Source organism: Malus sylvestris, chromosome 9 (assembly GCF_916048215.2).
Source record: "Malus sylvestris chromosome 9, drMalSylv7.2, whole genome shotgun sequence".
NCBI lineage: Eukaryota > Viridiplantae > Streptophyta > Magnoliopsida > Rosales > Rosaceae > Malus > Malus sylvestris.
The window spans coordinates 25240179-25296040 of NC_062268.1; the positions used below are offsets into that span (position 1 = coordinate 25240179).

At 37.9% G+C, this 55862-nt stretch overlaps 2 protein-coding genes and 1 pseudogene across 4 annotated transcripts; 1 reads left to right on the forward strand and 2 right to left on the reverse strand.

Moving 5' to 3' along the window:
* Positions 1-22899: 22899 nt before the first annotated feature.
* On the forward strand, positions 22900-23957 carry LOC126581982 (uncharacterized). The gene has a single exon (XM_050245930.1). It carries the CDS (start codon positions 23055-23057, stop codon positions 23658-23660), a length of 606 nt encoding a protein of 201 aa, XP_050101887.1. The 5' UTR covers positions 22900-23054; the 3' UTR covers positions 23661-23957.
* Positions 23958-24912: 955 nt separating this feature from the next.
* LOC126581983 (protein NUCLEAR FUSION DEFECTIVE 4-like) lies at positions 24913-37336 on the reverse strand (annotated as a pseudogene).
* LOC126581981 (uncharacterized) lies at positions 29565-31718 on the reverse strand. 3 transcript variants are annotated; one of them, XM_050245927.1, is made up of 2 exons: positions 31552-31718; positions 29565-31115 (listed from the first exon to the last, which is right to left on the reverse strand). In XM_050245927.1, exon 2 carries the CDS (start codon positions 30324-30326, stop codon positions 29652-29654), a length of 675 nt encoding a protein of 224 aa, XP_050101884.1. In that variant the 5' UTR covers positions 30327-31115; positions 31552-31718; the 3' UTR covers positions 29565-29651. The 3 variants fall into 3 exon arrangements, with proteins under 3 accessions (XP_050101884.1, XP_050101885.1, XP_050101883.1); XM_050245928.1 differs by having other exon boundaries at positions 29565-31073; positions 31510-31718; XM_050245926.1 differs by having other exon boundaries at positions 31334-31718.
* Positions 37337-55862: the final 18526 nt, after the last annotated feature.

Genomic DNA, 55862 nt, shown 5'->3' on the forward strand with positions numbered 1-55862 from the left:
TGGCGCTCGTCCTCAGGATAGGTCTCACCTATATGCGAAATAACTGAATAAATATTATTTTAAGCATATATACAAAACTAGGAAATAACTTCTCATACAAAGCTCAAATGGGGTATTTGAATATACCACCATGATCTAATCATCCCTAGGAACATCCCCATATTTTTAGAAAAAAATTTCATGACCCCACAAGCCCTCACGCGCCGGCCAAGGCATGGCCAGACGCGCAACTCACACGCAGACACGTGCCTGGCACACCAAACGGATTCCCTAACGGCGTTAGGGAATATTTCGTCAAAAATCAGAATATGCCGTAAAAGTTACCTGATGGCGTCAAAATATTCCGTCAACTTTGATGGAATATTCTCCTCCTTCTTCCTTGGTTCACCGGAGTCCGGCGCCGGTTACCGCTGCGATCGTCGGAAATTGGGAAATTTTAAAACTTCAATATCTCGCTCATTTTCCCACCAAAACTCATGAAATTTTTACCAAAATGAAGCTAAGGACTAGAAGAACAAAACCTTACCACTTTCAAGCCTTGAAATCCATAAGATTTCACCAGAAGAACCTCGATATTCCGGCTAAACTTAACTTCCCGACGTCCAATTCACTTCATTTTCTTCTCCGAGCTTCGTGAAGATGTCCTAAAGCTAACTAGCAGCTTAAAATTTCCTAAAAACTTCGAAATCACGAGTGCATGAACAGTAACCCAAAACTGGGTTCTCGGGAAAATAAGGTCTTCACGTTCTAAAAATGGTATAGATGTGTTCTTGAGCTCACAAAGAACACAAAGATGACTTCAAAAACCTCGATCCGTGAAGAAATTTCTTGGTTTGAGGTTTGTCCGTACGTATTGTACGAAAAATGGAGAAAAACCGAGAGAGAGGAAAAAGAAAGGGTCAACGGGATTGGGTATGGGTGTGTGTGTGTGGTCCAAATGTTCTTACAACCAACCAAAACAATTAGAACCTTTAGTTTTAATTGGGTCAAAAAATTTAGAAACTTAACATATTGGACCACCTCTAAAAGTATGTCACACACAACACACCTCAACGTCCAAGGGTAAAATAAACATTTCACACTGACCATAAAATAATTCTGGACGGGCTGTGATAGTTTCCCCAAATTTAATTTTCTAAGTGGAGTTTTACTAATGGGTCATAATTTTATGCTTAGGTGCGATTACTATTGGAGACTTCAGCTTTTCTAGCTCGAACGGATGTGACATCAGACGTAGCTGTGAGTGGGTCTTCTCTTTTATATAGTATATATAATTGTTAGTTTCCATTTATACATTTCATAAAGAGTTTTCTAGAATACGCCTAAATTAGCGTGACGTTTATAAGATTTAGCACATTGATAGAAATTATGATGTTATGCTACATCCTACGAGATGCACATGTTGACTAGAATTATGGAATCATTGTGGGATGAATATATTTATGTTATCTGCTCATCGTTTGCTGCACCGGTGTTAGTACTCGCCCTAGTCAGGGCCAGTCTTTCAAGTGTATGTGCACATCGCACCGTACACTCACTTTGGATCCATTGTAGGTGTCAGTCCTGTCCTAGATTGCTATAGGAAATTAGGACTCATATGTGTTGCGCATAGCGTCAGTCTTCACGTGATTGTAGTACTAGAGCGTATATCATTGTTACACCCAGTCCTGTTCATGTCAGAATAGCTCTGCATGAACTCATGTGACAGCATGTGTCGATAAGCACTCGATGTGATATATTTATTTTTGCGAGATATTGTGATTATGAAAAGTTGTATGCCTATTTATGAATTTTGTGACATATTGAATCCTTCAGGTATTGCAGGTTACGGTAAGTATTTTTATACTATACGTAGTATGTATATTTTGGAAACTATAATTGTTTTACGGTGAGGGGTTACAATGTTTTCAAAAAGGTTTTTATAAAACTTTATTTTTGAGGCTCACTCACCCTTGTTTTTCGCCCCTCCATGTTTTAGCAGCTGAACTTTTGTATCGATAAGGATTCTTGGCAATATCAGTATAGGTGGCTACCTTCGATGGTATAATTCTCATCCTACTTTACGTTACTTAACTTATGCTCTGACATCACGTGTAAATGGGTTTATTCCTACTCACTCTTATATTTAAACACTTTTAGGTTTAAATTTATTCACATTTTCCACATCACTATACTTTATGGCTTTGTCACCCTCCAAGTGTCGGCCAGCACAGCTTAATTCGGAGTCCAAGTGGACATTCTGGGTCGGGATGTGTCAGTTTGGTATCAGAGCATGAGTTTGGGCAGTATTGCATACATCACTCGAGTGATGTAAGCATTCTCAATTCCTAAGCCTAATTTTCGAATATTGCCACCTCGTCGAGCACGAAAAATGTGTTAACTTTTTCTAAGTTTTGAGTGACTTAGACGACTTATCGACATTCTAGAACATTGTTTTGGTGGACGCCTTTATACTTAAATGAAGAACCTCCCTGCCAAGAAAAAATTCCAAATTAAGGCAAATTGATGGCCCTGAAGCAGGGCTAACGTGTCGAAAATTGTGTGCCACCAGAGATTTACCGATCAATCTCACTACCATCTGGTCATTTCTACCAACCTTCCAAGTTAGGAACCAAGTATAGCTTTGATTCCTTGGCAGTATCTACTAGTATATCATTTATTAGAATTCCTATGAAGTTTACTTTTGTCGGGATTCCAGAAATGTCTTGAGCGACGATGTGGTGCTACAGTGGAAGCAACTAACAGAAGAACATTTGGGGGACAATCACTTTTGGTCCCTGATAGCACTAATCTTTTCAAATGCCCTAGTGATCATTTCGGATCTTCAAGAGGAAAATCGACTTCCGTTTAAGTCCGTTCTAAAGTAGATTATTAGCAAATTCCTTTTTCTAGCCTTAGGACATTCCAACCAACACTAGTTCCCGGAATTCTTTTTGATGTTGTACTCGTCATTTTGATGAGTATAGGCATGTGAGTATGAGTTGTTAATCCTTGGGGTAGTAGAAATTCCAGAGGCAGTAATCAATTTTCCCTAGAACTAATGAAACCACCTCATAGGACCAATTCCTTACCAATCATTTGAAACCATCCACCTGAAGGAAATTTTGTGAAAAACATGTTCATTTGAGCAACATCAATAGCATGCAATTAACAAATTTAAAGCCGGAATCATGCTTGTATGCACTCAAAAACAAAACATTACCCATGAAATTCAAAGCCTAGTAGATTGGTGAACCTTGACTCAACTTAAAACAATATTTGTTGGTTGAAAAATTATACCTTTGTAGATTCCTCTTTGCATAAGCAAAGGCTAATCACCCAAAGAGAGGGCCTTCATTCCTTGCATCTTAGATCTATGGATTTGGATGGATGAAAATGGTTCTCCAAGTTCCCAAAATTGAGAACCTCTAAGTCTCTTCACTAAGGTTAGATTGGAGAAGAAATGAGTGACCTTGGAGTAGTAGGATTGCTAGCTATGAAGGGAAAACTATGAGATTTCATGTGGGATTTCTAGTGACTAGCATGCATATACAATCAAAATTTATATACGAAAGCAACGGAAGCATTTCTACATATATTATCAAAGCTCTAGTCATGTAAATCCCCTTCAAGATGCATAGGTTTATGTAAGATGCATCAAAAACAAATTTATATAAGAACAAAGTTTAGGAGTAGTTTTATACCTCTTGATCTAGATCTTAGACCAAGGATGGACCACCTCCAAGCCCTTTGCTCCTTGAAGTCCTTGAGCCTAGCCTCCTTCCTTGCCTCCTCCACTTTGTTTAGTATGAGTGCTCCTAGGTTCTCTTCAAGTTTCCAAAATTGAAAACCTCTAAAGATCCTCACCCACTAGTGTAGTGAGAAGAATGAAGGAATAACCAAAGGGGTGAAAAGATGATTAGCTAAACCCCCCTATGGTGGCCGGCCCTTTGAGTGTTAGAGAGATATTTTTCTTTTTCTCTTTTGTTCTTTTAACACTTCAAAAAACCCTAATGAAACATTTGCTATAAAGTTCCTTTAATAGCCAAAAAGAAACAAGTCAACATTTGACCTTTCTCTCCCTCCTTTGGCCGGCCCCCTTTGTGTTGTTTGGGCTTTGGGCTTTTATTTATTTCAAGTCATCCAATGTTTGAATAAAAGCCCAATGGGTTTAGGCCCAATGGGCCCAATTAAACCCGAACGTTTCTTTAAGCCCAAAACGATCTTATATCGCTTTTATGATTTCTTTAGACTTTCTAATTAATCACAACACTTAATTAATCCAATTAATTATTTCCATCATCCATTAGTTACTCACTACAAGAGTGTATTTGGTGAACAATCGTTTTAGATTCTAATTAGCAAGGCAGTGAGGTGATTGGCACCAATCCAATTGATTATATTTAATCCAATCACTTAGTGAATTAAAACTTACTTTTAATTCACCTTCTTCTTTGACGACTACATTTAATCATCTAGAAGAACTCACAAGCCATGAGTGACATCTAACCATATATCATGGCTACCCAAGCTAATGTAGAAGTTGTTCGGAGAACCTATTCAGTTGGAATTACAATGCAATTCGATCCTTCTCTAAAACAATACTCTCAATCACATCACTAGGGTATGGATATATTATGTTAAACCCCTAATGTGATTATTCCTTCTTATATGATTCAATTGAGTCGTATAAGAACGCTTTCCTTTATTACGCTCGATACTTCGGCCGAAGATTCCAGAATCATATCTTAGAGTATTCATCCTCTCTTAACGAGGATTAGAGATTCCTTGTTGCGCATTCACTTGCCTTCATGACTAAGTGGCTTAACCCTGACTATGCCGTGGACACCCGCGGATGGAGTGACTTTGACATAATCAAAGATCAAGTACTTAACCACAAGACAACGACAATGCCTCAGGTCAAGGGACTACTCACATTATTCCAACTATTAGAGTTACTTGCTTGACATGTGAGTAGACCTCCATGCAAGTACTCTCGTTCGATTGTGTTCAGTGAACTCATTCCCTTAATGAGCACCTACATACTTGTCTTAGTGTCACTACACGAATGGGATGAGACTTTCCATCCTTCTAATTGAAGCGGACATAGTATGTACCGGTCTATGCATTGTCAGTATCCCTCCGACAATCCTATGACCGGGAACCTTTCGGACATGATGGTTATGTGAAGAAGGTCTCTGTAGTCTAACTTCATTAGATTACTTCTTCAATCGATCCATTGTCCATGGATTCACCATTTAGGACATATATCGTTTATAGAGATAGTCCTAAATAGTATCTTTGCCATTTGATGTATAAGAGTCATCTATACATCCATTTATTGTCCTGAAAGGTTTCTTCCAAAGATTGACTTTCAGGGCATATTTCCAACAAGCTAAACCCTCCAAGGAGGCCGGCCACTTTATTGAGAAATGAGAGCTTATGTTCTCATCCTTTCCCCAAAAGAAAACCCTAAATGAATTTTGGCTATAAAGTCATATTTATACCTTTATTCATTGGAGTGGCAAACTTGTAAATAAGTCCAAAACTCACTCCATCTCTAAATGGCCGGCCTTAGGGTATTATTGGGCTAATTGGGCCTTTGTGAATCATTATTCATTAAGTTGTCATACAACTTAATTCAATGGTCTTGACCTTCGAATCCCATTGAGCCTTAAGGTCCAAAACTATCCCGAGGTCTTTAACGAACTTATTCGTTTGATTCATTAACATATTAATTAATCATTGCCATAAATAATTAAACCATTTAACTATTCTTACTCATCTCCATTGTTTCTTCAATCTCCACCTTACACGGTGTACGATCCATTAGGTTCCTTTTAGCGAGGCAGTGGGCGATTAAAACCATTTCAAATCGATTGTGAATTGAAACTTACTTTCAATTCTCCCTTTAGTGATTATACACGTTTAGGGCTTCCACAAACCATGAGTGACACCTAGCAGCATATCATGGTTACCCAAGCTAATCAGAAGAGGTGGAGAACCTATTCAGTTTAGGATTACAAATGCAATACGGTCTTTCTCTAATACAATACTCTTGACCACATTGTTTGGTTTGATAGTTTATTCATGTCTACTATCCAATGTGATTCGTGCGCTTATATGATTACCTTGAATGTGATTTAGAACGACTTCCTAAATCTCATTCATACTCTGGCCAGAGATTCTTAATCATATCATAGAGTTTTCTCCCCCAAACGGTTTGAAGGTTAGAGATCCCTTGTTGCGCATTCACTTGCCTCCATGGCTAAGTGGCTTAACCCCGACGATGTCGTGGACACCCGCGGATGGGGTGACTTTGACATAATCAAAGATCAAGTACCTAACCACAAGACAACTATGATGCCTCAGGTCAAAGGACTACTTTGCATTATCCCAACCATGAGTTCTCATGTGACATGAATATGAAAACTCTTTGTTGATCGTGTTCAGTGAACTCATTCTCTATTGAGCACCTACGTACTTGTCTTGATGTCACACACACCAATGACTCGAGACTAGTCACTCCCCCTGAGGGAAGACACAGCACGTACTGATCTTAACGGACTGTCAATGCCCAATTGGCAATCCTATGATCAGGAACGTTTAGGATGTGTCTACGAAAGAATGGTCTCATGAATCTAACTTCTTTAGATCACATTCTCCCAATCACATATTCCTTGGACTTATCGTTTAAGCGTATAACATTTATATGAGACGGCTCAAACAATAATCTTTGCCCTTGATATTAAACTAGATTAGTTTAACATGTGAAATGTCCGTAAAGTATCATCATATGATTGGTTTTAGGGCACATTTCCAACAATCTCCCACTTGTACTAGAGTCAATCAGCTTGGTCATCAGTGATGATACCTCTTCTGTAGTCATTTCATAAATGGCTAAGTAGTAGGCCTACACAATGGATATCTATATGTTATCCATAGAAGCAACCTTGAGAATAACGACGTCACCATTATACATGATTCTCAATCATGTGGTTCAGTCTCTCATATGAGTTCGGATCTTGATGAGACCTTGATTCCCTGGCTTGAGCTATCGCCCCATTAGTGTCATAGTGTCAGTACACTAGATACACTTTCTGGTTGGAACCGTATAGAGAGTTCATAAATGAACTTTCCCATCCAAACAACATTGTTGTAAGCTTCTATATGGCAATATATTTTGCATTCATAATGGAACACACTAAAGTCATTACTTTAATGTTTCCATCCAAATATCTTTTTAGTCATAATAAAGAGATATATGTTTATCTCTTCATTCATAATGAAGAAACATCCAATGATGGATTAGATTCATAATCTAATACATTTACGCTTCCATTACGTTACTCTAATTCTTCCTCGATCTTTGAGGAATTTATCCTTTAGTATTTCTTAAATACTTAAGGACTCACTTGATAGTTGCCATGGTTCTGATCCTGGGCTTGCACTGATATCGTCTTGTACCGTTCTAGGTACAACTCATATCAATGTTTTTCATACAATATGAAATACATAAATCACCTTTCTGCGTATGCATAAAGGATTCTATTTACGCATTATTTCTTTGGGAGTCAAAGAGTACGTTCTCTTTGAGAAGAGCAACTTCTTAGTCTCACTAGAGTTGTCCTTTTTTATTGAAGTTCATCATCATATGAAAAACTTCCTATCATCTTTTGTCTATATTTAGGGCTTGATATAATCCAATTATATCCTAAAATATATCAATATAGATTTCCATCCCATGTATATAGACTATGTCTCCCATATACATTCTATCTTCATATAATGTTTTAAAGTCATAACTTTAATGAAGAAGTATTCTTTTCATTTCCAAAATTAATATATCATATATATATTTAAATTTTAGGAACATGATTAACTCCCACTAATCTTTTGTAAACCTAGTAAACAAAAGATTCATTTACATCTTTATGAGAAATCAAACGATTTGATCTTTCTCTCATAAGACGCTTATAGCTCCCACTAGCGTGCTAAGATCCATGATGGATGGATCTCTACAACTTACATGTCTTGTGATTCATAGTTTTAGACATATATTATCAAGACTATCTTAATAATGTTTTCGGAAACCCATATTATGTCCAAACATTGAATCACCATTTAGTTGTAGCTAGCAATCTTCGAATTAATTGAAACTAAGACTACGTCAAAGATGGTTTCTTCAAAGTCAACCATTCTCTTTGATTGTAGTCACCTTAAGCTACCAATTAGCTATAAAGGTTTCATTATTTCGGGTCAAATGGTACTTTACCATTTCCTTGAGTATATGTCGTATATACACTCAATGTAGTCATAAGGATTTTCATTCTTATTTCTTTCGAATTAAGAGGTGTAACTCTATGACATATTCATAAAGTTCAAACCATTCAACTGAGATAGTTTATAAATCCTTCTCGACTACATTGGAGCTTGTGGTGTAGGAACTAGGTTGTTATATTTGTTGATTATCATCTTGTCTCTCAAAGAACCCATTCTTTGAGTTCTATCTCTTGTTCATTTGCGCTATCTTAGGCAAATCCTAGTGTAGGATTACAATGAACTACCCAACAAACAACATTTGTTAGTTGGTTTATAGAAGTGATATCCAAATGTTAATTTAAGGATATCCACAAGATAATTCTCAAACAAATATTGCTTATTAGCACACAACCCGAAATCTTAACATGATTAAGATTTGTCTTTCTTTCCAACTACATCTTATGGAGTCATGAAATTTTGGAAGATCTTCTAATTGACAATCATATTGTCTTAGAAGCATATATCCTATATATGGGTAATTGATAACATCCAACGAACTAAATCTTATTCAAGTTCGTTCTTCTCCTAATGGAGAAATCCATTATCTTTTGATGCTTCTTTCCTTGATATTTTTCAAGGAAACTGTTCTAAAGTGTTATCTTTCCTTGGATCAAATCTAAGGAGGCAAATACTTTCGACGTCTTACTCATCAACTTACATTTCTTGAATTCTTTGAAACCTTTTGCAAAGTATTCGGACTTGTGTTTATTCAAAATAAACTCTAGTCCAACCGAGAGTGATCTTCGGTGAATGTCATACAACATGAGTCGTATTATGTTGTGGACAAGTGCCACTAACATCTAAGTGAATTAACCTCAACAACTTTGTGATTGTTTCTTCTTTCCAAAAGAATAAAGATTCGAACATTTCACCTCTATACAATTTTAATAAGAAGGTATTGGATCCGGATCTAACGATCCACAGCATCCATCTATGACCAACTCGTATTTTATGTTTTTGAGGTATCACAACTCAGTTGGGATTAGTCACTACCTTGCAACCTTTTGGGTTTTAAGCATCGTTATATTCTAAACAGTTAACACTACCATATCATCTCTACTATAGAGACAATCAATTAGATTACAATAATCTAATCATTCATTAATAAAGAACAATGTTTTGTCAAACAAAACATTCATCCATCCCTTATAGTGATGGAATTAAGTTCCTTAAAATTGGAATGTAAAGACAATCTTTGGTTTTTCCAATTTCTTTGGTAGTTCATATGGGGAAGTAAGTACCATCTGCTTTCGCAGAGATCTACATTTGATTCACGTTCCGAATGTGAAGTACTTTCTCTTCTCTCATTTATCTTCTACTTTTTATTAGCCACATTTTTACAACGATTTGTAAAACATAGTTACTAATACGGAATCAAGCATTCAAGTAGAAGAACCAACTGTTTTGAACTTTTCAAGAACAATTTACAACACCTTCGAAAGGTGTGTTCTTGACACTTTCAAGACATTTCTTGCAAATACCCCTTCCAATGTCCATCCTTTCATAAAGAAAGTTTGTTCCCTTGGAGTTTATTTTGCTTTCTTCATTTGACTTCTCCTTTGACTACAATAGTCATGGTCCCTAAACTCCCACTATCTCTCTTGAAACTTATTTAAATTGTGTTATACACATCAAACGATTTGGAGAGTGTGTGGTTATTGTTCACTATATAGTTTACAATAAACTTAGTGAACCATTTGGATAGGGACATAAAGGTGAAGTCCTTGCCTAGTTTCCGTTTCTAGAAGTGGTTTAACACTTCAACACTCAATGATTCAAAATCATCATAAGTCCATGTTGATAGACTATTTTTGTCAACCAACCATTATGTTCTAAACATAATTACAAACTTTCAAGAGTTGTTCAAGGCAACTCTCATTTCTTCATACAACAATTTGTAAGTGAAGAATTATGGCACATAAAGTGTCCATGCCTTTGTGCTTTCTTCTTAAGTTCCTTGTTCATGTAACAAAGAAACAAGCACTAATGTTTGCGTTAGTTAAGGGTTGTTCAAAGCAACTCTTATTTCTTCATACAACGATTTGTAATTGAAGAATTATGACTTTAAAAGTGTTGTCCTCTTTATGATAGACTTATCTAACATGTTCTTCCAATGGTACATTATCAATAGGAAGATTGTGAGGATGAGACTACTTAGGTACATATACAATCCATTTAAGACAATCTTTGGGATTGTTGTACCACGTTCGGAAACTAAAGCATTCGGCTTTTCTTTGTCAAGTTTTGGATAGCGTTTGCAAATATATTGGTAAACAAATACATAACGAATATAAATTGATTGATTTTAAGCCATTTGATTCGGGTCTTTAAATCAAATAGCACCACCCACTATTTTTGGCAAATTTCATATCCCTCATTGGAATTCGAGAGTTTTAGAGGTAACTCTTAGTAGGGTATGGGAGACTCACTATTACCAAGCCTACCTCACAATGATATGATGTTGGCTAGCATTAATAATAATGAGAGAGTACGCTTACTCATTTGCATCTCTTGCAAGTACCCAACTTATTTGGCCTCTAGAGAATGTAGCCTCACAATGATATGATGTTGTCTCCATTGCACTTAGTTAAGTCATTCCCACCATGCAAGTTTGGGTAGGGGCTCAAGAACAACCTCACAATGATATGATGTTGGCTATTCTCGTTGCCTACCTTTCACAACATCAAGTATGCATATAGACTCCTCCTGAGTGTAAGCACGCACTTTGTACTCCCCCATGATAGGGTGAAGCCGGTGTACGAGTCACAAACGATCGGAGCCTACCACGGTGGAAGGCCACGAAAGAGTGTTCAAAGCACTCTCACGCTTCTCAACTTAATAATGGTTTGGTTGAGGGTTTTTAGGTCTCATCACATATAAATATTCATTTTAATCTTTATTAAAACAATTTTGGTCCTATTACAACTATTGGTCCATTTGACTGAATTTAGTTGTATATAATATTCCCACTATGCTTATAAAACGGTTTTTAAAGCAAGAGTATATGATATTACTAACATAAACTTTGCATTCATTTGATGGACTATATAGTTGCCTTAGGGCATTAGGATGACTATGAACCTTTGTTTAGATTCAACACGAGCCTAGTGTTGAATCTCGGTCTAGGGATGGTGATTGATTTTAGTTACGCGTTTAATCACATTCAGGCGTGTTGTCTTAGGGGCGTTGAACCCTCTACTCCATTTTCATGCATATCAAATAATACAAGAAAGCAGTACTTCAAAGTAAAGATGAGCTTATGCTCTTTACAACATTTGAATAAAACAAATTACTTTAAAGTAAAGAAGAGCTTATGCTCTTTTACAACATTTGATCAAATCAAATTACAACCAAAATCTAATCTACACATTCCCATGGTTCAAACAAATTTGAAATGGCCTTTCACATAGCTCAATTATCGTAGGCTTAGGTTCATAATCACCCTTTAATTAATCAACACTTTAACTAATTAAATTGAATGCAACATTTTCATTTGGTTTTTGTATCCATAAAATTGATTTAAATGGAGCTAAATGAAATGAAAATCCAATTCTCATTTAAAGAGACAAAACAATTTTGTTCTCAACTTAATTTGGGCCAAAATGCAATAACCTCACCTTTTGGGCTATATTGCAAAAACATAAACTTTTGGGGTCACTTTGTAAAAACACAAAAGTCAACTACTTCATGTAATTACAACTAGAACCCAAAAATTTCAACAAATGCAAAAACTTCATTAAAGGAGCAAAACAATTTATCCTTTAGCGTTTTTAGACCTAAACGTGAAAACGTAAACTTTTGGGCCAAAGTGCAAATACACAAAATTATCAAAACTTTATGTAATTGCCTAAAAGCCCTAAAAGTACTCCCATTGAGGGAGTGGCCAGTTTTGGAGAGGTGAAAGGAGTGATGTGTGTGTTGATTGGTAAGTTTGACATAAAGCATGCAAGTGGTGCAAGTGGTATGTGTGAAAGGGAATTAATCCTTACACACCCACCAATAATTCCATCACCTTTCTAAACAAATATCTAATACATTTAAACATATGAAAAACATAAAACATAAACTTTATGAAATAAATCAAAACTTTGAATCAAAACACCAAACTTTTTGTTCCTGGCAAAAATGTCAAGAACAATGAAGAACACTCATGAAAAACTCAAAAAAATTCCATGAACATTTTTCACCCAAAAACATCCCAAAACCATTCAAACTTAAGGGAAATAACATATAACCAAACTAGGGTTCATAGGGGTTCCAAAAGTCACTTGAAAACATTTTTAACAAGACAAACATGAACCCAAAAATCCACCCTTTAGATTTGGCCGAATTTTCCCAAAAACATGGCACCAAATTTTAGCTCCAATATTCATGCTGATATGAACTACATCTACAACATTTGAGATGGCAAATTTTCTAACAAAATTTACATTCAAAGAAACAAGAATAAAGCTTGTAACATATTACAACTTTTAAATCAAAGACTATGAACTACAAAACCCAAAAGGATTCACCAAATACTAGACCTAGGCTCTGATACCACTTGAAGGAAATTTTGTGAAAAACATGTTCATTTGAGCAACATCAATAGCATGCAATTAACAAATTTAAAGGCGGAATCATGCTTGTATGCACTCAAAAAACAAAACATTACCCATGAAATTCAAAGCCTAGTAGATTGGTGAACCTTGACTCAACTTAAAACAACATTTGTTAGTTGAGAAATTATACCTTTGTAGATTCCTCTTTGCATAAGCAAAGGCTAATCACCCAAAGAGAGGGCCTTCATTCCTTGCATCTTAGATCTATGGATTTGGATGGATGAAAATGGTTCTCCAAGTTCCCAAAATTGAGAACCTCTAAGTCTCTTCACCAAGGTTAGATTGAAGAAGAAATGAGTGACCTTGGAGTAGTAGGATTGCTAGCTAAACCCTCCAAGGAGGCCGGCCACTTTAGAGAGAAAGGAGAGCTTATGTTCTCATCCTTTCCCCAAAAGAAAACCCTAAATGAATTTTGGCTATAAAGTCATATTTATACCTTAATTCATTGGAGTGGCAAACTTGTAAATAAGTTCAAAACTCACTCCATCTCTAAATGGCCGGCCTTAGGGTATTATTGGGCTAATTGGGCCTTTGTGAATCATTATTCATTAAGTTGTCATACAACTTAATTCAATGGGCTTGACGTTCGAAGCCCATTGGGCCTTAAGGTCCAAAACTATCCTGAGGTCTTTAACGAACTTATTCGTTTGATTAATTAACATATTAATTAATCCTTGCCATAAATAATTAAACCATTTAACTATTCTTACTCATCTCCATTGTTTCTTCAATCTCCACCTTACACGGTGTACGATCCATTAGGTTCCTTTTAGCGAGGCAGTGGGCGATTAAAACCATTTCAAATCGATTGTGAATTGAAACTTACTTTCAATTCTCCCTTTAGTGATTATACACGTTTAGGGCTTCCACAAACCATGAGTGACACCTAGCAACATATCATGGTTACCCAAGCTAATCAGAAGAGGTGGAGAACCTATTCAGTTTAGGATTACAAATGCAATACGGTCTTTCTCTAATACAATACTCTTGACCACATTGTTTGGTTTGATAGTTTATTCATGTCTACTATCCAATGTGATTCGTGCACTTATATGATTACCTTAAATGTGATTTGGAACGACTTCCTAAATCTCATTCATACTCTAGCCAGAGATTCTTAATCATATCATAGAGTATTCTCCCCCAAACGGTTTGAAGGTTAGAGATCCCTTGTTGCGCATTCACTTGCCTCCATGGCTAAGTGGCTTAACCCCGACGATGCCGTGGACAACCGCGGATGGGGTGACTTTGACATAATCAAAGATCAAGTACCTAACCACAAGACAACTATGATGCCTCAGGTCAAATGACTACTTTGCATTATCCCAACCATGAGTTCTCATGTGACATGAATATGAGAACTCTTTGTTGATCGTGTTCAGTGAACTCATTCTCTATTGAGCACCTACATACTTGTCTTGATGTCACACACACCAATGACTCAAGACTAGTCACTCTCCCTGAGAGAAGACACAGCACGTACTGATCTTAACGGACTGTCAATGCCCAATTGGCAATCCTATAATCAGGAACGTTTAGGATGTGTCTACGAAAGAATGGTCTCATGAATCTAACTTCTTTAGATCGCATTCTCCCAATCACATATTCCTTGGACTTATCGTTTAAGCATATAACATTTATATGAGACGGCTCAAACAATAATCTTTGCCCTTGATATTAAACTAGATTAGTTTAACATGTGAAATGTCCGTAAAGTATCATCATATGATTGGTTTTAGGGCACATTTCCAACACCACCCGAGTGGGCTCTAACTTGTAATCAACCTATGGTGGTGCTACTAATTGGCGATACTATCCGATATCCAAGAGCTGTCAACTAGTATTCAAACGGTATGATTTATGATACCAGACACAAGTACTAGTATCTGGGATTGATATCTTTATGCCATAACGCCGGTTCACTTTTTCAAGGTAGCAAACAATATCAAAATATCGTATGCGTTAATTAGTGGCATGACTGACAGACTGATTAACAATGACTACCTGAGCCGAATAAATTAAAATCATGGAAACTTAGGAGCATGCCTTGTATTAGGACGGTAAATTCATAGTTGTGTTAACCATATTACCCAGTTTGGTTACCCCTACATTCTCGACCAGTCATTGTTGTGGTCACTTTCACCGACAAACATTAAAATTGAAGTACAAGTTGAATTCCCGTTGTAAGAGTGAATTGAGTATCGAGAAAGCTGTAAAGACCTATTAACACATGGCGTAGTGAAAGAAAGTAGTATGGTACGTTTCGAGGACGTATACTTTTGGCGTCATTTCTCAAAAAAATTACCTGGGATATCACCAAATGGTGAAGTGAAGTACACCATCGATCCACTTTCTTGTACTACACCAATTTTCCTTATATCTTTCGAACAACTCCTACTTTATTGAGAGAACTTAGTTACAAAAGCTTACCGATTAGGAATTTATCCAACAAAACACCTCATCTAGGGAACCTTAAACCTATCTGTGAAGGTGAAAGGCCGAACCTTAGGATCGTATCTAGATTTTAGCAACTTCATCAGGTAACGATTAAAACCGTTAACCCTAACTTCGAATTAATGGTCTACCCGACCAACCTTTTGAGCCTAGTTTTCTTCCATAGCCTGACGAATTCATAGTAGTCTTACAGATGACTTTCTCACCTACCTTAGCAACAAGATTAAATTTTCAGAACAGCAACAGCCAACTTTATACCAAATTCCTCAAATATTACCTTTGTTTAGATATGTACTTTTCTTGGAAGACGTGATCTCACCAGATGACATTCCCGTCAATTTCCAAAAAGGTTTCAAATGTAGAAAATTTCATATTCCACAAATCGTTGTGAAATATATGATATCCTTGGCCTTGTTGATTTTATCAGTAGTTTGTTAGTGACTTTTCAGCAGTGGTGTTTCTCCTTTCATGTTAGCCTAGGAAAAATCAGTTTAGCTAAGACGTGGAATATGATTTAAGTTGTGACAACTAAGGTGTTTTGTATTTCCTACCCTTGTTTGTACACCTTTCAATAACATCAAGAATTTCTAAATCCACGATGTCATTTTTCTGTATATTTTGGTTGCGTACTATTGCAACATGACAGACTATCGCTTATGTTTTCAATGGTTGGAACCATATGAAATGAACCATCTTACTCATGACCTTGAGTCAACAATTATCATTCTTACTTGAAAAACCAGATGACACTTCTTTGTGGAGAAACGTGTCCAAAATCTTTACCAACCTCACAAACTTCTCAAATACATCTTCATTTGAAAGGACATATCTACTCTTGAACATTTCCAGCCTTTCCTGTCCCATTCCAGCTGGAGTTCACAAGCATCGATTTAACGTTATTTTTGAATTATCAAGAAATCGTTCGAGTGGTTATAATCACTTCCTGTATATGAATGGAGTTGAGAAATATCATCATAAACTCCTGGTACGAGGTATCTTATACATGTGGAGATTATGATGATGTTTCGGTGATTATTGAATGACTTGACAAATCAACCCAACTTTCCGTTGGTCCAGAGGGACTACACTTTAGATCACTTGAGAAAATTACTCATTCTTGAATTTATCAGATTTTCTGATGTTCTATCCACATCTACCTTGACCATGATTCCATAGTCATCTCTTTTTGCTGAAAGACATTCCAGTCAACCTTGGGTACATGTCTACTCTAATGCAATTTGTATTATTTATGAGGCAGGTAGACAGTTAAGAAGAATCACTTGGACCTTGAAATTTTAGTTGTGACGATTAATTCCTTAATCACCCAACAAACACTCTTTTGAATGAATCCTTATTGTTGGTAATTGAATATTCCAGAAGCTATTGTTGTAGCGAGATATTATGCATGCAATCCAGTTATATTGTACTCTAGCTTTGATGGACTTGTTTTGACTCTCAAATTCTTGATTGTTCATCTAGCGTTTTCGTCGTAATTTTTTGCTAAACCTAAGTGGAAATTCATAATGAATCTGCTTGCTAAGGCGTTGTGAACTACATTGTTCGATTACATGGTATGCATGTCACTGTTGTACTTCATCGTGATGCGCTTTTCACTTCCAAGTTTTGGGAAGTCTTCTTGAAGGCTATGAGTGCAAAGTTGTTGTCCGGTACCACACTTCACCCTTCGAGTAACGGCCAGTCTAAACAAATTATCCAGACCTTGTGACATGTTGCATTCATCCGTTCTATAGTTTTAGAAAGAGTTTAGTATACACTTATCTTGTTAGAGTTACGTGTAACTGCAGTTACACTTTCAGTTTTTAGGTATGGCACCATTTGAGATGTATTACAGAAATTATGTACATTAATTTAAAGATGAGTATTGCGAACATGTATTTGAATAATCGAGATTACACTTTAGGAAATTGTGTGTTATTTGCGTTGTTAACCGAGAGGGTAGTATGTGAGCGCAATCGACATTATTCAGTTGATGTAGGTGAATTTCCCAATGAGGGGCAAGATGGTAATACTGCACCCTCAGGAATTCTTTGCTTGCTTATCGTGACAACAGTGAGTCATCGGTATTGCGGGTTGTAGACTGCAATATCGATAACTTATTCGTTGGATTTGTTAAGCAAGTGGGCAAGCAGGCCCATTTATGTTAGTATTTTTATTTATCTATTTAATTATTGTTTGGGCTTGACCCAAAGATACTACGCACTTAGTCTCGAAGTACCTGACACTACAAGTGCGAAGGTAAAATTTTTCTATGTTCAGTTTTGATTTCAGTATAACTATTTTAAATTATACGTTACAATATACACGTATTTTGATGATATGTTACTCTATATCTATTTTTGCCTTTATGTTTTCATAAAAGATTTTATATTTTAGTATTGTATTGAAGAAAGAGGAAAGTTTGAGTTTGGAGGCATGAAAGAGGAATCATTGCAATCCGATCGCGACGGAATTACATTCTCTTTCATGCAACCGCTCTAGCTTGATTTCTTCTTTATGTATTTTTTTTTCTATTTTGAGTATCTTCTGTATAGCAACTTATTTCGAATTTCGGGGACGAAATTTTTTTAAGGTGGGTAGATTGTGAAAACCTGTCCCTAATTTTATGATTTTATTAATTTTAAAAGGATGAATTGGCAAAAATGCCCTAGAAGTAAGATTGTTAACTTTCATTGACCATCATTTCGTGATGTGTACGAGTTACTAATTTATTGTATTGTCGAAGTACTCGATGATATGAACGCGTAGGCGCAAGCAGAATCAAATTTGGAGCTACGCTAAAGATTTTACAGAACTACGAACCTTAAGGGTGTTTTATGAAATTTGAATTTTGGGTATTTTATTATTTGAGTAATTTCAGATAGGATATTTTTAATATTTTATCAATTTTTTGGCCGTGGGGCCCATATCTTACCAAGCTCTCCTCTCATCTCTTGACACGTGTCTTTCATTGTAACATCCCACATCACCCAGGAGAGTGGATCATGTAAGCCTTATATGTATATTCCCATCTCTACCGAGCACGAGGCTTTTTGGGAGCTCACTGGCTTTGGGTTCCATCGAAACTCCGAAGTTAAGCGAGTTTGGGTGAGAGCAATCCCATGATGGGGGTGACCCATTGGGAAGTTCTCGTATGAGTTCCCAGAAACAAAACCGTGAGGGCGTGGTCGGGGCCCAAAGCGGACAATATCGTGCTACGGTGGAGTTGAGCCTGAGATGTGGTAGGGGCCCGTACCGAGATGTGACACTCACCCCACTCTCCTGGATCTTTCTCTTTTCCCTCTTTCTCTTTCGTTCCTCTCTCTGTTAATCCTTTTCTCACTCACTCTTCTTCTCCAGGAACCACATGCCACCACTACCATGTCGTTGTTACTCTGGTGAGAATGACCACTCCACTGTATGACCATACGTCATGAACCCGAAGCCCTAGAGCATGATATCTCTCTTTCTCTCTTTGAGTAATGGCATCGCCACTGTTTTAATAATTTTCTCCGACAAGTTCTCACCGTTCTCGGCGAAGGTGGGCCTCAAAACCAACCTAAACCTTCTTAGATCATGTTTTAGAGTATGATTAGGGTAATTTTGAGATGTTTTGGTGCCGTTTTGACACAGGAATCAACGCGGGGGAAGTTCCCCAGTTTCCGGTGAGAAACCCAATGTTTCTCGGCCAACTCCAGCCACGGCATGACTTCATATTGGTATATTTCTCTTCCTCTCCTCTTAATCTTCATTTTGGTAGGAAGAGTGTGAAAAATAATTGAGAAATCAAGCTATTCAAACCTCTTTTTGTTCTCCATCAGGCGGTTGTAGCGGCAACCGGTCGAAGAAGAAGAAGAAGAAAAAGCTTTAGGCCCAAAACCTGGTCCAAAGTTTTTGGCCCTAAATTAGCCCATCCTAATTCCAAAATGTGCTTAGAATATTCTCTGGAATATTCTTGGAATATTCCTTAGGTTGAGTTTTTTCATAATTTTTTCGGGAACCCTCCTAGGCTAATTTCGACGCCTTGAGTACATTTTTGGCATCCATTTAGTGAAATTCTAAAGTTTTAACGTAGTTGACCACTGGAGTGTCTCGGTTGACATTTTAGGGTCGACCAATGACTTTTTGTAAAATTTGTCGGGGACCCTTCTTATCATATTTTAACGCCTTGATTCGAAATCCACACTCTGTTTCCTCATATTTAATTATCTTATTGGAGTTTTACTAATGGGTCATAATATTATGCTTAGGTGCAATTACTATCGGAGACTCCGGCCTTCCTAACTCGAACGGATATGACATCACAAGTCCATGTGAGTGGGTCTTCTCTTTTATTGAGTATATATAATTGTTAGTTTCCATTTATACATTTCATAAAGAGTTTTCTAGAATACGCCTAGATTAGCATGACGTGTATAAGATTTAGCACATTGACAGAAATTATGACGTTATGCTACATCCTACAGGATGCACAGGTATGCGTATTATTACTGATGCCTTAATTATATTTATGGACGTGAATAATAGTATGTTGACTAGAATTATCGTTTCACTGTGGCATGAATATATTTATGTTATCTACTCATCATTTGTTGCACCGATGTTAGTACTTGCCCGGGCCAGGGTCAATCTTTCACGGTACGTGCACATCGCACCATACGCTCACTTTGGATCCATTGTAGGTGCCAGTCCTATCCTAGATTGCTACAGGCAATTAGTACTAGAGCGTATATCATTGTTACACCTAGTCGTGTTCATGTCAGAATAGCTCAGCATGAACTCGTGTGTCAGCATTTGTAGATGAGCATTCGATGTGATATATTTATTTCAGTGAGATATTGTGATTACTAAAAGTTATATGCCTGTTAACCCTAAAAACTACCAAGCCTACGTGGCACACAGGCCGAGTAATCTATGAGCTAACTATGTCCTTCGATTAAATGCAGGGCGTGCCAACTCGACGACCGAGCTCGGCTGATGAGTAAAATGTGTTGTCGTTGCGTTGAGCGCGCGGCTGATTTCATCTTGTGATTGCGACCGAGGAAAGAACACGTCTCGACCTTTTGGGTTCTTGAACTTGAAGACAATTGCGACCGAGGAAAGAACACGTCTCGACCTTTTGGGTTCTTGAACTTGAAGACAAGGCTACTATTCTTACGAAGTTCATAAATCGTCGTCGTCGTCGGATTCGGTCACAGTGATGGTATTTGTCAGAGTAAACTCACGTCGAATCGACACCAAAGTGTAAGGGCACAAATAATCAAAGCGGATATAAGTCTTAACAGTAAACGTGGTTCGACCGTCGAAATGCCGAACTCTAAATCCCACTTGAGAGTATCCAATCATAAAATAACTCGACGTGCAATGTGCCGAACCTAGTAAACTGTAACAGCTCACTTTGTTGAGAAAGCTGATGAGATGACCTCGACCAATAAGGATTTGGAAATCCTTCTCAACCGAGACTTGGATAGATAACCAGTCGCCCTCGACGCAGTGCTGTTTATGCCAACTGAAGATGCTGCGAGATCAGCTGATTCTACGGCGACAATGTTGTTTATGCCAACTGAAGATATCACCGGTTGCCTTCACAGTGCTATTTATCCAAGATAAAGGTGTGTCAGCGAAAAGAGAAAGGAAAAAATCTCAAGGTTGTTGAGAGAATTTGTGCAGGGCAGTTGCGTGTTGAATTGGAGGGCCTTTGAATGGTGCACCCCCTCTGTATTTATAGGGACATATGCGCGTTGGTTGATAAGCTGATATAGGTTTTTGCCATGTACTAGAACTCTTCCACCAATTGCTTCAGATAAGCCTTATATTCCCAAGACTCTTAACTCAGTAAAAAATGCAACCAAATTCAATCTTTGTGCTCAGTCTTATCACATCAAATCCCAAGATATCCTGCACACTTGGATTGGTTCAAATAATCTCTCATCAAAATAACCACCATTATATATATATATATATAGTTTGAGAGATTTTTGCACGGCATAGGCTGATGGGTATGCAGACTATACAGCCTACATATATATAACTTGTAGCTTTTCACACGGCATGCAAGTCTTCCATCATCTGACAACATCCTAGCTCGCTTAGGTCTCCTATCCACCATTATCTTCCGCTTGCAGATCCATGTTAGGCCAAGTGAAGAGTCCAAGAATCTCTATAATTTATTTTGTACAAGAAAACTAAGATAATTTATTAAAAGATAATTATTATGATTAAAAACCATAATATTATCTCTTAATAATAGCAAATTATCTTAACTTTCTTATTTGACGATTAAGAACCATGTTTACTCAATGGCCTCAATTGCTTGGGCCGATGGCGTAAAATCGGGTCCAAACAATGCCTATTTACGAATTTTGTGACATATTGAATCCTTAAAGCATTGCAGGTTTCAGTAAGTATTTTTATACTATATGTAGTATGTATATTTTGGAAACTATACTTGGACGAGGGGTTACAATGTTTTCAAAAAGGTTTTTATAAAACTTTATTTTTTAGGCCCACTCATCCTTGTTTTTCGTCTTTCCAGGTTTTAGCAGCTGAACTTTCATATCGATAAGGATTCTTGGCAAATATCAGTATAGGTGGCTACCCTTGATGGTATAATTCCCATCCTACTTTACTTTACTTTATTTATGCTCTGACATCACATGTAAATGGGCTCATTCCCGCTCACAAACGCACTCTTATATTTAGGCATTTTTAGGTTTAAATTTATTTACATTTTCCACATCACTACACTTTATGGCTTCGTCACCTTCCGGGTGTCGGCCAGCACAGCTTGATTCGAGTCCAAGTAGACATTCCGGGTCGAGATGTGTCAAAACAATAATCCCAGTGGTTCCAACTTATATATCCTAACTTTGTAAATCTCATGTGACAGTATTTCATTTAATTATAATTGTCACGTTATATCATGTCAGAAAAATCCAAATAATGGACAATGTGTGTAAATGTAATATGACCAAAAAACAAAAATTGTTCGTAGTTCAGGCCAACATGTTATAAAAAATTCCAATCATCATATTAAACCAAAAAACAATTTTATTAATTTTAAATGAATATGTTAGGACGATGAAAACTTTTGGGGCCCTGTGCCCCGTGCCGCTGCACCTTTTTACGTCCCCTCTTGCTCTGTCAAATGATTTTATGTTGAAAACCACTTTCTTCAAACTCATCATATGCAATTCATATGTATATATAACTAAGGCACCAATTGATAGTTGAGTTGCCTTTACTTTTGGTTTAACCAAAACCTTTATTTATTTTTTTTCCTCCCTAAAGTTTGATTAATCTCTTGCAACAAGGGGTAGCAGTTGTCAATCTATGAAATTGGATAGTGTAGATTTTCCACTTTCTTCCAACTATAAACGCACAAAAACAAGTAACGTGAATGTCCCACTGCACACCCTATTTTGTTCCCAAGCCGTGATTGATGGCACACTACAATTCCACATGGAAACCCTTCTCTTACTCCATAAAGTTTGACAACCCTTAACCCATTTTGGAGGATATAATCGACATGCAAACCCCACACACATTTTTCTTTTCTCTTTAGTCGCTCTGTCACCACATGAAACTTCATCTCCTACTTTAAATACGTCATCCATCTCTCTCTCTCTCTCTCTCTCTCTCTACAAAATCATAAACACAAACTACTCAAGTTTTTTAGGCCATACTCCATCATTTGAATCCATGGACTGGTTCTCATGGTTGTCGAAAACCGGCCTAGAGCCGTCGCTTGTGTACGAGTACGGCCTTGCTTTTGCACACAATGAGCTAGAAGAAGAGGACATTTTCTACTTCAACCATGAGTTTCTTCAAAGCATGGGAATTTCCATAGCCAAACACAGGCTAGAAATCCTCAAGATTGCTAGAAAAGCAAAGGGTATGAACACTCCGCGTCCAATGCGAAAGCTTTTGGTGGCAATCAAGAGGACTAAGAGGTGTTTGGCCGAGTACATAGGGACGTGGGTTCGCCGCGATCAGGACTCAATGGCGCTGGCGCTCGTGACAAGGCCAAGCAATCACAGGACAAGGTTTAGAGGAGCCATGCTTAAGAGGAACAAGAAGCTGATCACGGCCAAGCAAGGCAGCCGGTTGCTGCTCACGAATGGGAGTCCTCTGGTGGTTTCTGCCGGGCCTCATCACGTCGATAAGGTTTTGAGTCCGGTGGTGTATGATCTACGAAAGGAAGAAAAGATGATGGACGGTGATGAAGCAAACGACGATGGTTATTGGTGTACTGGAGTTAAAGAAATGAGGTGGGATACCATGTTCCAGGACTTGAAACCTACTTGAAATCTTATCCTTCTTTTTTCAAAATTTTCTTCTAATCTGGTTTTACTTTTACTCTATCAGTTCTTATTCCTTATGGTAAGTTTGTCTGTGATTATATTAAATTAATGGTGAGAGATGGGATTTTTTGGGTTCTTTCCACCAAGAGAGTTTTTGGTTTTGTGCATCACAAGACTAATTTTCTTAGCTTTTTCAGTGTAGGTGGGTCTAGTTAGGTAATGAAATTGTCTCCCCTATTTTTTGTATGTCACTTGTCTCTATCTTTGAATATAATTGAAAGCATCTAATGTCTTTGTGAAAGGTATGCTTTTGTCAGGTGTGCAAATCTATAGTAACAAGAGTATCATTTTGCATCACAGATGGTTTTTGTTTTTATGTTTATAGTTTACTGTATTGAGGAATGCAGGATTCAAACATAGGACCTTGAAGCAGAAGCAGAAATAAACGTTATTAAGCACTTAGAGTAATCTATTTGCCGTATTTATTTTCTAATTTTTGAAAAAAAAGTGACTGAAAATTGTGCTTCTTATCCTTTGAATGTCTCAGCATGGAGGCTTGCCACCAACTACATTTCATTTTAGAATCCTTAAGACTTACTGCTAACAATAAGGCCTCGCCTGGCAAGCAATATTAGACACCGGATAGAAGTATTTAATACGAATTGGGTGTTTGGAGGACTTGCGGATTAAATAGTCACCGGATTAACGAATCCAATCCAAGTTGATCAATACGCTCTACTCCTGCTAGTTAGTACGCTAAAAAAGATCGGTATAATTAGTTGGGTTCAAAACTGAAAAACACGCCTCACACCCGTCTAGCATCTGCTTCATCTTCTCGCATTTGCTGCTGGAGATTCAGACATGAAGAAGTAGAACCACTCATGCTCACACCCTGATTGCATCATCTACCTCATGGGTGTTGTCTCGTTTCATCATTCATCATCTTCCTGCAATTTCCTGCAATTTCCATTTTTTTTTTCTTTTTTTTTCTTTTTTTTTTTTATCTCTGTCCCTCTCTTGTATTCTTCAGTTTGTGATTTTTTTCTTTTCTATTTGATGGATCTGTCCGACGTACAAATTTGTCTATTTCATTGGAACAATTACTAGCGTCCGACGTAACAAACGAAGCCTAGGAGAAATTGGTTTCAGTAGCCCTGCTCCGAAAAACATTATGTACTAGCTCCCTTTGCTTAAAGTACTCCCAACTTAAATACCCTTCAATAATACTGGTATATTGATAGAAGAACGACAGTTGATGATATAAATTAGTATAGTATCAAGCTGATCGTAAATTAAAAAATATCGACAATAAGTTGATCGCATTTCATCGAAGAGGGCTAGAAAAGATTACATTTTGAAATAAAATCATATGAGCACAATAGACAACCCCCAAAAACGCACCCTTTCGGGTACGTTTGATTCGAGCGTATTTAGTTTTGTACGACACATAGTATACCTCAAAGTCGAATTATACATGTGCCGTGGAGACCTATAATGGACTTCCATTGACTCTTCTTCAATCCGCCATAACAGGCAACCAACACAGGCCAGCATGGGTGAAAAATTATAGCTTAAAGCTCGGCACTTGCAGTACCTATATAACACAGCAGATTCAAGCCGCAGACATTCACTAGTAATCTGAATGGCAAAGTCGGAACAGGCTTCCAAAAGCCTGTATGGAACTGTGGATTCATGTCATCCGATCTCCAATCACTAGTGGCTCGAAGGCAGACGAAAAGAACCCCCAGCATAAAGCATTTGGTCAACTGGTCGTACTCTAATTGTCAAAATTACACTCAAGATGAAGCCTAGCCCACAGGCGGTGGCTAAAACTATAAATGTGAGCCTGAAGCAATCGGAACCTGTTAGGTACTCAAGCCCAAAGAAATAGCCCAACCCAAAAGACTAATCCAATAGGTGGGAGGACCCCAAGGACTTAAGAACCCCTACACCCCATAAGTGTAGTCGATGTGGGATCATAACATTACACCACCGTTCGGAAGCCGACACCCACGACAGCCCTTACTCTGGTGGCTTTCACTCTTAACGGCGGCACACGCTTGATCGTCTCGTTAAGGTAGCCCTTTCCAGGTCGCCCCCTCCGCAACGTCAGGAACCTAGACTTTGATACCAATGTTAGGTACTCAAGTCCAAGGGAAGAGTCCAACCTAAAAAACTAGTCCAATAGGTGGGAGGACCCTAAGGACTTAAGAACCCCTACACCCCCATAAGTGTAGTCGATGTGGGATCATAACAGAATCTATGCATGTAGACCCTCCTTGCTTGACAGCTTCAGCATCATATACATTACCAGCAAGAACTGAAAAAAGTACTGCACCAATAGGGTTTCCAAGTCTCATGAAACTGTAAATTACACCAAAAAATGTTTCAATCCAAAAAGTTCAGAGGCAGTTGGAACCATCAGTGAATATTGAGCTCCGTAGCAGATACCAAACAGAGCAGTTGCAACATAGAGAGTACCATTGATAGATAAAGCATATAAAACAAATGATACGATCATAACTATATGTGCACATGCCATCCACACTGTGCGAGGAACTGTTTTCTTCCTGCAGTGAACAAAATGATGAACCAAATTAGTATTAAGCCCTTAGAGAAGTAAGAGAATGACTCATCCATTGAAAGAAAAAAAAACCCAGAATGGAAGGTGATTGCATTCTCGAACAGAAAAAAGTCCGAGTTTTAGGGTCATAAGAATCTAGGTCATAATCTCAAGTATAATTGAAATACTTTGACATAAAAGTAACATATTCAAGAAATTCAGACATAGTATTCCAATCTACTAAGGTGGAACAAAACCCATTAAAGAATGAGAAATGCTAGCAACCTTCACTTACCTTCTCGTTTCATCCTTCTCACTTCTCATGCCACCTGTACTCCACTAGCACTCAAAACTAAAATTTCAATTATGTTAAAATCCAATTATTTCCATTGGTTAGTATAAGAAACTAAGTGGGTTGGTCATAAGGCAAAGGATCTAGAAAACTCAGGGTTTAAACTATGGTATTCGGGCACAAATAGAACGAGAAACGGTATTGGCATCATCGTGGACAAGACCTTGACACAAGATGTTGTAGATGTCAAGAGGGTAGGAGATAGAATCATGGCAATCAAGATTGTAATAGGACAAGAACTTATCAATGTGATTAGTGCGTACGCACCTCAAGTAGGGTTGGATACGAGTTCGAAGGAGAAATTTTGAGAAGACCTTGGAGACTTGGTGCAAGGAATTGCTCAGACGAAGAAGTTATTTATAGGAGGAGATTTAAATGGACACGTGGGCAGGGAGACAGGCAACTATGGAGGTTTTCATGGTGGCCATGGTTTTGGGGAGAGAAACGAGGATGGGGAAGCTATCTTGGATTTTGCAATGGCATATGATCTCTTCTTAGCCAGCACCTTCTTTAAGAAGAGAGAAGAACATGTGATCACCTACAAGAGTGGGTCGTCAAAAACACAAATAGATTTTCTTCTAATGAGGAAAGGGGATCGTATAAATTGTAAGGATTGCAAAGTTATACCAGGAGAGAGCGTGGCTAATCAACATCGCTTGTTGGTGATGGATGTACATATCAAAAGAGTGAGAAAAAAGAACAAGACTTGGAAGTGCCCAAGGACTAGATGGTGGAATCTAAAAGAAGAAAAACAAGTCATTTTCAAAGAGAAAGTAATCACCCAGTGTGTGTGGGATAGAGAGGGAGAAGCTAACCAAATGTGGGATTCCATGGCTAGTTGTATCCGAAAAGTAGCAAAAGAGGTATTGGGAGAGTCCAAGGGCTTTGCCCCACACCAAAAGGAATCTTGGTGGTGGAATGAGGAGGTACAAACAAAGGTGAAGGCTAAGAAGGAATGTTGTAAAGCCTTATACAAGGATAGGACCGATGAAAATGGTGAAAGGTATAGAAAAGCGAAGCAAGAGGCGAAGAAAGCTGTGAGAGAAGCTAAGTTAGCGGCTTATGACGATATGTATAAGCGACTAGATACCAAAGAAGGAGAGTTGGATATCTATAAACTAGCTAGAGCAAGGGAAAAGAAGACAAGGGACCTAAACCAAGTGAGGTGCATCAAGGATGAGGATGGAAAGGTTCTTGCTACAGAGAGCGCGGTTAAAGATAGATGCAAAGGTTATTTTCATAATCTTTTCAATGAAGGACATGAAAGGAGTGCTTCTTTAGGGGAGTTGAGTAACTCAGAAGAGTGTAGAAACTACTCTTTTAATCGTAGAATCCGGAAGGAAGAAGTGGTTGTAGCTTTGAAGAAGATGAAGCATAGAAAAGCAGTAGGCCCAAACGATATACCAATCGAAGTGTGGAAAGTTTTGGGAGAGACAGGTATAACATGGCTCACTGACCTTTTCAATAGGATTTTGAAAACGAAGAAGATGCCAAATGAGTGGCGAATGAGCACTTTGGTGCCTATCTACAAGAATAAGGGCGATGTACAAAATTGCATGAACTATAGGGGTATTAAGCTAATGAGTCATACAATGAAGCTCTGGGAGAGAGTCATTGAGCATAGATTGAGGCAAGATACACGGGTTTCGGACAACCAATTCGGGTTCATGCCAGGACGCTCAACCATGGAGGCAATCTATCTCTTACGAAGATTGATGGAAAGATATAGAGATGGGGAAAAGGATTTACACATGGTCTTTATAGATTTGGAAAAAGCGTATGATAGGGTCCCAAGAGACATTCTTTGGAGGATTTTAGAGAAGAAATGAGTACGAGTAGCATATATCCAAGCTATACAGGATATGTATGAAGGAGCAAAGACTGCCGTAAGAACTCATGAATGACAAACCGAAAGTTTTCCCATAACTGTAGGATTACATCAAGGCTCATCCTTAAGTCCTTACCTTTTTGCGTTGGTAATGGATGAGTTAACAGGACATATTCAAGATGATATTCCTTGGTGTATGCTTTTCGCAGACGATATAGTGTTGATAGATGAAACTCAGGAAGGGGTAAATGCAAAGCTTAACCTTTGGAGAGAAGTGTTGGAATCTAAAGGTCTTCGCCTAAGCCGATCAAAGACAGAATATATGGAGTGCAAGTTCAGTGCAAATGGAGGCCAAAACGAGTTAGGGGTGAGGATCGGAGATCAAGAAATACCAAAGAGCGACCGTTTTCGTTACCTAGGATCTATCTTGCAAAAGAACGGAGAATTAGATGGAGATCTCAACCATAGAATACAAGCTGGATGGATGAAGTGGAAGAGTGCATCCGGCGTGTTGTGTGACCGCCGTATGCCACTGAAGCTCAAGGGAAAATTTTATAAGACGGCAATAAAGCCGGCGATGCTGTATGGCACAGAATGTTGGGCGGTGAAGCATCAACACGTACACAAAATGGGTGTAGCGGAGATGAGGATGCTTCGTTGGATGTGTGGGCACACGAGAAAGGATAAGATTAGGAATGAGGATATCCAGAGTAAAGTAGGAGTAGCCGAAATTGAAGGAAAGATGAGAGAAAATCGGTTACGGTGGTTTGGACATGTGCAAAGAAGGCCTACTGACGCTCCGATTAGAAGATGCGACTATGGGACAGAGGTTCAGGGCCGAAGGGGTAGAGGAAGACCTAGGAAAACTTTGGAAGAGACCCTAAGAAAAGACTTGAGTACTTGGATCTAACGGAGGACATGACACAAAACCGAGCGCAATGGCGTTCTAGGATTCATATAGCCGACCCCACTCAGTGACTTGGATTTTCCAAGTCTCCAACCGAGAAGTTTTCCTCACTCGGGAAATTAAGGGAACACTACCTCAACCTATATGCTCCACTCACAAAGCTTCAACATACAAGCTTCAACATACAAGCTTCAACAAAAGAAAATTCAAAGAACTTAGCGAAGAAGGCTTTGGTGTATTTAACACAATACGTTGAAATGAAGGAAAGCTTATTTATTGATATCCCCGATAAGTTACAAATATGTACATATACTTGAGTCAAAATAAACAAACAAGAGGGAGCCTTCAGAAAGGTTGCTTAGGAGAAGTCTCAGCAGTCGGTAGAGCCCCAGAAAGAGAAGGCACCGGAGGGGGATCATTCGGAGCCTCAGTACTGAACAAAACCCTAGAAGGAGGAGGCATCAGAGGTTGATCATTTGGAGCTTCATTACGCGGTACAGCCCCAGAAGACGAAGGCAATAAATGCCTTTGGAACAAACCCACAAATCTCTGATGATCAAGTAAAACCTGACCATCAGATTCCTTCATCTGGTTAAGCTTCCTCTTCATGTTTGTAGCATAGTTATGTGCGAGCCGGTGCAACTGTTTATTCTCATGCTTGAGCCCTCTAATCTCCTGTTTGAGACTCGTCACTTCAGCCGCCAATGATTCAACTTGGCGGGTTCGAGCAAATAAGCGTTGGGCCATATTAGACACAGAACCTGCACACTGAACACTGAGAGCCAGAGAATCCTTAACAGCCAACTCATCAGACCGTTTGGAAAGTAGTCTGTTATCTTTGGGAGTGAGAAGGTTCCTGGCCACTACCGCAGCGGTCATATCATTCTTCATCACGGAATCCCCAACGGTAAGAGGACCAGTAGGGGAGACGAAGGATGGGCGCCATATGTTGTCTAGAGAAGGCGGGGCTGCCTCTTCAACAAGGTTCAAATCAAAACAACGGTCGGAGGGGCCAGACATTTTCAAAGGTGTTGAAGAGAGAAGAGGTCGGACAAATCAAGATCTTAGAAGTGCAAGAATGAAGCTTCTACTGGTGGATATTCAAGTGTGCTTTGGAACTTAATGTCAGCCCCTATAAAAATCTGCACTCGACGAAGCTTCAGAAATCGAAGAGGCGCCTGCTCAGAAATCGAAGAGGCGTTTGCTTTCTCAAAAGCTGGGCTGCTCAGAGACCACGAGGGTCGATCTCAGAAATTGAAGAGGCGTTTGCTTTCTCAAAAGCTGGGCTGCTCAAAGACCACGAAGGTCGATCTCAGAAATCGAAGAGGCTTGCTTTCTCAAAAGCTGGGCTGCTCAGAGACCACGAGGGCCGATCTCAGAAATCGAAGAGGCACCTACTTTTCCAGCCTTGTCAGCACCTGTCACACGCACACTCAGCTTTGAGGAAATTATGGACATTCTGTCGAAGATTTCTGGCGAAGTAGAAAGCACATGAATCGTACTGTTCAATCACCCACTTCCCACACACAACAGTAACTCATGGGTACCACAGATAACTTTGCCAAAGTTCTTTGACAAAGTTGAGACACGTGAAGCTTGTAGCTCCCGCTACATCGCTCTGACCAAGAAGGGTAAAAGAATTGCAAAGAAACAACACTAACAAAGTTTAGACACATAAATTTTGAAGGTCTAGCTACCATATTATTACCCACAAAGGTAAAGGAACAGTACCACTGCTGGATAATTGGAAAGTCCCGGTGTGTCAACCTCTGTGCTTCGTGGCAAGGTAGACTAGCAAACATGCTCAACCTTTACTCACATTCAAGAAAACACTCCCAACAAGATTGCTTGCTCCAAAATCGAAGAGGCACCGCCCTCCGAATCTCGAGAGCCAGACTCCCTACATGATTACTTTCTCAAAAATCGAAGAGAGGGTAAAGGAACAGTACCACTGCTGGAGAATTGGAAAGTCCCTGTGTGTCAACCTTTGTGCTTCGTGGCAAGGTAGACTAGCAAACATGCCCAACCTTTACTCACATTCGAGAAAACACTCCCAACAAGATTGCTTGCTCCAAAATCGAAGAGGCACCGCCCTCCGAATCTCGAGAGCCAGACTCCCAACATGATTACTTTCTCAAAAATCGAAGAGAGGGTAAAGGAACAGTACCACTGCTGGATAATTGGAAGGTCCCTGTGTGTCAACCTCTGTGCTTCGTGGCAAGGTAGACTAGCAAACATGCCCAACCTTTACTCACATTCGAGAAAACACTCCCAACAAGATTGCTTGCTCCAAAATCGAAGAGGCACCGCCCTCCGAATCTCGAGAGCCAGACTCCCAACATGATTACTTTCTCAAAAATCGAAGAGACACCGCTCTCCGAATCTCGAGAGCCAGACCCCCAGCAGGATTGCTTTCTCAAAAATTGAAGAGGCATCGTTCTCCGAATCTCTAGAGCCAGATCCCCGACAGGAGTGCTTGTTCGAAAATTTAAGAGGCACCACTTTCCCAACTTCAAGAGCTGGATCTCTTTGGATAAAGCTTGTCTGTAATCTTCACACGCAACATCAGCTTTCCAGATACCACAGACCACTTTTTCAAAGTGCTCTGACAGAGTTAAAACATGTGAAGCTGGCAGCTCCCACTACCGTGCTATGACCAAGCAGGGTAAAGGAATAGCATTATTACTTGATGTTAGGGAGACTCCTATATATGTCGACCTCCATCCCTAACGGACAGGCAGACCTGCAAAAATGCTCAACCCTTTCTCTTATCTGAGAGGGCACTCCCAACGAAGCCTTTCGAAATATTCAGCTTTCTTTCCCCCCGATAATACCTCTGTAAACAAGCTATACTAGAGCAAGAATATCTCATATCATCAGGGTTAAAAGCAAGAGTATCCCATATCATGCTTTTTCCCTGTCTTTTCCTTTGGCCTTGTTCTTACCTGCAAGACAAGGAGAAAGAGAGCAATCAGTCAGCACTTGGAATCAAGCTTCCAGCCAGGAACTGACTGCCTGGAACCCCTTACCTGATTACTTACCTGGCATTGCTCTCGAGTACTCATCTTCAACATCTTATGCTTCCAGGGAAGATACCGCATCTGCCTGAGGAACAGATAGGGCAAGTGAGAAGGATACAAGGAAGCATGTGGAGACAAGCGTAACAGCACACGTGCCGATACATTCACTACTCTGTCAAAAGCAAAAGTATCCCATATCAGCAGGGTCGAACGTACTCTAGATTTGATGGACTTGTTTTGACCCTCAAATTCTTCAGTCGGCCTTATACTCTGGAGGAAACCAGAAAACCCTCCAGCCCGGTTCAAGAATAAGCATGTGGAAAGTTACTTCTTCAAAAGCAAAAGTATCTCATATCATCTCTTCTCATTTTTCTTCTCTTTATCCTTCATGTTGCCTGCAAGATAGGGAGAATGTGAACAATCAGCCGGAGCTCTAATTGCTTACCTTGTCTGTCACATCTTTCAGCAGATCCCCTAGCCCGGCGACTTGGGGGACTCCTACTACATGGTTTGTATCGCGCTTGACCAAACCTGAAACTACAAGTAAGCTTCAAGTGAAATTGATACATTACCTTGTGCACCTCCACCAGTTACAGATACCACCCCTGGATGGAGGAAGAGTATTTCCAGAGAAGATGCCACATCTACCTATGAGACAGATAAGGCAAGTCAAGACGATACCACACTCCGGTACTTAGAAGTTTCGTGGTTACGAGATCATTCTCCCACAATATTTCCTAATGTCATTTGTACTAAATCATTCACTTGTACTCACTAAAGGAGAGCTCACTAAAGGAGAGCTTGAACCTATGTACTTGTGTAAATCCTTCACAATTAATGAGAACTCCTCTATTCCGTGGACGTAGCCAATCTGGGTGAACCACGTACATCTTGTGTTTGCTTTCCTATCTCTATCCATTTATATACTTATCCACACTAATGACCGGAGCAATCTAGCGAAGATCACAAAAAGTGACCGTTTTCGCTACCTAGGATCTATCTTGCAAGAGAACGGAGAATTAGATGGAGATCTCAACCATAGAATACAAGTTGGATGGATGAGGTGTAAGAGTGCATCCGGCGTGTTGTGTGACCGTCGTAGGCCACTGAAGCTCAAGGGAAAATTTTATAGGACGGCAATAAGGTCAGCGATGTTGTATGGCACAGAATGTTGGGCGGTGAAGTATCAACACGTACACAAAATGGGTGTAGCGGAGATGAGGATGCTTCGTGGGATGTATGGGCACACGAGAAAGGATAAGATTGGGAATGAGGATATCCGAGGTAAAGTAGGAGTAGCCAAAATTGAAGGAAATATGAGAGAAAATCGGTTCCGATGGTTCGGACATGTGCAAAGAAGGCCTACTGACGCTCCGGTTCGAAAATGTGACTACGGGACAGAGGTTCAGGGCCAAAGGGGTAGAGGAAGACCTAGGAAAACTTTGGAAGAGACCCTAAGAAAAGACTTGAGTATTTGGATCTAACGGAGGACATGACACAAAACCGAGCTCAATGGCGTTCTAGGATTCATATAGCCGACCCCACTTAGTGGGAAAATGCTTTGTTGTTGTTGTTGTTGTTAGTATAATTAAAATCTTAGTTTGTCAACCAAAAAGTAATTAAACATTTAGTGGCGTGCTAGTGGAATACATGTGGCATGAGTAAAAGTGAGAAGGTTGCTAGCACTCCCCAGAGACAATAAGCAATAATGTCCAAGTTTGAAAGCTTTATTAACCAAAACGAAAAGTTAAAAGTTAAAAGAACCACAAATCAACAAAGCGAGTTAGCAAGATACTTAAGATCATTGAAACTAAAAATCTAAGCCAGTGGAAAAACAGGACATATTATTCCCCAAGTGGTGTTGCTAATGCTTCAATTAAAAATTCAAGCATGGTGCAGAAATTTGTATAACTTAAAGAGCAAAAAATAAATTTCAAAAACAGTTAAGTAGGAGTTAGAGAGAAATGACCTGAGAAAGTGTTCAGAAACTGCACCAGAACCCAGATGACCCACAAAATTGCAAAAGCTGAAGAGAGACAACAGTATTGTCGTATTACTAGCGCCTAATGCAATCCCAATCTGGCTCAAATTATTGAGTACTGTTATTCCAGAGCCAACTCCAAGAAAATATACACATCAAAGAAGCCAGAAATCAGCCTTTATAAAAGCTTCCAGAAACTTAAAAGTCCTCTCCCCTCTTAGGTCTCCTTTTCTTCTTCACTGCCCCTTCCCCTATTGCAAGAAGTGTTTCGATATCTGAAGCAAACTCGGCCTCATGAAACTTCCAAGATGTGCAGCTGATGAGGATGGTGTCAACAAAGGATCTGTTTGGGTCGCATTGCCATCTTCTGCAGTCAAACGTTCAAAAGATTCAGCTCATGCCCTTTAAGGAAATAGTGTCATTTTCACAGGAATTGCGAGGGGAGAAAGTAGAAGAATAACCGTTATAGCAACCAAAATGTAGGAAATAGCATCACTAAGAGATACCATCTCCTGTACTATTGTGACAGTGACAAGATAGATAGCTAGCAAAAAACTGACAGGGGTGAAGAGAAACTGGGCATGCTCCGAAGAATCTTCTCCAGAACTGCAGTACATGGCCGGATAAAGTACATCAAGGCTAAATACAAAACAGGAAGCCCAGGAGCGAGGAGCAACAATAGATTCAGAGCAGAATCTTCAAGCACCGTACTGTATATCACTGTATAAAGTGCAGTGCTAAGCCCGATATAACCTTTGAGAATACCAGCCACAGTGCCTCTACTGAGAGGGAAGTTTCTCATGGTTGTTACAAGCACAGCTATGCCGAACCAAGCATTGCTATTAGTCGCAATGCAAAGTGCGATCCATATCTGCCATAGAATTAAAAGATATGTTAGACATCCTAATGCGAAAACTAAAATATATATACCTCCCCAGCTGTACGAATGTCAGAGAAAAATTCAATTGCTTGTAATTAAATGAATAGGACATAACCACATAAAACTATTTTAACTAGCTTAGTTTCTGAAAAATTTCCTTCTGTAAGATTTTTACTTTTTTTGGGCATAATTCAACATCAACTTAAGGAAGGGGGACGGGGTTGCACAATGCTTAAAGACAATAATATAATTTGACATATGGCTAATGACCTATGATTTGCATAATATGATTTTTCATTCAGAAGAAACCATTTAAGTCATCCCTAAGAGCTTGAGACAATAATGCATGAAGAAACAAAGTAGTGAACAAATTATTTCAACAACTTAACAGAACGCTGACGAAAGCATGCCTGAAAAAGAAAAGGCCCATGAAAATCAATTGCAACACACACACACATGCACAAAACAAAATGCTTATTGCTACAAGAGCATAACATCTGTACAACGACACACAATGTAGTCGATGGGTGATAAACCAATTTCAACTGAAAAAGAAGTTGAAAATTCATATGGATCACTTTCCATCTCTAAGTTGTCTTTATCAAAGTGGATGGGAGGTTCCTCTTCTATATATATTTTTAATCACTTTCCATCTCTAAGTTGTCTTTATTTAAATTATTAGACAGTAAACGTTAAGTAAAGCCACTATAGATCAGTTGATAGCTAGAACATGCACAGAACTAAATAGACGCATATCAGATATGAAAATTGCTCAATTTGGTACCTGAACTCTCATCTTTAAGGCTTTCAATCCTCAAGAGTAATGAGTTCAGTTCTATTAAAAATGTGAAAGTGGGAAAGACAACGATTCCAAGGAACACTACGATAAAGAATTCTTCTTAAGAAGAGGAGGCTGCAATTCAATTTGATTGGTTTTCAGCATTTGAGGTTAACGATGCCTTTTGTTTACACTTAACACTGGTTAGCTCCTTAAAACTCATAAAATTGACAGACTTGCTATTTTTTTATCACTGATTTAAAGAATTTCTTTATTTCTCGGAGACAATTGGTAAATAAGTGTTACTACATTCCCTATCAAGAGTCAATTCTGCTAGTTCAACAGAAAATGGAATATCAACATGATTGAGCTTAATTTCGAATGCTTACTAAGAAACTAGATAAACCAAGAGAAACATAGATACGTTGGAAGAAAGTAAAAAGTACCAAATTTGAGAAGTACACTCCAAAATCTTATCAATGACAACCAAGACCGTAGCGGCAGACAAACCCAGATCAACATACAACGTCTATAAATGTACACTCAAAGTACATTAAATTAAAATTCAACTCGAGTTCAAATTCTCCCTTCCCATGGGTTAGAGTAGTTTAGACTAGCGCTCGTATTAAAAGAACAAATAACCCATCAAACAACAAACTTCCTATGTGAAAGTTTCAACTTTGGGAGTTAACAAACTGAACCCACCAATCAATTTCAAGATTCAAATCATTCAAACACACAGAAATGGAGATATATAATGAAGTGGCAACTCACCACCAGAAAAGGCAAGCTGCCAATAGTTTTGCTAACAACGAGCCAGAGAACGCCATAACCCAAGAAACAGAGCACACAACTTACCAGAAGCACAGCCCATGGAGGAAACTTGTTACAGGCGATTCCAGGGAGAAAACCCATACTATCACCAATGTCACTGGCCACTCCGAGAATGGTGAACTGACTCAAACCCAGCACCAATTTCAGCAGCGGGGAATAGAGCGGGAAGTTGTAGGAGTTTTAGGCAGCAATTTGGACCCAAATCGCCGCTCCCAAACCCACCCACGGCGGCCGGCTGCCTGCTTTCAGAATTGGGCTCGGCATCTTCTGCTCGCTGATGCAGTGGGATCAGAGAGAAAGGAGGGGAAATAAAAATATGGGAAAAACGCTGTAGCAGTGTGTGGGAGAGGCTGCGAGAGAGCTGTCGCGCAACCAAACTCCCAATTTGGAGTTCGATGGAGTTGCAGAAATCATGGGGAATCGGGAAACCAGTGTCAGAGATGAAGGGAAAGGACCATACTCCAGAGGGCAGGTGTGCGGACGTCGGGGTTTGCCTTTATCTATACTATTATTAAGAAACTCTTCTCGTCAACTTTTTTTCTTTTTTTTTTTTCCTATTTTAGTCTCACTTTTATACATACTATTATACTATTAGGTTTGGCAAACAAATCGTATCTGTCATGTTCGTGTCGTTTTTATATAGCACATGTTATCTTAACGAATCGTGTCGTGTCACACATGTTATTTTAACGGATCTTTAACAAGTCGGGTCACTTTACTCATGACCCGTTAAGAAAAATATTTTTTTTTCTTAAATTTGCACATACCACACATTACCACATAAATATTACTTCAAAACATTAAAACACATTTGTCATTTAAGTACTATATCTACACTCGAAAATAAGAGCCCAATAACAAATATCCATACACTACTAGTCTATTAAAAAATATTAAATGTGCAAGGATATGCAAAATAAAAGAGTTTTTGTTGTCAAGGTTGTGAAGCATTTCTCAAAAGTTTAAACTTTGCCAATAGAACTCAAAGCTTGCATGTTATTCCTTTTACAAAATCCTCAATTTTCATCGATCATTATGACATAAGATTTTGTGGTATCCACTAATGTAAATATTTTAAATTAAAGATCGAATTCATTTATTGTATTCATATAGGGTCAAGGAGTGTATCTGTAAAAAATTATCAAAATCGGAGTTAAAATAAACGTTAAATCGTGATTTTTCGTTGATAACCATCGAAAAGTTTTGTCCCGTTACTTGATCATTGAATGTTTGTTTTTTGCGATTTTTAGTGTATACGATCTCAACGCATTTACAAACAAGTTTGACGATTGGATCATTGAAATTAGTTTCGTAGAATGCGCATCCTATCAAAACGATAGATTCACTAACACTTGAGAGTTTATTCATACTTTCATAACTAGTGTAAATATTTTAAATTGAAGATCGAGTTCATTCATTGTACTCATATAAGATCAAGGAGTATAGTTGTAAAAAAAATCATCAAAATCGGAGTTAAAATAACCGTTAAATCGTGATTTTTCGTTGATAACCGTCAAAAAGTTTTGTCATGTTACTTGATCTCTGAATATTTGTTTTTTGCAATTTTTGGCGTATGCGATCTCGAAGTATATACAAATATGTTTGACAGTTGGATCGTTGAAACGAGTTTTGTAGAATGCGAATCCCATCAAAACAATAGATTCACTAACACTTAAGAGTTTACTCAGACTTTCATTAAGTATAACATAAGATTTTGTGGTATCTATTAATGTAAATATTTTAAATTGAAGATCGAGTTTATTCATTGTATTCATATAGGGTCAAGGAGTGTAGCTATAAAAAATGATCAAAATCGGAGTTAAAATTACCGTTAAATCGTGATTTTTCATTGATAACCGTCGAAAAGTTTTGTCTCGTTACTTGATCTCTGAATGTTTGTTTTTTGTAATTTTTGGCGTATGCGATCTTGAAGCATATACAAACAAGTTTGACAGTTGAATCGTTGAAATTAGTTTTGTAGAATGCGTATCCCATAAGAACGATAGATTCACTAATACTTAAAAATTTATTCATACTTTCACTAGAGTAAATAATTTAAATTAAAGATCGAATTCATTCATTGTATTCATATAGGGTCAAGGAGCGTAGTTGTAAAAAATCATCAAAATCGGAGTTAAAAAAACCGTTAAATTGTGATTTTTCGTTGATAACCGTCGAAAAGTTTTGTCTTGTTACTTGATCTCTGAAGTTTGACGGTTGAATCGTTGAAATTAGTTTAAACGATAGATTCACTAATACTTAAAAGTTTATTCATACTTTCATTAAGTATAACATAAGATTTTGTGGTATCTACTAATGTAAATATTTTAAATTGAAGATCAAATTCATTCATTGTCTTAATATAGGGTCAAGGAGTGTAGCCGTAAAAAAGCATTAAAATCGGAGTTAAAATAACCGTTAAATCGTAATATGCAAAGTAGACTGAACAACGATCAAAAGAGAGTTCGAACATACATGTCATGTAAGAACTCGAAAGTTGCAATATGCAAAGTAGTCCTTTGACCTGAGGCATCATAGATGTCTAATGGTTAGGTCTTTGATCTTTGATCATGTCATAGGCATTCCATTGGAGTGTCCACGGCATTGTTGTGGTCAAGCTACCTAATCATGTAGGCATATGAATGCACAACAAGGAATCTCTAACCTTCCATGGTGGAAGGAGAATACTCTAAGATATGATTCGAGAGTCCTTGGCCAAAGCATATGAATATGACTTAGGAAGTTTGTTCCAAATCATATTCAATTGAATCATATAGATAAGTATCACATTGGATAGTAGACATAAAACAAACTATCACCTAAAACAATGTGATTAAGAGTATTGTATTAGAGAATGACCATATTGCATTGTAATTGTAACTGGATAGGTTCTCCAACCACTTCTACTTAGCTTGGGTAACCATGATATGCTGCTAGGTGTCACTCATGGTTTGTGGAAGCCCTAAAGATTAGCAAACACTAATTTTAAGGGAGAATTGAAATGTGGTTTCAATTCACAATCGATCGTTAAGAGTAACAATCGCCCACTACCTCGCTAAATGGAACCTAATGGATCGTACACCGAGTAAGGATGTTGGTGAAGAAATTAAATGAAATGGATAAGCAATTAAATGGTTTAATTGAAGAATGGTCAAGGTTAATTAATTAGTTAATTAATTATACGAAATGTTCGTATTGGGCTTATATGTTGGTTTTGGGTTTCGGGGCCCAAAAGCGTTTTGGTCCACAGGGCCCATTATGTTTAAGTTGTATGACAACTAAAACAAAATGGGCAATTAGCCCAATCAATTTGATATGGCCGGCCATTAGGGTGAGAAGTGTCAAACTTGGATTAATTACAAGTTTGCCACTCACATGTGATGAAGTATAAATTCAACTTTATAGCTTTATTTTTTTTAGGGTTTTTCTTGGTGAAATGAGGTGAAACATTTTCTCTCATTTTTCTCAAAAGAGGCCGGCCACCTAAGGAAGGAATAGCTAGCAATCTCTTCTTCCCTAAGTCATCCATTTCATCTTCACATCACATCCTTGGTGAAGAGACTTAGAGACATCAAGCTTTTGATGTTTTGGAGAACAAATCCTCAAATCCTCAAAGAAGCAAATGAGCACTAAAAGGAGGAAAATCACAAGGAAGATCCAAGAAGCAAGGAGGTGACTTGAAGGCCCTCCACTTGGGTGAATCCCTTGTGTAATCAAGGATGAGCTTCAAGGGTAAAGAAACTCTAAATCTTTCCTTCTCTTTAATGTTGTTAAAAAGTTTATTGGTTCACCATATACTAGGCTTTGAAAGTCATGGGTTTTATGAATTGTTTTTTAATGCATGCCTACTTTAATGTGTTAATAGTTTGCATATGTATTCAAATGTTCTTACTTGTTCTTAGTTAGGACAAATTTTTTTCCTTCACTAACTTGCTGATTTTGATGATTCAGGCACCTACACTAGAATTTAAACCATTGCCGGATCATGTCAAGTATCATCGTCCATTCAAGGATCAATTCCATGCTATGGGCCCTATCCAAGTTTAGAAGGAAGTTTCGTCCGGCTGCAAGACGTTAAAGCAAGCGCTTCTTGGGAGGCAACCCATGTATTCAAATAAGGAATTTTTTGAATCGCTCCATAAGCAATTTTGCGTTTCTAAAAATCTTCCCTTTTCTGCAGTTTTATTTTGCCATGATTATCATTTTTATTTGTTGCTTGTTTAATTGTTTTTGGTGTGGGTTTATTTTTGAAACACTGACAGATTTGTAAGGTATTTTTACATTCATTTTCATGAAAAAAAAAAGGAACATTAAGCAGAAAAATACAAGAGGGAGCCTTCACAAAGGCTGCTTAAGAGAAGTCTCAGTAGTCGGCGGAGCCTCAGTAGTCAGCGGAGCCCCAGAAGGAGGAGGCATCGGAGGTTGATCATTTGGAGCTTCATTATGCAGTACAGCCCCAAAAGACGAAGGCAAATGCTGTTGGAACAAACCCACAAACCTCTGATGATCAAGTAAAATCTGACCATCAGATTCCTGCATCTGGTCAATATTCTTCTTCATGTTTGTAGCATAGTTATGTGCAAGCTTGTGCAACTGTTTATTCTCATGCTTGAGCCCTCTAATCTCCTGTTTGAGACTCATCACTTCAGCCGCCAACGACTCAACTTGACGGGTTCGAGCAAATAGGCGTTGGGCCATATTAGACACAGAACCTGCACACTGCACACTGAGAGCTAGAGAATCCTTAACAGCCAACTCATCAGACCGTTTGGCAAGTAGTTTGTTATCTTTGGGATTAACAAGGTTCCTGGCCACCACCACAGCTGTCATATCATTCTTCATCACCGAATCCCCAACGGTAAGGGGACCAGTAGGGGATATGAAGGATGGGCGCCATATGTTGTCTAAAGAAGGCGAGACTGCCTCTTCACCAAGGTTCAAGTCAAAACGACGATAGGAGGGCCCAGACATTTTCAAAGGTGTTAAAGAAATAAGAGGTCGGACAAGTCAAGATCGTAGAAGTGCAAGAAAGGAGTTTCTATAGGCAGAAATTCAAGTGTGCTTTGAACGTCCTGCGTACCTCTATAAAAATCAGCACTCAACGGGATTTCAGAGATCAAAGAGGTGAGCTCAGAAATCGAAAAGGCCAACTCAAAAATTGAAGAGGCGCTAGCTTTCTCAAAAGCTGGGCTTGCTCAGAAACCACGGGCCAATCTTCTTTTTCAGATTTGTCCGCACTTGTCACATGCAACCTCTGCACTTGACGGGATTTTAGAGATCGAAGAGGCGAGCTCAGAACTCGAAGAGGCAAGCTCAGAAATCGGAGAGGCATCTGTTTTTCCAGACGTGTCAGCATTTGTCACATGCAGACTTAGCTTTGCGGAAATCACAGGCAGTTTGTCGAAGCGCCGATTCCAGATATCGAAGAGGCACTTGCTTTTCCAAACATGTCAACGCCTGTCACATGCACACTCAGCCTTGCGGAAATTACGGGCAATCTATCGAAGATCTTTTGTGAAGTAGAAAGCACGTGAAGTTCACTATTAAATCATCCAACGATTGTTGACAAGAGTGAAAGAATAGTACCAATTATTAATTCCTATAAATGTCACCCTTCACCCTCAATTGCAAGGCAGACATACATAACCCTTCTTCTTCTCCGAGAATGCCTTTCCAACAAACCCTCTCGAGTCACTCAGTGTTCCTTATTCCTTGGGATACCTCTGCAAACAACTCATCCAAAGCAAAAGCATTTCATATCATGAAGGTTGAAAGCAAGAGTATCTCATATCATGTTTTCTCCCTGTCCTTCTCCTTGTCGTTGTTTTGGGACAAGGAGAAAGAGAGCAATCAGCCAGCACTTGGTATCAATCTTCCGATCTGGAACCGACTGCCTGGAACCCCTTCCTGATTGCTTACCTAACCTTACTCTCGAGTACTCATCTTCATCATCTTATGCTTCCTCTTCGTCTACCACATCTGCATGGGGAACAGATAAGGGAAGTGAAAATGATACCTCGAAGCATGTGGAGACAATGTGCCAATTCATCCTCAACTAAGGACAAGGAGAAAGAAAGCAAGAGGTGGGAACTTGGAAAGATTGAAGAAAGAAACATACCAACACCTCTACCTCGTGCCTGTCTGCCGTGCAAAAGAAACAAGCAGAAAAGAATGCAGACTGCACAATCAAATCAACCCAGCAGAAGTAGTCTGATTTGAAACCAAGGAACTCTCATAGTCCTCGCTCAGAATTCCAAACCAGTTCGAGATCAAAGCTGTGGAAAGTCAACAAGATCATCTATCTCCAAAACCAGATTTGCATTCTTAAACTCTACTCTGTCTGGTTTTTACTTTGCTATACTTGTCATGTTTATTCGTTGTTTGTTTGTTTGCTTGTTTTTGTGTGAGTTTATGCTTGAAACATTGAGGACAATGTTTGATTTAAGTGTGGGGGGGGGGGTAACCAAGTTGTTTTGCATGAAATTCGTAGGAGTTTATCACCCATTACTTCTAGTGTTGTTCCTTGCTGTTTTAAGTGTTTTTTAAGCTGTTTTGGAGTGTTTTAGTGTGTTTTGATATAAAAATCCGAAAATCTCATAAAAATTTGAAAAATTGTTTTGAAAAACCCAAAAAGAGTTGTTTTGTATGTTTATTTGTGTCTTAGGGTACCTTCCAACACAATGATGAGGATTTGGTTTTTAATTACATGACTGTTAAAGACAGTTATAAACTTGGATAAAAATTTGATTTACTCTTTGGTGTATGCTTGGTTGTGGTTATAATTTATGAATTCACATGCAATCATAAAGAAAAAAAATTAGTTTTTGTAACATGCTTGAAAGAAGGAACTCAAATGAACGCTACAACCTTGTGAGACTTGAGTCTAAACGTTTATTTGGAGAGTTAATAATCTGTGCATCGTTGTTTTCTAAAGTCGTTGCATGATCTCATTATTCTTTGCTTGGTTGCTATTTAGAATGCATTTCATCATTTAGTTCCAAATACTAGAACTCATGCCTATTTCATTCAAAGCATGTTATTGATTTGCATAACACATATTCAAGATGAAGTTGTTTAGTGAGCCAAGAGCCAAAAAGCCTATCCCGTTCATTATGTGTTTAAGTTTAACCCCGTTGAGCCTTGTGTAGCATATGTTCTTTGTTACCCACACTATCCTCACCTAGCCTAGAATAGGACCATCCATACCCTTGTTCTTGAAGCATAGTAAAGCATAATTTAGAAGGACTTCCTTTTGTTGAACTCTTGCAGAAAAACAAGTGTGGAGGAAGTGATTATTGTGTGTGTGTGCGCCAAAGTCCTTAATAAGGCACGGGTAGAGAAAAGAAAAAAGAGTATGAGCAAGAGCTCTAAAGTGTTGTTTGTTAAAAAAGGGTCCAAAACATTGAATTCGGCGCTAAGTGTTGCATGAATCTTCCATTTGTATGTAAAAGTTGATTCTGCATTTTAAAGAGAATTCCAAGTGTCTATTTTATTGCTTTGCTTGCTATCGCTTTAAGAACGTTTGTTATTCCTATCCTTTCTTTGTTAGCCATTACCCCCAAGCCCTGTTACAACCCTTGACTTCAATCTTGAGTGTTGTGTGTTTCAATTTGTGGAGTTCAAAATTGGTATGAGCATATGGTGTCATTGGTTCTTGCATCTAAGTAGTAGCATACCATTCATGAGATCATATCTAAACATGCTTATTAACTCCATAAATTGCTTTCTTTGTTATAACATATGTGAGTACTAGTCTTCCATGTTTACATCAATCTTCTCACATATAACTAGTGTAAGGTGTGTAGTCAGAAAATGTGTGTGAAAATAGAGAGTATCTAGTAAGGAATTGAAAGAATTCTCTAAGGCATGTTACTACATTCAAAATGTTGTTTTAATTGATTAAATGTGAGCTAGTGAATGGTGACTATGATTAAGTATGCTCGAGGATAAGGATTGCTTAAATCTATGTAAGTGGTGATCTTTGGCATGTCATGTTTCATTGAAAATCCCTGAGGCAAATGTTGGAAGGTCTAGGTTACGTTTTGTTTGTTTCATTTGTTTTGTTTTGCTCGAGGACTAGCAAAAGCTAAGTGTGGGGGAATTTGATAGGAGCATATTTATGAGACTTAGTTAGCTTGTTCTTGTGCATTTATGTTGTTATTTCTTAGTCAATTATGTATTTTAAGCTATTTTCGTGTGTTTGTAGGTTCAAATAACAAAGTTAGCAATAAAGTGCTATTTGCAGCATTTTGGAGCATTTTTGGGCCAAGATTGGATAGTGCAAGCATGGAGACATGAGGATGGACGTTTTTAAAGATTTGAAAGCTAGAAATCAGCATGTGTGTGTGCAAGTGTGTTGACCTACAACTCCAAACATTCATCCACTACACCCATTACATCCACTCATTACCAAACATTCATCCACTACACCCATTACATCCACTCATTACCAAACATTCATCCACTACACCCATTACATCCCACTTATTACCAAACATCCACCCACTATACCCATTACATCCACTCATTACCAAACATCCATCCACTACACCCATTACATCCACTCATTACCAAACATCCATCCACTACACCCATTACATCCACTCATTACCAAACATCCATCCACTACACCTATTACATCCACTCATTACCAAACACTCATCCACTACACCCATTACATCCACTCATTACCAATCCATCCACTACACCCATTACATCCACTCATTACCAAACATCCATCCATTACACCCATTACATCCACTCATTACCAAACACTCATCCACTACACCCATTACATCCACTCATTACCAAACATCCATCCACTACACCTATTACATCCACTCATTACCAAACATCCATCCACTACACCCATTACATCCACTCATTACCAAACATTCACCCACTACACTCATTACATCCACTCATTACCACAACATACACCACTACCACCTTAATTAGATGGTGGTCATCTACCTAGCCTATAAATACATCCACCCTTCACCATAACAAGGGGGAGGAGAAAAGATCCATCAAAAGACACTACATTCACATCCCACAACTCCATACACTTACACTTCTATTCCTTGGCCGGGAGAACACAATCCACCCATCCACCCATCACCATAACTCACCTATATCCATCCACCACCATAATTTACCACTCATCCATCAAACCACACCTTGTGCCGCAACAAAGAGAAGAATGAGGACCCTTGGACATGCTTGCCATTCATTGGATTGTTGAAGCGTTTTTAGGTGTTTTCATTCTTTTGTTTTCAATGTCTAAATTTGTTTATCTTTGCTTTGTGAGTATGAGGAACTAAAACCCCCTTAGCTAGGGGGGAATTCGAAACCATGTTCATGCTTGCAATATGATTTGATTACCTTCAGTCGTGAATTCAATTTGTTTAACTGCTTGATTAATAACTTATTCGTGTATGTTTATTAAGAGTGCACACTTAGTTTGCATGCATGAATATGATGCTAGAGTATAAGGGAGTTTCACCTAATAGTTACAAACTTATATTCACAAGTAGTGGTGGTCGCTTATAAGCGATCACGTTAAATAAATTCTTGGCAGGAGTTTCATGCTCATCATAGTAACGAATGTTTGTCAATACTTATAGTTTTCATAATGCTTAATGATCTTTGATTGTATGTTTATTGTGCTGTTCACGTAAAGAACTTTTGAAGAATGCTTGAATTGTTGTATGCGATTTCCCATCCAAGTCAATAACTTAAGGCGAACTTGAAAGTTAATTTAAGCGGACTTAATTAACCTGGGGTGTTGAGTTTCATGATTGATCGAAAGAACAACTGAAAATTGGTTTATGTGCAAGTATGTCATGTGTGGAGAAGAACCTCCTAGCTAGCCTTCCATCCATTCAATATACTCAAATTCGTGCAGATTTCATTAGTTCTTTAATTTACTTGTTTTGTTTTCAAATGAAGGATATTTCGTGAAAACATGTTCATTTGAATAACATCTATAGCATGCAATTAACAATTAAAAGGCGGAATCATGCTTGTATGCATTCAAAAACAAAACATTACCCATGAAATTCAAAGCCTAGTAGATTGGTGAACCAAGACTCAACTCAAATCAAAGTGAGTTGAGAAATTTATACCTTTGTAGATTCCTCTTTGCATAAGCAAAGGCTAATCACCCAAGGAGAAGGCCTTCATTCCTTGCTTCTTAGATCCATGGATTTGGATGGAAGAATATGTTTCTCCAAGTTCTCAAAATAGAGAACCTCTAAGTCTCCACACCAAGGTAAGATGTGAAGAAGAGATGAGTGACCTTGGAGGAGAAAGATTACTAGCTAATCCCTCCAAGGGTGGCCGGCCACTTTAGAGAGAAATGAGAGCTTATGTTCTCATCCTTTCCCCAAAAGAAAACCATAAATGAATTTTGGCTATAAAGTCATATTTATACCTTAATTCATTGGAGTGGCAAACTTGTAAATAAGTCCAAAACTCACTCCATCTCTAAATGGCCGGCCTTAGGGTATTATTGGGCTAATTGGGCCTTTGTGAATCATTATTCATTAAGTTTTCATACAACTTAATTCAATGGGCTTGACGTTCGAAGCCCGTTGGGCCTTAAGGTCCAAAACTATCCCGAGGTCTTTAACGAACTTATTCGTTTGATTAATTAAAATATTAATTAATCATTGCCAAAATAATTAAACCATTTAATTATTCTTACTCATCTCCATTGTTTCTTCAATCTCCACCTTACACGGTGTACGATCCATTAGGTTCCTTTTAGCGAGGCAGTGGGCGATTAAAACCATTTCAAATCGATTGTGAATTGAAATTTACTTTCAATTCTCCCTTTAGTGATTATACACGTTTAGGGCTTCCACAAACCATGAGTGACACCTAGCAGCATATCATGGTTACCCAAGCTAATCAAAAGAGGTGGAGAACCTATTCAGTTTAGGATTACAAATGCAATACGGTCTTTCTCTAATACAATACTCTTGACCACATTGTTTGGTTTGATAGTTTATTCATGTCTACTATCCAATGTGATTCGTGTGCTTATATGATTACCTTGAATGTGATTTGGAACGACTTCCTAAATCTCATTCATACTCTAGCCAGAGATTCTTAATCATATCATAGAGTACTCTCCCCCAAACGGTTTGAAGGTTAGAGATCCCTTGTTGCGCATTCACTTGCCTTCATGGCTAAGTGGCTTAACTCCGACGATGCCGTGGACACCCGCGGATGGGGTGACTTTGACATAATCAAAGATCAAGTACGTAACCACAAGACAACTATGATGTCTCAGGTCAAAGGACTACTTTGCATTATTCCAACCATGAGTTCTCATGTGACATGAATAAGAGAACTCTTTGTTGATCGTGTTCAGTGAACTCATTCTCTATTGGGCACCTACGTACTTGTCTTGATGTCACACACACCAATGACTCGAGACTAGTCACTCTCCCTGAAAGAAGACACAGCATGTACTGATCTTAACGGACTGTCAATGCCCAATTGGCAATCCTATGATCAGGAACGTTTAGGATGTGTCTACGAAAGAATGGTCTCATGAATCTAACTTCTTTAGATCGCATTCTCCCAATCACATATTCCTTGGACTTATCGTTTAAGCTATAACATTTATATGAGACGACTCAAACAATAATCTTTGCCCTTGATATTAAACTAGATTAGTTTAACATGTGAAATGTCCGTAAAGTATAATCATATGATTGGTTTTATGGCACATTTCCAACAATCTCCCACTTACACTAGAGCCAATCAGCTTGGTCATCAGTGATGATACCTCTTCTGTAGTCATTTCATAAATGGCTGAGTAGTAGGCCTAGACAATGGATATCTATATGTTATCCATAGAAGCAACCTTGAGAATAACGACGTCACCATTATACATGATTCTTAATCATGTGGTTCAGTCTCTCATTTGAGTTCGGATATTGATGAGACCTTGATTCCCTAGCTTGAGCTATCGTCCCATTAGTGTCGTAGTGTCGGTACACTAGAGACACTTTCTGGTTGGAACCGAATAGAGAGTTCATAAATGAACTTTCCCATCCAAACAACATTGTTGTAAGCTTCTATATAGCAATATATTTTGCATTCATAATGGAACACACTAAAGTCATTACTTTTAATGTTTCCATCCAAATATCTCTTTAGTCATAATAAAGAGATATATGATTATCTCTTCATTCATAATGAAGAAATATCCAATGATGGATTAGATTCATAATCTAATACATTTACGCTTCCATTACGTTACTCTAATTCTTCCTCATTCTTTGAGGAATCTATCCTTTAGTATTTCTTAAATACTTAAGGACTCACTTGACAGTTGCCGTGGTTCTGATCCTGGGCTTGCACTGATATCGTCTTGTACCTTTCTAGGTACAACTCATATCAATGTTTTTCATACAATATGAAATACATAAACCACCTTTCTGCGTATGCATAAAGGATTCTATTTACGCATTATTTCTTTGGGAGTCAAAGGGTACGTTCCCTTTGAGAAGGGCAACTTGCTAGTCTCACTAAAGTCGTCCTTCTAATTGAAGTTTATCATCATATGAGAAACTTCCTAGCATCTCTTGTCTATTATTAGGGATTGATATAATCTAATTATATTTTGAAATATATCATTATAGATTTATATCCCATGTATTTAGACTATATCTCCCATATACATTCTATCGTTATAGAATGTTTAAAGTCATAACTTTAACGAAGAAGTATTCTTTTCATTTCCAAAATTAATATATCATATATATATTCAAATTTAGGAATTTGATTAACTCCCACTAATCTTTTGTAAACCTAGTAAACAAAAGATTCATTCACATCTTTATGAGAAATCAAACGATTTGATCTTTCTCTCATAAGACGCTTATAGCTCCCACTAGCTTGCTAAGATCCATGATGGATGGATCTCTACAACTTACATGTCTTGTGATTCATAGTTTTAGACATATATATTATCAAGACTATCTTAATAATGGTTTCGAAAACCCATATAATGTCCAAACACTGAATCACCATTTAGTTGTAGCTAGCAATCTTCGAATTAATTGAAACTAAGACTACGTCAAAGATGGTTTCTTCAAAGTCAACCATTCTCTTTGATTGTAGTCACCTTAAGCTACCAATTAGCTATAAAGGTTTCATTATTTCGGGTCAAATGGTACTTTACCATTTCCTTGAGTATATGTCGTATATACACTCAATGTAGTCATAAGGATTTTCATTCTTATTTCTTTCGAATTAAGAGGTGCAACTCTATGACATAGTCATAAAGTTCAAACCATTCAACTGAGACAGTTTATAAATCCTTCTCGACTACCTTGGAGCTTGTGGTGTAGAAACTAGGTTGTTATATTTGTTGATTATCATCTTGTCTCTCAAAGAACCCATTCTTTGAGTTCTATCTCTTGTTCATTTGAGCTATCTTAGGCAAATCCTAGTATAGGATTACAATGAACTACCCAACAAACAACATTTGTTAGTTGGTTTATAGAAGTGATATCCAAATGTTAATTTAAGGATACCCACAAGATAATTTTAAACAAATATTGCTTATTAGGACATAACCCCAAATCTTAACATGATTAAGATTTGTCTTTCTTTCCAACTACATCTTATGGAGTCATGCAAATTTTGGAAGATCTTCTAATTGACAATTATATTGTCTTAGAAGCATATATCTTATATATGGGTAATTGATAACATCCAACGAACTAAATCTTATTCAAGTTCGTTCTTCTCCTAATGGAGAAATCCATTATCTTTTGATGCTTCTTTCCTTGATATTTTTCAAGGAAACTGTTCTAAAGTGTTATCTTTCCTTGGATCAAATCTAAGGAGGCAAATACTTTAGACGTCTTACTCATCAACTTACATTTCTTGAATTCTTTGAAACCTTTTGCAAAGTATTCGGACTTGTGTTTATTCAAAATAAACTATAGTCCAACCAAGAGCAATCTTCGGTGAATGTCATACAACATGAGTAGTATTATGTTGTGGACAAGTGCCACTAACATCTAAGTGAATTAACCTCAACAACTTTATGATTCTTTCTTCTTTCCAAAAGAATAAAGATTCGAACATTTCGCCTCTATACAATTTTAATAAGAAGGTATTGGATCCGGATCTAACGATCCAAAGCATCCATCTATGACCAACTCGTATTTTATGTTTTTGAGGTATCACAACTCAGTTGGGATTAGTCACTACCTTGCAATCTTTTGGGTTTTAAGCATCGTTATATTCTAAACAGTTAACACTACCATATCATCTCTACTATAGAGACAATTAATTAGATTACAATAATCTAATCATTCATTAATAAAGAACAATGTTTTGTCAAACAAAACATTCATCCATCCCTTATAGTGATGGAATTAAGTTCCTTAAAATTGGAATGTAAAGACAATCTTTGGTTTTTCCAATTTCTTTGGTAGTTCATATGAGGAAGTAAGTACCATCTGCTTTCGCAGAGATCTACATTTGATTCACGTTCCGAATGTGAAGTACTTTCTCTTCTCTCATTAATCTTTTACTTTTTATTAGCCACACTTATACAATGATTGTAAAACATAGTTACTAATACGGAATCAAGCATTCAAGTAGAAGAACCAACTGTTTTGAACTTTTTAAGAACAATTTACAACACCTTCGAAAGGTGTGTTCTTGACACTTGCAAGACATTTCTTGCAAATACCCCTTCCAATGTCCATCCTTTCATAAAGAAAGTTTGTTCCCTTGGAGTTTATTTCGCTTTCTTCATTTGACTTCTCATTTTGACTACAATAGTCATGGTCCCTAAACTCCCACTATCTCTCTTGAAACCTATTTCAATTGTGTTATACACATCAAACGATTTGGAGAGTGTGTGGTTATTGTTCACTATATAGTTTACAATAAACTTAGTGAACCATTTGGATAGGGACACTAAGGTGAAGTCCTTGCCTAGTTTCCATTTCTAGAAGTGGTTTAACACTTCAACACTCAATGATTCAAAATCATCATAAGTCCATGTTGATGGACTATTTTTGTCAACCAACCATTATGTTCTAAACATAATTACAAACTTTCAAGAGTTGTTCAAGGCAACTCTCATTTCTTCATACAACAATTTGTAAGTGAAGAATCATGGCACATAAAGTGTCCATGCCCTTGTGCTTTCTTCTCAAGTTCTTTGTTCATTTAACAAAGAAACAAGCATTAGTGTTTGCATTAGCTAAGGGTTATTCAAAGCAACTCTTATTTCTTCATACAACGATTTGTAAGCGAAGAACTATGACATTTAAAGTGTTGTCCTCTTTATGATAGACTTATCTAATATGTTCTTCCAATGATACATTATCAATAGGAAGATTGTGAGGATTAGACTACGTACATATACAATCCATTTAAGACAATCTTTGGGATTGTTGTACCAAGTCCGGAAACTAAAGCATTCGGCTTTTCTTAGTCAAGTTTTGGATAGCGTTTGCAAATATATTGGTAAACAAATACATAATGAATATAAATTGATTGATTTTAAGCCATTTGATTCGGGTCTTTAAATCAAATAGCACCACCCACTATTTTTGGCAAATTCCATATCCCTCATCGGAAATCGAGAGTTTTGGAGGAAACTCTTAGTAGGGTATGGGAGGCTCACTATTACCAAGCCCACCTCAGAATTATATCATGTTGGCTAGTGTTAATAATAATGAGAGAGTACGCTTACTCATTTGCATCTCTTGCAAGTACCCATCTAATTTGGCCTCTAGAGAATGATGCCTCAGAATTATATCATGTTGGCATCATTGTACTTAGTTAAGTCATTCCCACCATGCCTAGATCGTGTAGGGGTTCAAGCATAGCCTCAGAATTATATCATGTTGGCTAAACTCGTTGCCTACCTCACTTCATCATGTATGTATATAGAACTCCTCTTGAGTGTAAGCACGCACTTTGTACTCCCCCATTATAGGGTGAAGTCGGTGTACGAGTCACAAACGATCGGAGACTACCATGGTGGAAGGCCACGAAAGAGTGTACAAAGCACTCTCACGCTTATCAACTTAATAATGGTTTAGTTGAGGGTTTTTAGGTCTCATCACATATAAATATACATTTTAATCTTATTAAAACAATTTTGGTCCTATTACAACTATTGGTCCATTTCATTGATTTAGTTGTACATGATACTCCCACTATGCTTGTAAAACGTTTTTAAAGCAAGAGTATATGATACTACTAACATAAGGTTTGCATTTATTGATGGACTATATAGTTGCCTTAGGGCCTTAGGATGACTATGAACCTTTGTTTAGATTCAACACGAGCCTAGTGTTGAATCTCGGTCTAGGGATGGTGATTGATTTTAGTTACGCGTTTAATCACATTAAGGCGTGTTGTCTTAGGGGCGTTGGACCCTCTACTCCATTTTCATGCATATCAAATAATACAAGAAATGAGTACTTCAAAGTAAAGATGAGCTTATGCTCTTTACAACATTTGAATAAAACAAATTACTTTAAAGTAAAGAAGAGCTTATGCTCTTTTACAACATTTGATCAAATCAAATTACAACCAAAATCTAATCTACACATTCCCATGGTTCAAACAAATTTGAAACGGCCTTTCACATAGCTCAATTATCGTAGGCTTAGGTTCATAATCACCCTTTAATTAATTAACACTTTAACTAATTAAATTGAATGCAACATTTTCATTTGGTTTTTGTATCCATAAAATTGATTTAAATGGAGCTAAATGAAATGAAAATCCAATTCTCATTTAAAGAGACAAAACAATTTTGTTCTCAACTTAATTTGGGCCAAAATGCAATAACCTCAACTTTTGGGCTATATTGCAAAAACATAAACTTTTGGGGTCACTTTGTAAAAACACAAAAGTCCATTACTTCATGTAATTACAACTAGAACCCAAAAATTTCAACAAATGCAAAAACTTCATTAAAGGAGCAAAACAATTTTTCCTTTAGCGTTTTTGGACCTAAACGTGAAAACGTAAACTTTTGGGCCAAAGTGCAAATACACAAAAGTATCAAAACTTTATGTAATTGCATAAAAGCCCCAAAAGTAATCCCATTGAGGGAGTGGCCGGTTTTCGAGAGGTGAAAGGAATGATGTGTGTGTTGATTGGTAAGTTTGACATAAAGCATGCAAGTGGTGCAAGTGGTATGTGTGAAAGGGAATTAATCCTTACACACCCACCAATAATTCCATCACCTTTCTAAACAAATATCTAATACATTTAAACATATGAAAAACATTAAACATAAACTTTATAAAATAAATCAAAACTTTGAATCAAAACACCAAACTTTTTGTTCTTGGCAAAAATGTCAAGAACAATGAAGAACACTCATGAAAAACTCAAAAAATTCCATGAACATTTTTCACGCAAAAACATCCCAAAACCATTCAAACTTAAGGGAAATAACATATAACCAAACTAGGGTACATAGGGGTTCCAAAAGTCACTTGAAAACATTTTTAACAAGACAAACAAGAACCCAAAAATCCACCCTTTGGATTTGGCCGAAAATCCCCAAAAACATGGCACCAAATTTTAGCTCCAAAATTCATGCTCATATGAACTACATCTACAACATTTGAGATGGCACATTTTCTAACAAAATTTACATTCAAAAAGCAAGAATAAAGCTTGTAACATATTACAACATTTAAATCAAAGACTATGAACTACAAAACCCAAAAGGATTCACCAACTACTAGACCTAGGCTCTGATACCACTTGAAGGATATTTCATGAAAACATGTTCATTGGAATAACATCTATAGCATGCAATTAACAATTAAAAGGCGGAATCATGCTTGTATGCACTCAAAAACAAAACATTACTCATGAAATTAAAAGCCTAGTAGATTGGTGAACCAAGACTCAACTCAAATCAAAGTGAGTTGAGAAATTTATACCTTTGTAGATTTCTCTTTGCATAAGCAAAGGCTAATCACCCAAGGAGAGGGCCTTCATTCCTTGCTTCTTAGATCCATGAATTTGGATGGAAGAATATGTTTCTCCAAGTTCTCAAAATAGAGAACCTCTAAGTCTCCACACCAAGGTAAGATGTGAAGAAGAGATGAGTGACCTTGGAGGAGAAAGATTACTAGCTAACCCCTCCAAGGGTGGCCGGCCACTTTAGAGAGAAAGGAGAGCTTATGTTCTCATTCTTTCCCCAAAAGAAAACCCTAAATGAATTTTGGCTATAAAGTCATATTTATACCTTAATTCATTGGAGTGGCAAACTTGTAAATAAGTCCAAAACTCACTCCATCTCTAAATGGCCGGCCTTAGGGTATTATTGGGCTAATTGGGCCTTTGTGAATCATTATTCATTAAGTTGTCATACAACTTAATTCAATGGGCTTGACGTTCGAAGCCCGTTGGGCCTTAAGGTCCAAAACTATCCCGAGGTCTTTAACGAACTTATTCATTTGATTAATTAACATATTAATTAATCCTTGCCATAAATAATTAAACCATTTAATTATTCTTACTCATCTCCATTGTTTCTTCAATCTCCACCTTACACGGTGTACGATCCATTAGGTTCCTTTTAGCGAGGCAGTGAGCGATTAAAACCATTTCAAATCGATTGTGAATTGAAACTTACTTTCAATTCTCCCTTTAGTGATTATACACGTTTATGGCTTCCACAAACCATGAGTGACACCTAGCAACATATCACGGTTACCCAAGCTAATCAGAAGAGGTGGAGAACCTATTCAGTTTAGGATTACAAATGCAATACGGTCTTTCTCTAATACAATACTCTTGACCACATTGTTTGGTTTGATAGTTTATTCATGTCTACTATCCAATGTGATTCGTGTGCTTATATGATTACCTTGAATGTGATTTGGAACGACTTCCTAAATCTCATTCATACTCTGACCAGAGATTCTTAATCATATCATAGAGTATTCTCCCCCAAACGGTTTGAAGGTTAGAGATCCCTTGTTGCTCATTCACTTGCCTCCATGGCTAAGTGGCTTAACTCCGACGATGCCGTGGA

What these genes read in the sequence shown, in the direction of transcription:
- LOC126581981 (XM_050245927.1), bottom strand. Translation starts at nt 30,326, where the DNA reads ATGTCTGGCCCCTCCGACCGTTGTTTTGATTTGAACCTTGTTGAAGAG.
- LOC126581982 (XM_050245930.1), top strand. Translation starts at nt 23,055, where the DNA reads ATGGACTGGTTCTCATGGTTGTCGAAAACCGGCCTAGAGCCGTCGCTT.